This window comes from Pituophis catenifer, unplaced genomic scaffold, assembly GCF_029215685.1.
Source record: "Pituophis catenifer annectens isolate HBS135680 unplaced genomic scaffold, rPitCat1.0.hap2 SCAF_5, whole genome shotgun sequence".
Taxonomy (NCBI): Eukaryota; Metazoa; Chordata; class Lepidosauria; order Squamata; family Colubridae; genus Pituophis; species Pituophis catenifer.
The window spans coordinates 62473050-62542256 of record NW_027256885.1 but is presented as its reverse complement, the minus strand read 5'-3'; the positions used below and the strand labels follow the sequence as shown (position 1 = coordinate 62542256).

Genomic DNA, 69207 nt, shown 5'->3' with positions numbered 1-69207 from the left:
AAAACAACAACAGCAAAAAAAAAAACAACCTCCACAGGTCTGGAAATGTTTGATGATATGTGTGCATGTGTATGTATGTAATCATTTCCAAACCTGCAGGGAAGATGAAATCCTCTAATAATAGTGGCTTGTGAAAAAGCTCCCTGAAATAATTTGGTTTGCATGGAGGAAGCATTAAATGAAAATTTTGTATGTGAAATTGGTTTATACAAGAAGTCTGAATGCATGTGTGTGAGGTGTCCTGAAGCTCATAAGGAGTGATAAAGTGAAGTGATCTTGAGCCCTGTGAATGCCTGTGTGTTGAGAATGTGGGAGATTAGAGAGAAATGCAGAGGGTTGTGTTGTTGAAAGAATGCTGAATGAAGGGGGGAGTGAGGCTTGTCTGCTTGCTGTAAAACATTATTTTTCCTCTCCCTCCCCCCCTTCCTTTGGAGGAGAGAAGCAGGAAAAGGGTGGGCTGTGGGCTCTCTCTCTCTGCTGAATGAGCCTGAGAAAGGCGGGGTAAAGGGTGATATCTGATACCTGCCTTTGCAGTTTCACTGTTTTTGATTCATTCTTTGTTCCAAAGAGGGGTTGGGAGAGTTGTCGGAGAGGACAGTTCGGTATGGTGTGCCGTGTGGTGCCCTCCGGTTGACTTGAGGGGTCTGAATGGCTTCATTGTGCAGCTCTGCTATAGCACAGTCACGGCTGCGTATTGTGAGCAGGAATGAGATATTTTGCGTTCACAGAGGTTATCGTGCAGTGCTTTTCCTGCAGCTGTACTACTGGGGGATACAGTTGAGAAGGCATTGTTTGGCTTGATTCTATTTTCCAGCACAGTGAGCGGAGAGAGGGTGTGATGCAGCTGATATGGATATCTGTTTTTTTGTGGCCCAGGGTCAAATGCTTGCTGCTTTGTACTCACAGGTGGAGGGGTGTTTCGGGGCTGAGGGCTTTCTTCTCGGGCATTGTCTGGTTCTAGCTCAGTGTAGCTGGCGATGTGGGGGGGAGCCTCCCAAAACTGCCATTCTGATTTTGATTTTCTTTTTCCTTCTGGAAATTTTTGAGGTTTAAAACGCTTAATTAAACCTATATAAAAGAAATGATTTTGTAAGATTTTTTGAATCTGACTTGCATTTTACTAAAGGCAGAGAATTGATGCTAAAGTTTGATCCAAATATATTTCAGATTTGTTTGTTTGTTTGCTTGTTTGTTTGTTTGTTTGTTTGTTTGTTAGCAGCATAAGTGGTTGCCCTTTTAGAATTTGTTACAGAGATGGGTTACAATAGTAGAAGGGAGAGAGGAAGTTTTAGTGAAAGCCAGGAAGTTGCCTTTAAGTTGGTCTGCACAGACTTGTGCTGTCTTGGAAATCAGGATGACAGTGATAGGAGGAATTGAATGTTTTATCAGAAGAAGGAGTTAGAGAAAGTAGAATTGATGGAAGGGAGAAGGTATGTGATTTGTTTTTGGAAGGTTATGGATGTTGTATAACCTTTGGACGGGGAAGGAAGAAAGGAATGTGAGAGTGGAACCAAGTGATAATGGGAAGAAGTGGTGATATGGGCAGGGAAGACAGTGTTAAAGATTGCCCGATCCAAAGAAGAGGAAGTGGTGTTTTTAATTGACAAAGATCAGATTAAGTGGACAAAGCATTAGAATACACTTAATTAGTGAAGGAAGTGTTGGAAGATATGAGAAGCTCAATATTAAAAGAGCAGGGAAATTCCCCTAAAGAAAATAAGCAGAAACTCAGGCAGAGTTTCAGCCCCCACCTTTACCAATGGGCCATTAAGAAGCTGAAGCCACCTTATTTTCCACAACAAAGGAAGAAAAAGAATTACAGGGGCCTGCAACATCCAAACAGATGTGGGACACAGGAAAGAAAAACAAACACCCAAAAAGGAAAAGAAATCAAGCCAAAGTAATTTAAACACATGAGGAGAAAAAAAAAGAGAGAGAGATTCACTAAAACACAGAAATAGCAAACTGAATAATTATAGGGAACGAACAACTACAAAGGGCTAGGAAAAACAGAGAGTGGAATATAAAACAATTACTTATTTGCCAGATCCAGGACAGAAGAACCTAATCACAAACAAAAACAGGATTTAAACACCATAAAACAATCACACACACAAATCAAAGAATTCACACGCCAAATCAAAAGACTTTAAAGGGTCACATAGAAAATCAAAAGATGTTTTAGGATATAAAAAAGGGTTACTCTTACAGTTAAGACAGGCTAGCCTCGGAATGCTGTGCTTGTATTTGTTTCTTTTTTTTTTTTTTTTTTTTATATAAATTTTTATTATAATCCAACATACACAGACAAACACAGACATTTAAACAAACTATACATAAACTAACTATACAATAAAATCAAGTCCTGGGACTTGAGCTTTGAAGTAGAGTTACCTCGGTAATTATATATCAATATATCTGTACATATTATACTTCATCATATATCAGTATTTATATAATGATATTTCATTTTATTTCTGTATTTGGATATAGTTGGATGGTATTTCCTTAATTCGTGTCCTTTTTTCCTAACCAGTTATACCATTTTTGCCAAATTAGGTAATAGTCTGAGTCTTCTTTTCCCTGAATTTCTTTGGTCAGTTTATCCATTTCCTCACATTCCATTGTTTTTTGTATTACTTTTTCCTCTGTTGGCGTATTTTCCAATTTCCACATCTGTGCAAAGGCGATTCTGGCAGCGGTTAGGATGTGTATGATTAGGTATTGTATCTCTTTTTTATAATCTTTTGTGAGTATTCCTAATAAGTATGTTTCCGGTCTGAGGGGTACTTTTTGGGTGGTGATTTCTTCCAACTGACTTTGAATTGTTTTCCAAAATTTTTTAACTTTTGGACATGACCACCACATGTGGTAGTAAGTCCCCTTCTGTGTTTTGCATTTCCAGCAGTTCTGATTAGTGTTGGGGAACATCTTTGCCAGCCGTGCAGGGGGGAGATGCCATCTGTAAAACATCTTATATGTATTTTCCTTATAGGGCACGGACATTGTCAGTTTAGTATTGACTTTCCACATTTTTTCCCATTTTTCTAGATTAATATTATATCCAAAATTTTTAGCCCAAATAATCATATTTTCCTTCACCACTTCTTCTTCCAGTTTGTATTTAAGCAAATAATTGTATATTTTAGTTATTAGTTTATCATCTGATTGCATTATGATTTTGTCTAATTCATTTCTTTCTTTTTGGATTCCAAATTTTTTCATATCGCTTTTATATCTTGATTTTATCTGTAAATACGTCCACCAATCAATGTCCGTGCCCTGTTGTCTCAATTCCTCTGTTGTTTTTATATCTCCCTCTGTGTTCAGCAATTCGTCGTAGGTCTTCATTTTATTCATATCCATTGTGTTCGGGTAGATTTGTGCTTCCATGGTTGATATCCATCTTGGAATTTTATCATAATGTTTCCTTCTTATTTCAATCCAGATTTTTGCTAGTGCTCCTCTAATGTAGTGTCTCCTAAAGTGCTCATGCTGTCTGGGCTTTTCCTCCCATAGGAATGCGTGCCAACCTTTGAACAGATCGAATCCTTCTAGAGCTAATATTCGTTTGTCTTTGAGTGTCATCCAATCCTTGATCCAAGTTAGGGCTGTTGCAATGTAATAGGTTTGCCAATCTGGCAATCCCAGGCCGCCTCTTTCTTTGGTATCTTGCAGGTGTTTCAATTTAATCCTGGCTCTCTTCCCCTGCCATATATATTTGGATATCATTTTATCGAGGTCTTTAAAATATGTTTTCCCCGGATTTATCGGTATTGTTCTGAATAAATATAACATTTTTGGTAAAATAGTCATTTTAATTGAAGCAATTTTGCCTAATAATGATAATTTTAATTTACTCCATGTCTCTAAGTCCTTCTGTATCTGTTTAAGCAATTTAATGTAGTTATCTTCTTTTAATGATGATACTTTATTGGTGAGCCAAATTCCTAAGTATTTTATTTTGGTTGTTGTTTGTATTCCTAACGCCTCTTCCAGCTCTTCCTCCTGGGGTTTTGTCAAATTTTTAGTTAGTAATTTAGTTTTTTGTCTATTAATTTTCAAACCTGCCACTTCGCCATATTGTTCTATCTTCCTTAATAAATTCAATCCTGAATGTATCGGTTGCTCTAATATAAATACTACGTCATCCGCGAATGCTTGTAGTTTATATTCCTGGTTTTTGGTTCTTAATCCTTTTATTTCATTGTCATTCCTAATTTCGTTCAATAGGGGCTCTAGTGCTAATATGTATAGTATAGGAGAGAGGGGGCATCCTTGTCTCACTCCTTTGGATATTTTAAATTGGTCTGTTGTCTCTCCATTTATCCATATTCTTGCAATTTGATCTGAATATATTGTTTTGATCATATTAAGAAATTTCTCGCCAGTTCCCATTTTTTCTAATTGCAATATTAAGAACCCCCAGTTAAGATTGTCGAAGGCTTTCTGTGCATCGAGGAAGAGTAAGGCCATCTTTTCATCTGATTTTTGCTCATAATATTCCAGTATATTAATTATTGTTCTTGTGTTCTTGTTAATTTGCCTATTTGGAATAAAACCATTTTGGTCTGGATGGATATAGTTCACAATAATTCTCTTCATTCTCTGAGCCATGATCGATGTAAATAATTTATAGTCTGCGTTTAGAAGTGATATGGGTCTGTAATTTTTAGTTTGAGTTAGGTCTGAGTCTTCTTTAGGTATCAGTGTAATGATTGTCTCTATCCATGATTTAGGAATTTTAGCTTCTAAAATCGCTTCGTTCAGGACTTGTAATAGAATGTCATCCATTGGCTGATTCTCGATTTTGTAGAATTCTGCCGGGATACCATCTGGGCCTGGTGTTTTATTGTTGTTCTGCTTCTTCTTCGCTTCGATTAATTCTAACATCGATATTGGTCTGTTCAAGAGTTCTCTTTGAGTTTCTTTTATTTCTTGGATATTGGCTTTGTTTATATATTCTTTTACTTTCTCCAATTGGATTTCTTCCTGCGTATATAGTTCCTGATAGAAATTCCTTACAATTCGCTTTTTTGCCTCATTCATATGCTGTAGTTGCCCTTGTTCGTCTTGTAGTTGGTGTATTAGTCTTTTCTCCTTTTCTTTCTTTAATTTATATGCCAACCAACGTCCTGTTTTATTAGCGAATTCAAATTGGTTTTGCTTTGCCATTCTGATCTTCCTAGCTATTTCTGTTGTTGTTATTAAATTTATTTCATGTTTGATATGGTTTATTTTTTCCTTAATCTCTTTCCCATCTGGTCTATTCTGTAATTCTGCTTCTTGTTTCCCGAGCTCAGTCATTAGGTTATTCCTTCTTTGCTGTTTCTCTCTGTTTTTCTTCACCTTGAATGAAATTGTTAATCCTCTTATATATGCTTTTGTGGCATCCCATAGAATTTGTAATGATGTATGTTCCTTTTTGTTTATTTGGAAAAATATCTCCATCTCTTTCTTTATCATCTCTATGTATTCTTTGTCTTGGATAATTTCTCTATCCATCATCCATCTTCCTCTCTTTAGCCGGCCTTTCCAGACTATTGTTATAGGACTGTGGTCCGCCCATATGTTCGGTGTGATTTCAATTTCTTTTATGCTTTCTCTTAGTTCTGCCGTCATCCAGGCCATGTCTAGTCTGGACCAAGACTGATGGGGATTTGAATAATATGTATACTGTTTTTTGGTTTTATTCAATTCTCTCCAGGCATCTTTCAATTGTAACTCTTGAGTCATGTCCCTAAAAGTGTCCGGTAGTGTCTTTTTCTTAGATTTGTTATTTTTGTTACTTTGGTAGTCATAGTCCATATCTACAATTGCGTTATAGTCCCCTATTATACATATGTGTTCGTAGTCTAATTCTTTAATTTTGTCGTGTAGCCTTTTGAAGTATTCTTTTTGGTTCCCGTTTGGAGCGTATATTGATACTAGTAGCATATTTCGGGCCTCCGTCTTGATGTTGACCATTAATATCCTACCATCTCCGTCTGTGTAAATTTGTTTTGCCTGAATATGGTTTTTAATGTATATTGCAATGCCTCTTTTTTTTTGGTCTGATAGTGAGGTAAATAATGATCCAAGTTTTCTGTTTTCTAATAATTGTTTGTGTTGTTTTTTAATATGTACTTCTTGTAAATTGATAATGTCTGTATCTAATTTTTGAAGTTTTTTAAAGGTATGTGTTCTTTTGGTTGGTAAATTAAGGCCATTTATGTTAATTGAAATTAATTTCAACTCTTGTCCCATTTCCTTTAGTTTCCCTTTGTTAGTTTGAGTTTACTTGTGTTTCTTGTTACCATTTGTGTTTTCCCCCTAGCCCCTTCTCTTTCAATCTTCTCCCTTTCCCTAGACTCCTTTTCTTCCTTTCCTTTTTTTGTTTCCCCCGTGGGGTGGTCCTGATTTGTATTATCTGAGTCACACCTAGTTTCCTGTTCTTCTTCTATTATGAAATGTGTGTCCAAAAATTCTTGTGCCTTCTCTATCGTATCAATTTTATATTTTTTGTCATCCCAGGATATTAGAATTCCCTCTGGCACTAGCCAGCGGAACATTATTTTATGTTGGTTCAGTAGGGTTGTCAAAAAATTGTAGTTTTTCCTATATTCTCTTATTCTTCTTGGAACTTGTTTTAAAGTTATTATTTCTTTCCCTTTGTAGCATGGTTTCTCCTCTCTCATTAGTGTATAAATCTCTTCTTTTACAGTTTTACATGCAAATCTGACATGTATTTCTCCAGGTAGTTTGTGCCTACGGGCATAATTCGTATGCACTCTATAAATTTCGTCGATTTCCCTACTAATATCGTTTTTTTCCTTTCGGGAAGCCTCAACTAATATCTCTGTCATCAGGTCTCTTAGATCTTCTCCCTTTGTTTCTGCAATATTTTGAAACCGTAAAAAGAAAGATGCCTTTTCTAATTCTAAATGGGTAATTGATTCTTCAAGTTCTCTGTTTACCTCCATTTGATTTTGTTCGATGTTATCCATCTTCTTCTCCGATTGGACCATTTTGGCTTCCATATTTTGAATTCGTTCTTCGTTTTTAACTATGTTTTGTTGTATTCTTTCAATCTTATCGTCCATTTTTTTTATATTGTCGTTTATTTGTCCTACTTCTAATTTCAGTTCCTCATGATTCTTTTTTGTTTCTTCATGGTTATTCGCAATTGTTTCTTGGGTCTTATTCATCCCCTCCTGAATCATAGCCAATATAGATTGTATATTCTGTATGTTGTGTGCAGTAGCAGCTTTATCCTTGTCTGTAGTTAACATCGTGTCTATGGTTTTTTGTTGTGCAGGTGAAGATTGTGTGGGTGCTGGTTTTTTCCCTTGTTTAGTTATTGTTATTGAGGATGTTGCCATCGTTTTTTGTATTATTTTTTTCCAAATTTTCATACACTGATTGGGGGTATTTGAAATATCGTTATATAGAAGTCAAATTGATTAATTCAGTGGGGTTAAGGGGAAATACAGTGTTTTAGCAATTCATTTTCCTATTCTTATTCCTAAGCAGTATAATATCGTCAATATTTAAATGCCAATTTATATTAATACTGAATCACATTAATGATCATACTTATTCCCAATACTTAAATTCACTTCAAGCCTAAACAATTCATATATACCTTTATGTAATAAGCCTATGTAGTCTAAGATTCCCTATAAATCATATAAAATATTCTATTAGATTCTATATATATTTAAGTTATATCACAGTTGCCAATATGTAGTACTTATATTAATCATCACAGTTATTATTCCTTATTATTCCTTAATATTATCTATAACAGTCTCTTTACAATGTCTATGTTAATATCTAAATTTCCAATCAATACCCAATATAATTCTCTTAACCAATGTATTACTATAAAATCTATTATCTTATTTCAGTGGGGTGGGGAACCATAGAATAATAAAGAAGGGAAAGAAAAAAAAAAAAAGATTAATCTTAAGTCAATTGATATATATTATATTAACTTCAAAGTTGGTATTAGTATTCTTTAGACAAAGTTAATTAAACTGTAGTTGGATTTTGTGATATAAATAAAATAACTATCTTTGATAATTAATGATAAAAGTTCTCCATTAAATCACTTTCAGACCAATTAGAATTACTTCCTTTCCTTCTTCTCTTGTTCTTCAGTTCGCCTTCAGTTCGCCCAGCTTTCACAGTTCTGTTACAATAACTTCCGTTGAAACAGTAAGGTAATTGTTCCGATTTGTAGCAAGTTATAACTCCTCTGCCAACAGCATCAATGTGTCCAATGTCTTATTACAAGTCCTTTATCTGTGGTTTGGATTTATTATTACTGCTGGATACCAAGTAAAAAAGAAAAAAAAAAAAAAACCTCCTTCACCAAGTCCTCGATCCTCAGTCCACCTTCCACTCCGTTCAACTGATTCCCTTTTGCCCGCAACAGTCTTAAAGAGTCTTAATTCTTAAGATTCACTTTCTACTATCACTTTCTCAAATAGTCTTTGTTCTTGTTGAATCAAAACAAGTTATTAATAAAATTATAATCCACCGCTTGCTTGTAGTCCTTTCCTTCCGTCTCTCGTCCTTTCGCCAGTCAAATCTGCGCTGTCACTGTGAGTGTTAGTTCCGCTCCGATCACTGTCTCTCGCCGCTTGCCTGGCGATCTTACCGCCGCTTTTAGGAGTCCTCTTTTCGCCAATGTTTTAAGTCTTTAAATCTTTATAAATATACCTTCACTTTTCAGATGATTTAGTCCAATTACCGATGTTTCTCTCTGCAATCTTCGCTTCCACGCTTATCGGTTGACAGCGCTCCGGCCAGCCAAAATGGCTGGTTTTTTCCCGGTTGGAATTAGGAGGTTTTTCTCTGAACCTTCGGGGTGATTGCTGTCACTCCGAGGTCCTAGAGAGTTCTCCTTTTTCTATCGACCTCTCCGTGGTCGATAGTGCCAAAAACGGCTTCCAATTCAAGAAATTTGGAACTTGCCTGTCACATACATAGATGCCTCATATAATAGAATAACAAGGGTTAACATATACACTCCCTCCACCCACTTTCCCCTTAAACCCCTCCTTACCTTTGGTTCCGCCCCTTCAGTATAAAAGGAACATTCTGCCTTAATCCAGTGCTCTTCCTGAAGTAACCTGTGAATAGAAAAGAACATAACAGTTAATAAAGACCTTCATCTTGATCAAACAACGAGTCTATGTTTCTCATTGAGTCTGATCCTCGAATATTGTCACATTATGGTAGCAGAGGATGGTTGGATGACTCAATAAGGAATTAAATATGTCAAAGAAGAGACCAAATACCAGGGCACATATCAAAGAGATGAAGGTACATCAATCTACAATTAACAAATCCTCGATGGAAACTGCAGAAGAATTTGAAAATCCCATGACAGACGAAGAAGGAGAGATCGATGAACAAAGTGACCAAGAAATGGATGCACAAAGAGACAACAGCCTGAGACTGGACATCCTCAAACTGATAAGAATGCAGGGAGATGATGAAAGCCTTGTCGCGAACCTCCAAAACCTCATACAAGACCGAGAGGCAGCGAGAAAAGGCCACGATCCCACCCTAGAAGCTACAGACCACGAATCAGTAAGTGATTTGCCCCAAGCCGAAATACCAACAGATGCAGAAAATAACGATCCCGCGCAAAACCTTGAATGGTGGCCATCTTTAATCAGCCAGCCTGCCAAAATGTCCAAAGAACAACCAATCAACAGCCACAATTCAAAATGGCTGGCGCGGGAAAACAATTTCTCTAACAAAAATAAAAAAAACAAAAATTATTGGGATGACGAACCCAATTCAGACACTGAAACATCCCCGGACGATCAGCAAATTGAGGGAGCCATGAAAACCCTCATTGCAGCCTTCGGCCCTAATTTAAAAATATCTACAAGATCCCAAAGGGCCTCAAAGGACAGTAGCCAAAAAGAAAAACAACAACAAAACGATCGCCCGGGAAATAAGAGCCCTGCCGCTGACACACCTAAAATGACGACGTCGCGAATGCCGAGATCCCAAACACCGGAACCCAGAGGCTACTGTAAATACTCACCAACTCCGCAGACGTACCCAAGACACCGAGATCTTCATCCGGATGGCAGCGCAGCGAGAGACCAGCCTTCAGCCCACCCATGGACCCCCAGAGTCGAGCCAAAGGCCTGCATGCCTGAGAGAGATCACTACGAAGAAGCTGCAGCTCCAGGACCCTTCTCCGGCGACTTCAAGGCAGAAATGAGCTTCGCGCATGTGCAATACTACCTAGGAGAAAATAGAGACAGCAGAATGCAGAGAGAACCTTTTAAGCTACTTGCAAGCATCCCTATGCCGTTTTGTGAATATCAGGACATTCAGCACTATGGACAGCCACCTGCTGTAACACACATAACAATGCAGGAAGTTTACCAAATGATTTTCCTAAATTAAGAATGGATGGTGCTAACCTGTTAGAATGGAGCCAGCAGCTCCAAGTTATTTTCTTAAAAGAAAATTTATTACTCTTTATTAACAATCCACCAAAGAAACCATGGACATTAGAAATAGACTGTTTACATCACAGGGCTTTTTACTTGTTAATTTCAAGCATCTCACCTACCATCTATCATAGCATCAAACATCATTTAACTGTGTCAGAAATTATACAAAGTATGTTTAGGCTTTTCTATAGTGAAAGCGTAGCAACCACGACCAGAATTTCAAAAGATTTCTTTTCTACCAGAATTAGGCCAGGAACCTCCATAAGTGAACACCTTTTAATGTTAAACGCCAAAAGAACTGAGTTACACCTAAGGGGAGAAGTCATATCTGATCAAACCATGAAGAGCGTAATAATCAACTCCCTAGATCCCTCTTGGAACAATTTCATCACGCACTTAGATACTCTCAGTTTAGGTCACCTATCCATAGAAAGCCTTTCAAACAAACTTATAGCTGAGGACAATCTAAGAAAGAGTCGCAATAACACATTTAGGGAACACAAGTCAACCAAAAAAATATTCTTCCAAGATAGACACCATGACACAAATGAATGCTATATTTGTGGATCTAGGGGACACTATAAGAGAGATTGCCCCAGAAACTCTAGAGAAAAATACAGACACTCATCAAGAGAAAGGTACAAGCGTAGGGATTCCCCCAACCCCAGACAAACAAGAGAAAGCAGGGACAACTCCAGGGACAGTAGATCTGGATCACTATATGGGGTAGAAGAACTCACAAAATTAACCAATCAGGATAGAGAAGACAATCTATGGCTCATAGACTCTGGGGCCAATAACCACACTACTTATAATAGACAACTTCTGTCATCGTTTACAGAAGAGCAATTTCTAATAAAAGTAGCTAATCAAAACGAAGTACAAGTGACAGGGAAAGGAGACATAATATTGCCAGGAATAGGAAAAATAGAGGGGGTATTACTAGTCCCAGAAATACCACATAATATTCTTGGTGCTCTCAAACTTAGCAAGGACTCAAACATAAAGATAACATTCACAAAAGGAAAGGTATTCTTAAGTAAGGACAAAGAAAATATAAATAGAATCATAATCAAGGGAGGGTTACCCTACTTATACACAAGTAAACACTATCCAATTAGGGTAAATGCAAGCATGGAGACAGACAACATCATTGAAACTAACAATAATGGAGCTATCAAATCAGATGAGACAGAGACAGGGGATGATGATAGGAATATATCTAAGGGAGACATGATTAATAACGGAAAACCACTAATAGGCAAACCCCTACACGATGATTGTACACACATGCTTCATCGAAAACTAGGGCATGCCAGCTTCCCTGTAGTTCAGAAAATGAGTAACTTCACTGAAGGTGTTAAAATAAAGGATTGCGAAAACTATCTTGAATGCTCAGTATGCAAATGTTCAAAATTAAAAACTAAACCTAGACCAAAGAAAGCATCACGAACCACCACACATATATTCAATCTAGTGCACATGGATTTGGTGGGACCCCTAAAACCGTCTATAAAATATAAAAAGAGATTTTTTCTCACCATCGTAGATGATTATAGTCGCTATGGCTTCGTATATACCTTAAAACACAAAAGCGAAGCCTTTCAAAAATTCAAGGAATTCTACAAGTGAGTAGAAACCCAACATAACATACAATTGAAACAAATAATGACTGATAGGGGATCAGAATTTTTGTCAAGGGAGTTCACCCGCTGGCTCAGATCTAAGGGTGTGCTACACTTTACTTCGTCTCCGTTCTCAGCCTTCCAAAATGGTGTCGTAGAACGACGAAATTCCACCCTACAAACCATGATAAGATGCGCACTGGAGGATGCAGGAATAGGTAAACACTTCTGGTCTGAGGCTTTAGTATATTCTAATTACACACTCAACAGAACCTGGTCCAGCGTCATAGATAAAACACCCTATGAACTAATGTATAACAAGAAGCCAAAAATAGAACATCTACATGTCTTCGGAGTCACTGCGGATGTCCACATTCCGAAACAATTACAACACAAGGGGGATAAAATATCTAGAAGATTAAGCTTCATGGGCTATGAACCAGGTACCAAGGGGTACAGATTCATAGATAATAATAACAGATTTGTGGTATCTAGAACAGCTGTGTTCCATGAACAAGCAAACTGGTCTAAAATACACCTTAATGAGATACACCCTAAACAAATAATAAAATACAATACACGAGATCATAATAGACAGGACATGCAAAACATCACAAAAGATAAGGGACCTAAGAATACACAGCTAAGAAACACTAACAAAGAATGGAAAGGTGAACATCCAAAAATTAGAGTAGATTCACTCACTCAAAAAGAAGCCAAATACTTACATGACAATAACTCCACACCAGATAGGCCAGTCAGAGCCAATAGAAATCAATTACCCAAAAGATTTGAAAATTACATAATGCATGTACATTCTAACCCAATCACACCAAATTCATACGGAGAAGTAATGAAAATTCCCCCGAAGAAAGATTAAAGTGGGAATTAGCTATGTCAAAGGAAATGGAAAGCCTTAAAGAGTTAAATGTATTCACCCCCACCATAGTACCAAAAGATAAAACCACAATAGGTACTAGATGGATTTTTAAAATCAAAAAACTAGAGGAAGGTAAAACTTTGTACAAAGCACGATTGGTAGCGCAAGGATTTGCTCAAAGTTATCCAGAAGATTATACTGATACATATTCACCAACAGTGAGAGCAGAAAGCGTTAAAACTGCATTAGTAATGGTTTCAGTACTAGACCTAGAAGTATACCAATATGACATTCAAACAGCATACTTACACGCGAAATTAGACAAAGAAATTTACGTAAGAGCACCACCTAGTAAGGACAGGAATGAGGGCGACACATGGCTACTCAATAAAAGCTTATATGGTTTAAAACAGTCAGGAAAACGCTGGTATGAATGTCTAGTCAAAGTACTCGAATTGATAGGGTTTACAGCTACTCCAGCAGACAACTGTTTATTTACCAAAAGAGAAGGAGATTCACCAGAATATGTACTGATATACGTGGATGACATTCTATATATTGGGAAACATAAAGAAAAACGCGATGCCTTTGCCAGCAAATTAGAAAAGCAATTTTCACTGAAATCATTAGGAAAAATAAATAAATACTTGGGAGTACAAATCACTCGAACACCAAAAGGATTCTGTCTATCACAAAAAGAAATAATTATAGAACTGTTACACAAGTGCAATATGTCTGATGCCAAACAATGTGTTCTGTCCCCGTCTCCACACACACACAAACACAGCCAGCCGAGGGTTAAGAAAGCACTTGGCACGCACACAGGTTGTTATCAGAAACTTGGCAGCAATACGAGCACCGACTGCCAAGTGCTTTTACTTCAATAAACGGAATATCCCATCACCAGATAAACAGAAATACACACATTTTATAAATAGTCCAGTTCCAAACAAGAAACCTTTCGGCAGCTTTAAGTGTTGTTCAAGTGACTAGCCAGAGTTAGTTTTTGTCCCTCACAGAGTCTTAAATGGCCACCACACTCTCTTATATAGTCTCTGGGGTGTGGTCCAGTGACTCAGTTATAATCCCTGGCACGCCTCCTTAACTGCTGCAACCGTTTTCACGCCTTCGTTGACGTGGATCCAGGAATGACAGATCACCTCCCTCGCTCTCATCGGAGACACCTGGCTCCTGACTAATCTCCTCTTCCTCAGCCGGCACTTGAGGCAGTGCCAGAGGGGAGGGGCCTGGAGAGGGAGGCCTGGCCGACTCCTCTTCTTCATGTTCGGAGCCTTCTTCCTCCGATGAGATAGGCTCGGAGGGCGGGGCCACAACACAATGTGACTTTCCCATGCAACCGGATTTTTTGAAAAATATGCATAACCTGTCACCCGAATTCAAAGATAATACACTCTACAGATCTACCATTGGATCTCTCCTATATATAGCAAATTGGACTAGACCTGACATAGCTTTGCCTTTGAATTTATTGTCAAGACACGTGGGTAAACCAACCATATATCACTGGGAAGCAGTAAAAAAGGTACTCAGATACCTGAAGTACAGCTCTGACACTTGCTTATACTTAGAACCAAACAAACTTAACAAAATCATGCTCACATGTTATGCAGATGCTGATTGGGCTGGAGATGTAAAGAGCAGGAAGAGTACATCAGGATATATATTCTTTATTAATGGAAGTCCTGTACATTGGTATACAGGAAAACAAAACTTAGTTGCAACCTCAACTACAGAAGCAGAATATATATGTCTTTCAAAGGCTGCCAATAATCTCATTTGGTTTGAGGACCTGCTCACCAGTATTTGGTGAAGACCATCACAACCCATAATCATACATGAGGATAATAAAGCCGCAATTGAGATATCAAAGGCAGAAGCTATTGGACAAAGATCGAGACACATAGACATAAAACATAAACATGTAAGACAGTTATCAAAAACAGGATTCATCAAAATAGTACATTGTGACACAAAAGAGCAAATAGCAGACATTTTAACGAAACCTTTGTCAGGCAAACAACATGCTTATTTAGTGTCTAAGTTATGCATTCGCATGTAAATTTTTTAACAAGAGATAAATTCAATCTTCACATATTCGGCATCTAGAGGGGGATTTGTCACATACATAGATGCCTCATATAATAGAATAACAAGGGTTAACATATACACTCCCTCCACCCACTTTCCCCTTAAACCCCTCCTTACCTTTGGTTCTGCCCCTTCAGTATAAAAGGAACATTCTGCCTTAATCCAGTGCTCTTCCTGAAGTAACCTGTGAATAGAAAAGAACATAACAGTTAATAAAGACCTTCATCTTGATCAAACAACGAGTCTATGTTTCTCATTGAGTCTGATCCTCGAATATTGTCACATTGCCTGCCTTCCTAGAAACAATAAACTGATTCTACTCTCAAGCAGCTGACCTCCAATCATTTCGAAGTAATCTCCCAGCCGGGAGTTTTGAATTCAGGAAGGGGAAGCTCTGCCTTTCAACAATCCTTAAACGAAAAGGCTTCTTTTTTCCTTCCAACAGGAGTAGGAAAATCACTCCTGATAGAATAGAAGGGGTGGCGTCTCAGCCTCTATCTATAAACAAGCAAGAATTAAGGTAATTCTATGCAAAATTAATTGAATCTGGACCTTGGAGTTTGAAATGGGAGGGACACGAAAGAGGAAGCCTTGAAAATTTGAAACAAGCTTTAACCAAGGCTCCTGTATTAAGTTTACCAAATTTGGAAAAGCCATTCAATCTCTTTGTAAACACAGAAAATTGAATTGCACAAGGGGTGTTGGCTCAGAAAGTAGGAAATTGACCTTTGGGGAGCCCTTATTGTAAGCACCCCACATCAAGTCAGAACCATCCTTCAGCAAAAAGCAGGGCGGTGGTTAACTGATTCCAGAATTCTAAAATATGAAACAATTTTAATGCAGCAGACAGACTTGATTTTAACTACAGATCGCAATTTGAATCAAGCACAGTTCTTAGCCAACACCAGATCAATGGATCAGTTTGGATTAGAACATTATTGTGCTGAAGTAATTGATTTACAAGCAAAAATAAGACCTGATTTGGAGGAACACCCCCTGGAGAAAGGAGAAGCAATTTTTATAAATGGTTCCTCTAGGGTGGAGGAGGGAGTACGGAAAAACGGATATGCTATTATAAAAGGATACACTAAAGAGATCCTGGAAACAAGGGGTTTGCCTCGAAATTGGTCTGCTCAAACCTTTGAATTGTATGCATTAAATTAAGCTCTATGGATAGGGAGCCTGGATAGCTCAGTAGACAAATGCATTGTAATTTAACTCCAGCTGTCTGTAATTAGTAAGTTCGAATCTCACCAGGCTCAAGGTTGACTCAGCCTTCCATCCTTTCTAAGGTAGGTAAATTGAGGACCCAGTTTGTGGGGGCAATAAGCTGACTTTGTAAAATATACAAAAGTATGAAGGCTATTGCTTAACGCATTGTAACCCTGAGTCTCCAGAGAAGGGCAGCACATAAATAAAAAAAAAGGGGGGGTGCTCTATGCATCTTAGAAGGAAAAATAGGCAGATTCCACGTATGCATTTGGGATAGTGCATACATTTGGCAAAATATGGGTGGAGTCATTGGGGAATTCAAGCTATTGTAGATGAACTTTTAAAATGCTATGGTTGTATTGGGATATATCCTTTAGTAACATCAATTATAAACAAATGTTTGATTTGTAAAAAGGTGAATGAACAAGCTGTCAGGAAACAACAGATGGGTGGGAGACCACCAGCTTTAAGACCATTTCAATGTATTCATGTGGATTTTACAGAATTACCAAAAGTGGGGAGAGTAAAATATTTATTGGTCATAGTGGACCACCTCACAGGGTGGGTTGAAGCTTTTCTCTGCAGTAATGCTACAGCAACAGTGGTGTCAAGAGTTTTATTATGCCCAACCTAGAAAGATTATCATCATATGAACTGTTGTTTGGAGTAGTTTTCACTACAGGAAGCATATGCATTGATTCCCTGGAAACCAGAGACAAAGTATTGAAACAATATGTGTATAAACTGTCCAGATATTTTAAAGTTTTTAGGAAACAAGGACTATTAGCCCAAACACCAGCTTTGAAGTTTCCAGTCCACAAATTCCACCACGATGATTGGATGTTGATCCGGAGCTGGAAGGAAGTTAAACCCCAAGTGAAAGGGCCCGTGCCAGCCCCAAAGGAGTGGAAGGTGGAATCTCACCAAGGAGATCCATTGAAGTTGACGATCCAAAGAACCCAATGGACTGGTGGGCAGTAACCAGTGGGAATAGCATTCTTCATCATCTGGACTATTTTTGTATTCTTTTCTTTCTTAGGATTGAGTGGTTGCCTATGCTGTTTCCCAATTGAAGAGGACTACAGCTGATCAGATTCCTTTGCGCACTCTCCCAGATGTATTGGTTTTGTAATTGTGCTTTTAAGACCTTAGAAGGAAGATCCTGGATCCACTGGACGAGACTGAAGCCCGCAGACCAGAGTGATCCGGTCACATACCACGTAACAAAAACTGACAGGCCATTGGTGCTGAAGTTCAAGAAGAATACACCCTGCTGAGTCCTACCGGCAACGGACTCTCAACGCACGGTGGTGATCGTCAGCCTTGCTGAACCACCCCGGAAGCTGGTTCCCCATGCACGGCCGAAGCTTGGAACGAAGGAAGACAACATTCCATGACTGTAGTTTGTAATGTAAAATCCATTAACTGTAATAGAATCCAGTGTGCACTACTTAAAGACACTCATGCCTGAGGAAGATTGGGTGTGGGGACTCTGGGCAACAGCTACTTTAGCCCTTCTGTTGGTATTGTTTTAATATGATTGATATTGCCCTACCCCAAGTTATGCATACCCCTAACCCTCTTCCTGACGTGGTGAATTTATAAACTACGGGTCTTGCGCTCTTAAGGCCTTGTGGGTGTAGGAATTAGGTCATTATGATTTATTTATGGCTTTGGGTACTATTAGCTAAAGGTCTAGTGAGTGATACTATCTTGAACAGTAGTTCCCAATGTTGCGTCAGTGTCCAAGAAATCCCCCTTGTCTCTGCGGAAGGATTTGAAGATGTCAAGAATCCCAGGGGACCTAGCAGCATCAGGACACTGAATGGGGACACTTTGGGTCAAGTCCACTCCCGCCAACAACGTGGCATCAGAAGGTGGAGTGGGTACCTTAGTCCTAAACCAACCCCTAGACCTAAGGTTAAAAGTTTGACAATCCCAGTAAAGGGAGGAATAGAAAAAGAGAACGGACCCCTACAACAATTGAAAAGAGGAGATTGCATATCAGGGATACTGGAAGTGGGTCGAAACCTTGTTAAATCATAGGGTCACCTTCCCTGTGTGTAAAGAGACATCAGAAACCTGGTAGGCCTATAGGATCCCTGACAAAAGTATAATGTCCATCAGAAGTGTACCTTGGTCCTAGAATGAACCTTAGGGATGTAAAACTAACCAAAGATCTTTTTCCTTCTGCACACCACTCACTTTCTCATTACCACCAACTGCCATCATCACAAGATGGGGAGGATGGAAGGGGTCCTGGAAGGTATCCAAGGAAAGGTGCACCAGTCTGTTCCAGCCCCCTCGCTTCACTATCTGGCTCTCCATTAGGTCCAACACAGGTTTATGTGTCTTCTTTCCCCCTGGAATACTACCTCCTGGTATCTTTTTGAAGGCCCAATCCTCAGAGATAAGCAAAAGGACCCTTCACTAGAAGTCCCATTACAGCTGCTTGCTGGAATGTTTGTGGCGGGGACTTTGAGGGTCTGGACTAATGAAAAGAACCATCGGACCCATGCTTTCTCCATGAACATAGGCGTACGTGTAAGGGAAAAAGGAGTTTTCTTCTTCTGCGGGAAGGATGTGTATTTATGTTTGCCAACAAATTGGACTGGAACATGCACACTAGTACACCTTTTTCCTAAAATAGGTGTTGTCAGTGGAGAACATACCATCCCTGTTCCTCTCATGGGGCATGTTCAGAAACGGGCACCAATCCTAGTCCCACTATTAGTAATCATGGGGATAGGAACTGCAGTGGAACAGGTGTAGGTGGAGTGACACACTCAGTAATACAGTTTCAGCAATTATCAGAGGAGCTCCAAGAAAGCCTGAACCAAATTGCTGGAACCCTGGTAGAAGTCCAAGACCAGATAGATTCATTGGCAGCAGTGGTCCTACAAAATCAACGTGCCTTAGACCTCCTAACCACAGAGAGAGGAGGTATGTGTGTATTTCTGGGAGAAGACTGTTTCTATATGAATAAATCAGGTGTGGTCAGAGAAATTGCCAAGGAATTGCAGGATAGGGCATCCAAGATAAGTCAGAGGTTACAAACAACTGACAGGTGGTTTTCTTGGTTGCCTGGATCCGGCTGGATTAAACAAATGTTATTCTTGTTGATATGGCTGTGGCAGGCCTAGCTTTTATTCCTTGTGCAATCCCTGTACTGAAACAGCTATCTATCAGAGCAGTGAAAGAGATACAGACTGCGAAGGAATTAGTTTTGACAGAGCGCTTTCTTGAAGATAGAAACTCTGAAACAGATACATATGTAGAAATGGAGTCTGGAAAAGAATGGAGGGAGTACCTCCAAGGATTAAGAGAGTGAAGATCAAGAAATACCTATCTCTTGCCTAGATTAGTCATATTTTGTTAGCTATTATATGTTAGCTTTGTTTATCCAAAGGAATGGAATGATATTTACTAAAGAGTTGAACATGTAAGGAATGGTGAAAGTTTCTGCATGGAAAAACTTTCAAAGTGGGGAATTGTCGAGCCCTATCCTCCCGCTGGGCGCCGAACCGCTCGACAACTCACCTGGCTCCGCTCGCCCGCGCGGCAACACGGGCGTGGGATAGCATGGGGCTGCGCCTGCCCCTCCGACACGCTTCCTAGTTTTGGCCGGGACACGCACACATTTACACGTGGGGGGGGGATGCACAGAGGCGCTTCGGTGGGGGGGGTGGAAGCGTCGGGGCTAGGGTTTCACAGGGTCGGGTAGCTTTTGCTCGGGAAGTTTCTGACATGCAGCAGCTGGCTCCTATCACCGCCCCGCCCGTTTCCAGCCTGCTGATTCGCCACTGGCGGGGCGTTGTTCCGGGCTCTGCCTCACAGCTGGCGGGCGCGGGATGGATTTAAGCGCTACATGCCGTATGCATGGAGCGCCAATTTTACATCGTTACGACTGCAGCGTTTTCGGGACGGACAAGATTAAATCAGCATTACATTCCAACGTTGTTCTTGGTGGTTTGTCCTTGTTGCGCCTACAGAATCAGTTATATGAGCTCTAAAGGGCCCCCTCTATTCACATTATTATAAGGGGAAGACGTGCTTAGATACATGAACTCTGAGAGAACCTCTCTATTCACATTATTATAAGAAAGGAAAGTGCTTGTTGGAGATTATATTAACAAACAGTTAAACCTCATTAAGTGGTAATATATCTTCTGACAAGACCTAGATGTCACGAAAGGACTGCCATATGGAAAACATCTGAGTGACCTCACTATGAATGACACAAAGACATATATGTTACAAAGAGTTACTTAATCCAATAAATTTACCCAAGGACAGCAGTAACTCTCCCATTAACAACTAAAAGCACTTAGGAAAAGTTGTGTGGCTAAAATAATTTTATAAACTAAAATTAATGGTTTAAGTAATTAGATGAACATATTATCCAATGTATGTAACCATATAGGGAAAATCGGATGTATGATCTCATGTTAACCATATATGGAAAATGTATGATCTCACTGAATCCTTTGTCTTAGAAATGTATAAAACCAGTTGTATCAGAGTTCTTCCCTTGCTCAAAGCTTCAGGTACAAAACTGGCTCTGAACCTTGTGCAATAAAACTGTCTCTGGCTGACCCAGGAATGTTGTTTAGTCTCATCATTCCACAACACTATCACTTTCCTTTCAATAAAAGTTTCCTTTTGAAATGCCAATCGTTTCAAGAGTTCTACTTTCTTGAGCAGAGAGGAGAGGCAAGGCCTCACAACTTTATTTTCACTCCAGTTGTCAATATATTCCGCTTGATTTTATTTCCTTTCTATAATTTTTAACTGCTGTTTGGTTCTTATTGGTTAATTTTGCAAAATTGTGCTTGGAGTGTGCCCTCGTGGGGAGTGTGTTATAAATAAAAGTTTTATTTGTTTATTTGGTTCCTAGACGCTTTCCTCTGAATAGCAAGTTCACACCCACCGACGCCAACATAAAGTAGGACGTAAAGTGAAATTTGGATATAAGAGTGAAATAATACGGGGTTGGCTTGGATGATCTCTAAAGGGCCCTTGACTTTTTATTGTAAGAGACAGTTGCTGGGTTCAAGAAGTCAAACCACAGAGTTAGCTAACTTTCTCTTGCCATGTCAAAATGTAGAACTAAAAACCACATGGATCAGCATGAATCAGCTTTCCTGCCTAAGCAATAAGGGGGCCTAGCAGAAGAGGCGGATTTCACATATTTCCTGTTTTTGTTACTTTTGAAGATTATAAGAACGTGTGTCTTAAACAGAACTTTGTTCAGATGTTAGATGAATATATTTCTGTCTGAACCATTTTGGCCAAAATAAAGCTCCTCTTGATTTCGAAATCTAACTCCTGTATTTTTCTGCAACATTTCTGGCGAGCCAGTCAGGAGTTGGAGCGATATTTCGCTAAGGACAGAACAGACCAGCCAGTGCCCAGGCGGGACCGTCTTGCCCAACCTTCAGGCACCACTGAGAGTTTTTCTCTGGAAGGAAGCAGACGGCCCCTCTGGGAACTTGGTGGCTCCGACCAATCCAAGAACTAGACAAAATCAAGACAAGCTAATAAATAACACCGGCTGAGAAAAGAAGACCCCTGCAGGCAAGTATTGTGGGAATTGTAGGCCCACTCCTTGAGAATGGAAGAGGGGGCCTGATCACCTCCCTGGGTCCGGGAACATCCCTTCCTAACGGAACCAGCGTGTCCTAATGAGACTCTAGAATTGTGTGGGTGGTTAAGCCATTGCAGTTCCTATTGGTGACCGTTGGAACATCCGGCACCGTAGGTCAGTGGCAGTGTCTTAGAAAATGGGTGGCAGAGAGAGTGTTCCCCGAACACCTCTTCAATGTATGTTTAAGAATTTTAAGAAAAGTTTCAGTGGGGATTATGGAGACCCCAAGGCCAATCCAGGTGACTTAAAGAAATTCTGTGAAAATGAGTGGCAAATAGTAGTGAAACAGAACCCTGACATAACAGCTTGTGTAGCATTGGAAATGCCAAGGGGACTGAGCCCCAGATATTCTAAAGCAGAGGAACTCCAGGCAACTGTAGATTTGAAGGGACATAAGCTGGGAGAGTGGTATGTACTCCCAGACGGAAGAATTTTTGTGCCCACCAATTTAGCCTGGCTAGTAGTAAAAGCCTCTCATTCAACAACACATGTGCTCAAGTTAATTCAAGGCAAGGACCTAGACTTCCACCTGGAAGTCAGCCCAAGGGATATTATGCTATAAATTCACTAGTTGTTGATTTCACAGACATGCCCAAGTGTGGACTCTATAAGACAATGCTAGTCATGGTGTGCAATTATACTGGATGGCCTGAATGTTTTCCCACCCAAGAAAAAACAGGCACGTGAAGTGGCTAGAATCCTACTCAAGGAAATTTTGTTGGTTTTTTTGTCCTGTGAAAATCCCAAAAGCAAACCCCAGGATTTTTAGGAAGTTGTGAAGTGTAGGAGGTGTCCGTAGTCTGCGTTGGGGGCAGCAGGTCCTCCCAGATTCCTGTGTATAAGAGGGGTCTGAAAACCAGTGGCAGAGAATTTCCTAACAAGAAGAAGTACGCATACGCCGTAAGGGAACCGGCATCCTCTCCAGGCCCTTTTCCTGAAAACTGATGTTGTGTAGCCCGGCTGAACCAAAGTGTGAAACCCCACATCGGAAGGGGAAACATGGGAAGTTGCAGCTCGAGGGTGGTAGATACCCCTTCAGGAAACTTATTTGAGGCATGGGACGAGAGGCAGATGCCTGTCCTGCCCAGTATGAAGAAGAGAGAGGAAAACAAATGTAGGAAATGGGCTTTGCTGAGGGATGACACAGGAAAACCAATTTGGCTAAATAAAGGTCCTTAAAAGAAAAGGGAAAATGTTTGGGGTTTTGTTTGTTTGTTTGTTTGTCTCTTTCTCTGTCTTCTATGCAACCACGTGGTACGTTTGTTAAGATCTGTGCCTTCCCTAATTCAACTGAGATTTAAAGTGGGAATGACTAGTGTGTATGTCTAAGTCTTAGAGTGCCTTCAAGGTAACTGCAACTGTTAAATGCCTGATCTCTAGAGATATGAATTTTAAATTGTTAGAAAAGAGTTGAAGGTGCTGAGAGGAAGGAAAATGACTCACCCAGTTTGGTCTGGCCATCTAGACAGGGTGAAGAACAGAATTCAACTTTTCTTTCTTCTCTGTGCTTTTAAGAAAAGCCCAAGTTCATGAGGAAACATTTTAAGTTCACTTAACTGCAATACTGATGTGTTGTTGTTCTTTCAAACTCTGCCTGCAAGCTATCTACCCCCCCTTTCTAATCCTGCAATGCCTTTCCTCACCCAGAAAGGGGGGAGGGGACCTCGTTCTCATGTCTTTTAGCCCTGCACAGATGACTCAAATCTGTGGAAGCAGAGCACTTGGTTCCAGATGTTTTCTCCAGTGGAGACCTCCCATCCATTTGAGCCAGAGAATTGGGTTTGGATCCAGTCACAAAAAAGGTCATCACAGCAACCAGAGTGGAGCAGACCTTCCCAAGCCTGACTGACCAGCCTTACCACTGAGGAGACATAATACATAGAGACAGTCAGAAACTGTTAGGGATTTAAAAATTCACCTACCCTTTTTGGCGAAGCCTTAGCCTCAGACCTAGAAGACTTCCAGCCTTGCGAAGATGGAGATGTACTACTCCAATATGTAGATGATGTATTAGTAACTGGGCAAATGAAGGAAATGTGTTTTTGGGACAATACCAACCAACTGCTTCATCTGTTAATGGAAAAGGGATATCGTGCCTCAAAGCAGAAAGCCCAGTTGGTGAAGCCCCAGGTTAAATACCTAGTTTACATTATAAGCCAAGGGCAGAGAGCGATAGGACATGAGAGGAAGGAAGCTGTCTGTCGAATTGCAGAACCAACTAACAGGAGAGAGTTGCCGGGATTTTTAGGAGCAGCAGGCTATTGTAGAAAAGGACCCTTTGTTTGGGACCTGAAACAAAGACGGGCGTTTGAAACCTTAAAGTCAAAATTATCTCAGGCTCCTGTCATGGGACTTCCCAACCTAGAGAAGCCTTTTAATTTATATGTTGACTCAAAGAATAATACAGCACTTGGGGTACTGACTCAAGAAAAGGGAAGTTGGTAACAGCCTGTGGCTTATCTGTCAAAGCAACTTGACGGAGTAGCGAAGGGCTGGCCACATTGCCTAAAAAAATCCTGGCCGTAAACCTTTGGACAGCCAACTACCATTTACACCAGCCATGCAATTCAAGGAGTCTTAGAGACAAAGGGCCATTTATGGCTGACAAACCCCAGAATTTACAAATATCAAGCTCTCCTCACTCAGAACCCACAAGTGACCCTGAAACAAACAAATGCCCTCAATCCAGCCACTCTTTTGCCAGCACCGGGTCCTGAAATTGAACACAACTGTATGCAGGTCATCGAAAGCCAGTTCTCATGCAGACCTGACCTAACTGACATTCCACTGAAAGCAGCAGACCATAATTTATTTACAGATGGGTCAAGTTTCATCTCAATAGGGGAACGCTATGCGGGTTATGCAGTAGTCTCACTTGACCAAGTCATAGAAAGTGGACCACTCCCAAAGGGCACTAGTGCCCAAGTAGCAGAATTATGGGTTTTGATCCGGGCACTTGAAAGGACAAAGAATGAAAATGTAAACATTTGGACTGATTCCAAATATGCTTTCCTCACTTTACATGTCCATGCCGCTGTTTATAAGGAGAGAGGGCTTTTAACAGCCTCAGGAAAAGAAATTAAACATCCCTTTCTAATCGAGAGACTCATAGCCGCCGTCAAGATGCCAAAGACAGTAGCGGTGATGCATTACCACTAGCACTTTGGTCTGTGAGGTGCACTCCACGTAAGGGAATTAGATTATCTCCTTTTGAAATGATCAGTGCTAAGTTGAAAAATCATATAGGAAACCTAAGCCAGATAGGAACCTCATGGGTGAATCAGATGGTAGGAGAATTAAATAAGCAAATACAAGAAATCCAACAATACTGTGTGTCCCTTAGCCCACCGTTTTTGACCACCTCTAGTTATAATATTCAGGTGGGAGACAGAGTATGGGTAAAAATGCTGGAAAGGAGAAAAATTAAAGCCTAGGTGGAAGGGCCTGTATACTGTGGTCATGTATTCTCCACTTGCAGTAAAAGTGTTGGAATCCAAGTCTTGGATTCACTGGACACGAGTTAAGCCAGCTGCTGAGGAGTATGGGGAGGCAGAGCAGGACCAGGCCCGACCTTTAGTGGTACATTTGAGGAAGCGCCCCCTATAACTGTCCTACCGGCAATGGACAGGCTACATACAGGGCAGAAGAGGCCTTACTGGTGTCACACCGGAAGCTGACCCTCCACGTACGGCCGAAGATATGGAGGAGGAAGACAACGTTCCATTGTTAGAAGTAAAATATATTAGGAAACCTGACCACCTGTCGGAATGGGAAATCGAACATATATAGCCATAGCTACACTATCTCTTGCTTTAATGAGCGTGCTTGCCCTTATTGTGATTTGCTGTATAAGATATTCATTCTGCTGGAATCGCCTTCTCCCCAGAAAGACAGGTGCTGAGCCTAATATCATTGACTGTGACAGAGAGCAGTACGAAACTCCTGTAGATACTTATGTTTGAGGAAGCCTGGGAGTGGGCTCTCTGTGGTGCTGCTCTAGCTCTAGGACTGTGGATATTGTATCTAACAAATAAGGGATGGTTCTGTGGGATACCTAAGACTGATATTGCATTTTCCCAAGTCACATATAACCCTAACCTTCTTCCTGACGTGGTGATTTTGTAGATTAAGGGAATTGTGATTGGATAGGTTCTGTGTAGGGGACAATTATGAGTTTTTTGTGGCTTTGGCTATTATTGGCAAAGGGCTTAATGAGTGATAACATACTGAAAAGTAGTTCCCAATGTTGTGAGAATGCCCGGGTGGTCCCCCTTGCCCTTGAGGAAGGATACGGGAAAGTTGAGAACCCCAAAGAACAGGGCAAGACCAAGAAATCCTAGGGTCACCCTGTAGGATCCCTGACGGGAGAACAATGTCCATCAGAAATACACCTTGACCCTAGAGTGACGCTTATGGATGTAAAACTAACTAGTGGTATTTCTCCTTCTGCCCACCACTTATTTCAACAGAAGGTCACTTTCACATTACCACCACATGTCTCCAGTAAAAAATGGGGAGGATGGAATATGTCCCAGGAAAAGTGCCCGAGGCCATTTCAGCCACCCCGATTTCCAGTCTGGCTCTCCCCTAGGTCCAGCACAGGCTTATGTGTCCTATTTCCCCCTGGAAATGCAAGCTCCCATTATCTTTTTATGGATTTTATCTTTGGATGGATTTTAAATTGATCGCTTATGTAGTTATTTTTATTGCTTTCATTGTCTCAACTTCTGTAAGCCGCCCTGAGTCCCTCAGGAGAAGGGCGGCATTTATTTATTTATTTATTTATTTATTTATTTATTTATTTATTTATTTATTTGTCAGATTTAAGTACAATAAAAATAAAATAAAATAAATAAATAAAATAAATAAATAAAAAATAAATAAATCTTTTTGAAGGCCCAATCTTCAGAGATAAGTAAAAGGACCATACACTAGAAGTCCCATTGCAGCCGCTGACTGGCATGCTAGTGGCAGGGACTTTGGGGGTCTGGACTAATGAGAAAAACCAACGAGCCCATGCCTTTTCCATGAATATAGGTGTGTGTGTAGGGAAAAATGGAGTTTTCTTCTTATGTGGGAAAAATGCGTATTTGTGTTTACCTACAAACTGGACTGGAACATGCACTCTGGTACATCTTTTCCCCAAAATAGGTGTTGTCAGTGGAGAAGCACACTATCTCTGTCCCCCTCATGGGGCATGTTCAAAAAAGGGTGCCACTCTTAGTCCCACTATTAGCAATTCTGGGGATAGGGACAGCTGTCGGAACAGGTGTAGGAGGAATGGCACACTCCATAATACAATTTAGGCAATTGTCAGAGGAGTTCCAAGAAAGCCTGAACCAAATTGCAGGGACCTTGGTTAAGGTCCAAGACCAAATAGATTCTTTGTCAGCAGTGGTCTTACAAAACCGGCATGCCATAGACCTTTTAACCACTGAGAAAGGTGGTTTGTGTGTATTCTTGGGAGAAGATTGTTGTTTCTACATGAATAAGTCAGGTGTGGTCAGAGAGATTGCCAAGGATTTACAGGACCAGGCATCCAAAATGGGTCAGAAGTTACAAGCAACAGAGATGTGGTTCTCTTGGTTGCCTGGGTCCGGCTGGATTAAACAGATGTTATTCCTGTTGTTATGTGCCATGGCAGGCCTGGCCTTTATTCCTTGTGCAATACCTCTGTTCAGACAGCTAGCTATGAGAGTAGTGAAGGAGATAAGGGTTGAGAAAGAGTTGATTTTGATGGAAAGCCTTGTTGACTGTAAAATTGACTCTGATCTCTGATGAAAAAGAAGCAGGAACATATGTACAACTCTCAACCGGGTGACTAGAGAAAGTGCCTTCAGAGAATGAGATTTGAAAGTCATTCCATATGTATTACTTGTCTTTTTCTTTCTCACTACTATATATCTTTATCCTGAATTGATTATGTTATGCCAAATGTTATATGCTTGCATTGCTGATTTAAGCTCTGTAATTGGTAAGACTCAATTGTAACTAAATAAAATAGAGTCTTAAAGGGGGGAGTAAAGTAGGACGTAAAGTGAAATTTGGATATAAGAGTGAAATAATACGGGGTTGGCTTGGATGATCTCTAAAGGGCCCTTGACTTGTTATTGTAAGAGACAGTTGCTGGGTTCAAGAAGTCAAACCACAGAGTTAGCTAACTTTCTCTTGCCATGTCAAAATGTAGAACTAAAAACCACATGGATCAGCATGAATCAGCTTTCCTGCCTAAGCAATAAGGGGGCCTAGCAGATGAGGCGGATTTCACATATTTCCTGTTTTTGCTACTTTTGAAGATTATAAGAACGTGTGTCTTAAACAGAACTTTGTTCAGATGTTAGATGAATATATTTCTGTCTGAACCATTTTGGCCAAAATAAAGCTCCTCTTGATTTCGAAATCTAACTCCTGTATTTTTCTGCAACAAACAAAACACACTAGTGGTAAAGCACATATGCATTCAAACACTCAACAGGAATAATATGCGCATGGAATTCTGGGAGACATGTAACTGAAAACAGACTGCCACAAACATTTTACATCTGCACAGCGCTTCACTCACAGCCAAGAAACTGCCCTCTCTCTTACAAGCACTGCTTTATCAGATCATGTATTTGCTATAGGCATAAAGTAAATGTAACTTCTGCTTCTGTAGAGCTGCACAAAATATCTGAATCCTAGAAATGGAAGGAACGGTTTAAGAGCAATTCTCTGCTCAGTGTAGGAATCCAAATTATAGTATGGTAGTCCTCAATTTACAACCACAATGGAGTCAAAAATATCAGTTACTGAGAAAAGCAGTTGTTAAGTGAGTTTTGCTCCATTTTTACAAATGTTTTTACCACAGTTGTTAAGTGAATCACTGCAGTTGTTAAGTAAATCTTGGGGTCATTAAGCGAATCTAGCTTCCCCCATTGAATTGGCTTGTCGGAAGCCAGCTGGGAAGGTTACAAATGGTGATCAAATGGCCCTGGGACAGTGCAATTGTTATAACTAAATGCTAGTAGCCAAGCACCCAAATTTTGATTACGTGACCATGGGGATGCTACAATGGTCATAAGTGTGAAAACTGACCATAAGGCACTTTTTTCAGTGCCATTGTAACTTTGAAAGGTTACTAAATGAATGGTTGTAAGTTGAGGACTACCTATATCTCTTGCAGATGACTGTCCAGCTTCTGATTCTGAACTAATTAACTTACCAACTAACTAACTCATAAATTGTACTGCTGACAAACAGTTAACAGGTAACAGTAACAGAGTTGGAAGGTACCTTGGAGGTCATCTAGTTCAACTCCCTGCTCACGCAGGAGACCTGTACTAGGGATTCGAACCGCTGAACTGCCAACCTTTCTGATCGACAAGCTCAGTGTCTTGGCCACTGAGCCACCTTGTCAGGCCTAGTCACTCCTTTTAGGAGTCCCCCTCCCCCCCAACATTCAACCAGAATCTGCCTTCCTGTAATTGAATGCTCATCCCCCATTTGGTGACAACAGACCACTGTTTTTGATCTTCTATAGGGCATCCCTTGGATGCTTGAAAAGTATTATGAGAATTGTACCACCCATAGCCCAAACCATATTTTTCCAAGGCTCAACAAATCCAGTTCTTTCAATATTTCCTTAGGATGTATGTTCCATCCTCCCGCCCCTTTTTTGCACCAGTTTTAGTTTCATTAAATCTTTTTTTTAAATGAGATGCCCCAAATAAGATGTAGAAGTATTGAAGCAAAATCTAACCAATAAAGAATAATTATTACTTTCATTATTACTCGTTGTGGCTCCCCAGCTGCCAGCGGAGCTGGTGGCAGACTCAGACGATGAGGAGGTTGGGAAGGAACTTGGGCCAGTTCTGGAGCCTGGGGAAGGCTCTGATGGATGCTCTGCATCGGGTGCAGAGATAGAGCCAGGGCCGTCTGACATTTCCCAGCCACTGGAGAGGCAGCTGCCTTTTGGAGGCTGAGATGAGTGAGGAGAAAGAACAGCTGGGGCCTGTTCCAGATGCACGTATTTGCAGAGCAGTTAGGAGAGGTAAGGAGTCGACTCTGGAAGCAAAGCACATGTGGACACTGAATGGCTCCTCCCTGGCTGGGGAATAAATAGAAGGAAAGGGGAGTGGTTGTTGTAGGAGACAACAGTTCGTATTTCTGGAGATTTTGCTCATTGTGTTTCGTGCCACAAAGACTGCTTGCCAGAACTTAATTTGCAGCCTTTCGGCTGGAAGCTCACGGCCTTGCAATTATTGCAAGGAACTGATAAGGTCTGTTACTGCAGTTAACTCCTTGAAGGACTATTGCCTGGACTTTTCACTGAGTGAATGCAATTAATTCACAAGAAGTAAATAAAGAGAGGTTTTTCGTGACAAGGAGTCTGTTTCTTGCTTCTGCTAAGGCTGGGTCAGAACATTACCTTCCAAAATTTGGAAATGTATATATTATGCATGTATTTATTTGTTTTGAGTTAATATCTTCTCCTTTCTTTTTATGGGGCATTCAAGGCAGTTTACAACTATACTTCGATCAATACTGCCTAAAGTCCCTTTCTGGAACCCTATCACGTTAACTTATGTTCAAACTTTGAACAGCTATATTTCTCAATTCTTTTTATATATACTGTTTCCAAGTCAAATGTCTCATATGCTACTGTATATCTCTGTGTTTGATTTCTTTTTGCTAATGAAGAACTTTTTTTGCAATTAAATTTCATTTGCTATTTTCAGTCAAAATCCCCTTAAATATAAGTGCTTTAGTTCATCTTTGAGACTATTAACCATGCCATCTCATTTTGTATAATGTGCAATTCCAATAAAAATATCTTCTACCAACTTGATCCAAACCATTAATGAAAATGTTGAAGTAATAAAAAATGTTTAATGCATTATCTTGTTCCTTGAGGGTTGCATTTTAGGACAGTCCCAAAAAGTAACATACGATATGCTTAGCACTGTGTACAAATCCTCTGTTCATTATTTAACTTATTGAACAATGAGTGTGCAACCCATATCACAAAAATTGTGTACTGTTGTAGATGTTACCCAGTGTGGTGGGGTTTACACATCACACTAAGCTTAGATGGACTGGGCAATTTGTACTTAAATATGGTTGATTTGTTTGGGACAGTTTGACTAAAACTAGTTTGATGAATATTAAATCTGACATGTAAATGATTTAATGGCGGGAAAGTGATTAAAGGGAATAGACATGAAAACAAAATCAACAGCAAGGATACGGAAGGGCTGTCTGTCACCTTATTTTAGTGTAGGAAACATGGATGGATGAAAAGTCATGGTTCATTTTCATTTCACTCCTTTTCATCTAAGGTCTGTCTTTCTGTGTCTGCATTTGTGAGTTCCTTTTGTCCATTGATCAATACAGTCCCCTTCTGTCTTTCTATATCTTGGTTATTTTTTCTTTCTCCTGGTTGGCATTGTTCCATGGAAAGTTGTATAGTTATGCCAGCAGGGAGTTGGACCCTGAGTGTACGTCTGTTTGGGGTGGAGGAGGTGGGGAAAATTCTGTCTGTTACCATCTCCAGACCAATCAGACCCCTAAATGTTGTCCCAGCACCCGCCCCTCAGCCTCTGTTGCTGACGTGCTGTCAAAATCCCACAGCAGGGTTGAAATAAACAGGCTCCTCAGAATAGACAGGAGCTGCACCAAGGTTCAACCCCAACATACCAATATTAGCAGGGTGCAAAGAATGTGAGAGAAGAGAATTTGCAAACCCAGACAGATACGCACAGGCCGGCCAGGCGAAATAGCCACATTTTTAGTTCGTGGCGGAAAGAGCGAAGGTCGGGGGCCATCCGGAGCTCCGGGGGAGCTCATTCCAGAGGGTAGGTGCACCCACAGAGAAGGCCCGCTCCCTAGGGGTCGCCAGCCGACACTGTCTGGCCGACGGCACCCCGAGTAGGCCCTCTCTGTGGGAACACACCGGGCGATGGGGAGCTGTTGCTGGCCGCAGAAGGTCCGCCAAATACCCCGAGATGGGGGGAAAGTGACTCCCCCCAAAAGTATCATTTACAATCTCTAACCAATTTTTTAAATACAGCAACAGGATAGAGCAAAAAGAGGAATGGGAAGGATCAAAAGAAAAACGGAGTCCCAAAAACATCAGAAGGAGATGAATCAGCAGCAGTCCTGGGAGCTGTCTTGAGCCTGAAGTGTGTTATCGGGGTGGCTGGCAACCTCTATGCCCTGGTGGTGGTTTGGGCCTCAGCCTTGGCCTCCTCTCTGCATGTCCACCTAATTAACCTAGCTCTGGCTGACCTTTTGTATCTCTTGACGGCCCCGTTCATTGTTCACAATGGGCTGGTGAAGGACTGGCCCTTTGGGGAGGCTGGCTGCCGGATTCTGTTCAGCCTAGACCTCCTCACTAAGAATGCCAGCATCTTCTTGCTGACTCTGATGAGCTGTGAGTGCTACACTGCTGTGGTGCACCCGTTCCAGGCTGCCAGCCGTGTGTGGCAATGCAGCCAACCTCTGGCCATTGCTGTTTGGTTCCTCTCCTTTGCTCTGGCCCTTCTCATGATGGTCATGATCCACCAGGAGGAATGTACAATGGGGAATGGAGCTGGGGTGCATTGCCTCGGCTCCCCCACCTGGAGTGAGGAGCAATACAAAGTATACCTGAGCATCCTTTTTGGCACTAGCATAGTGGCACCTGGGATAGTCATTGGGCCACTCTACTGGCATCTGGCAAGAAGCTACTGGCTGTCACAGACCCGTGGAGGCTTGGGACATTCCCCTAAGAACCAGGTCTTCCTCCTCATCCTTGTGATTGTCTTGGCATTTTGGGCTTGTTATATGCCCTTTTGGATCTGGCAACTCCTTCCCCTTTATTGCCCATTGGCAGCCCACCTGCCCATCCACACAGAGTTCTCTGTCAATCATCTGGTGACCTGCTTGACCTATGGGAACAGCTGCATCAACCCTTTCCTCTACACTCTGCTCACACGCAACTACCGTGAATACCTACATAGTCACCAACGAGGAGCTTCCTGGAACTTTCTGCCATGCCTCAAGAGCAGAAATGGGTCTCAGAGGGAAGGGGCTACAGGCACCTGAGATACAGGTAAGCAAGGAGGGACACTAGAGGAAAGCCAAGATGAATCTTGCTCATAGCTGGTATGAGCTTAGAGAGTCATGATTTATAACTACTAGGGTAACTTTTCAGATGTTTGAGATCACAACCTGATAATTCCCGCGATGCATCTGGAAGTCAAGAGAACAGCCCAGCTAGCATGCCCGACCACGGCCGCTACTACTACGTCGCTAGCGTCTGCTTGGACGATGAACTGTCTCTCTGGGTCCGGGTGTTGGAGGATCGGCTTCTCGGCAAAGAATCGTTTTAATTTCTCAAAGGCTCTTTGGCAGTCCATTGACCAGGCGAGCGGTTGACTCAGCCGTGGTTTTGTGGGAGGAGGCCCTGTTTTTAACAGTTCTGTTAAGGGCAGGGCAACTTCTGCGAATGCTGGGATGAATTGCCTGTAAAAGTTTGCAAACCCCAGGAAGCTTTGAAGCTGTTTGTGGGTACGTGGGGGTTGCCAGTCCAGCACCACTTTCACTTTTCCTGGGTCCATTTCCACCCCTCTGCTGGATATTCGGTAGCCTAGGTAATCTAGGGAGGTTTTATGGAATTCACATTTTGACACCTTCATGTAGAGTTTTGTGGCTAGGAGTTTTTTCAGCACTTGTCGCACTAGTTTTACATGCTCTTTGAGAGTTTCACTGAATATAAGAATGTCAATCAGGTAAACTAGGACTCCTTTGTATAGGTGCTCATGTAGCACCTCATTTATCACCTGCATGAAAACTGTGTGGGCTCCTTGCAGACCAAATGGCATGACTTTGAATTGGAACACAGCCTCATCCCCCCCAGCTTTTTTTTCCTTAAAAAGTACTGGGGCTGCCACTCTGGATTTTGCGGGTTGGATAAAACCCTGCGCTAAGTTGGCATTGATGTATTTCCTTAGTTCTTCCATTTTTTGGGGAGTCATGGACTACTTTCTCTGGCTAGAGTTCCCTCATCTTCAGTTAGAAGGAGAGGAACATCAACTGCCTGCTTGGCGATTTTCCTTCTTCCCCACGGTGCAGAGGGGGTCCGGGCTTGAGGGACCAGGGCAGGAGCCAGGCATTTGGATGCTCTGTGTCCATGCTGGCCACACCAGTAGGACTTGATCATCTCTGATGGTGTGGGCTGCAGCGCTTCCGGTGGCTTAACCGGGGTTCGGCAGCCCAGGGGTCTTCTTGCCAGTTTCTCTGCAGCCAGCTTCCTATGGGGGTGGATCTCTAGGTCCATGGCCACTGCTGTGCTGTACCAGGCTTGTATACATTCCGGGACTCCCCTGATGCCGCAAGCTTGTTTGAGGTCTGGGTCAAGGGCCTCTTTGAAGTGGTAAACGAGGAGGCATTCTGGCCAGTCCCTCAGCTTTCTGTCCAGTCTTCGGGACTCCCACACTAATTTTTTGGGAGGTTGGCCCGCTTGTTTCAAGGCTTTGATCTGGGCTTCGGCTTCTACTCGGTGGGCCATGTCCTCGAAGCGGCCTCGGAGCAGTTGGACGAATTTGTCCGCATCATCTAGCTCCGAGGCTCCCTCATCATGTAGCTCAGCTATCCACTCCACCACCTCTCCATCATTCATGCCATCCGCAATCACTGAGATCAAGTCTCGATCGGTTCGGTATTGGTCCCCATAACAATCAATGTGGGCCCAGACCTGATTGAGGATGTAGGTCAGCTTTCCTGGGGTCCCGTCAAATGTCGCTCTAAATCGTGGTGGGGGAGCAGTTGCGGGGCAGGCTGCGGGGCTGGTACTGGCAGCTGGACCAGTACTGGCAGCAGGACCATGACTGGTGGCTGGACCTGCACTGGTTGTTGGACCGGTGCGGGCTGCAGGACTGGAGCTGGCGTCCATTGGTATTGCACCCACCCCTGGCTGGGGTAAAAAGCCCAGCCAGGAGGGATCTGGTCGGCTGGAGGCAATCTGAGGACCGGTTGCTGAGGTGGGGTGCTGGGTCCCAACAGTCCCAATTGTGGTCCTTGTAGCGCCAGACTGGATTGGCTTAACGGGCTTTGCTGCTGCACCACTCCGATTCCAGCAAGGGCTGTCATTCCAGTAGATTGGGCCTGACATGTGAGGCTGTGGTGCGATCCACTTCATGCCAAGTGAAAGGAGGTAGACATTCCACTTGGTGCTGCTCCTGCTTCCTGGCCAGGAAAGGTGAACGTGGGCTGAGTCCATCTGGGTGAGCCAGTACCAGGAGGCTGTGCGGTGCTGCCCATACTGAGCTGGCTGAACTGCTCCGGTAGGCCTGCCAGCGACTGGCTGCGCAACGATGGTGGGAAACCGCACTCCCGGGTGTTGCTGCGATCAGCTGGGCCTGCTGCTCTCCACTCGAGGGCTTGGGTCCACTCCGCTCTGCTTGCTCCCATCCGCTGTTCCTGCAGCATCGCCCTGGTTGACATCTTCTGGGGCGGGGCGGCTCCCACAGCTTTACCCCACAGAGAAAGATCCGGTTGAGCAGCTTTCCCGGGCGCCGGCTCTTTGGGCTGGGCACCCCGCTGGTGCTTTGCTTCTACAGCCTCCACTGCCTTCACCACAGCTTTGGAGGGGGAGTAGATGGTCTCGATGTAGATCATCGAACCAGCCCCTGTGGGTCGCTTTGTCTTCCTCCATCTTCCCTGAGTCTTCATGCTGCCTGGTGTCGGGTCGATGTTTGGGGCTCAGGACCCCAGACAGCACCCCGGAGTTCGGGAAGCTGGTTGGAATTTTTAAGACAGATTCGGGTTAATGTCAGGGTTCGAAGTAACACCCCCAATGAAAGAAGACTCCAAGGCTAGAAATTCCTCAAAGTTCCATTTTATTAGAGATGTCATATTGGCACATGTGGGAAAACCCAAATCTGAAAGCTTCCAGGTTTTCCCCACCCATAGGAAAGTTCAAGTCCCTGCCCAGCACCCACATGTCCATCACATGGCCCAATCAATGCACCGTCCCAACTGGAGATGCCTCCCAGTCACATCACCCCAGGTGCGGGGCAAGATGTCCTTGACTCTCTGAGAAAGGAATGTTATTATGACTATATATCTCCCCAGCTCCATACAATCCCCCCTCTCAGTTTCCCACAGGCCTGAAAAGCCAATGCAAAAGATGGCTTCCAGGCCTGAAATACATGAAAGATGAGCATAAATTTATGAAAGGCATAAGACTATCATATCTGGGGTCTAAAGTGACTTAACTTGTGATTTGGAACTAGTAGAGCAGAATTTCAAATTGGGAAAATGAATTCTACACAGTCTTAAGTCCCAGTTCTTGTCTTTTATAAGTAATGCTGCTGTTTTTCATCTTAATTTCACTTTAATGAGACTTCATGTTTTTTCTGACTTTAAGGATTTGTTGGAAGAAATGTCCATCTGGGTTCAGTTCCAAGTGGGGAGAAAACACTGGAAACATGGAGGCTGCTTGGAAGGATGGTTTAATGGTGAAGCAGAACCACCAAGCACATGTGATTCTGGGTAGAAGAACACATGGAGGATATATATATATATATATCCTCTCTTGGGCCCCGCCTTTGAGCTTCCTGTTCCTGTCTAAGGGCAAGTATCCCATTGGTTGTTGTAGGGGTCATGTGCAAATCCTAGGAGTTTGTCTGAGATAAATCTGGTTGGTCTGATGTAATGTCCCAAGGTGATTTCGCAATGCAGTGAGCCCTGCTGTTAGATGGGTAGAGGGCTAATCCTATCATGTCCTCAGGGCCATGTCTTAATCCCATCACCCTGGAGCTGAAGTGGGGGGCAGAGAACTGCAGGGAGCTGCTTTGTCTTTAAAAACATGTTTCTCCTTTTCTCATCCAGGGAAATATAATATTCTGCCTTTTTAATATTTCCTTGAATATTTCATTCTTCTAAGAGGGGTGGGTGCTAACTTTCTTCAATCCCCCTTTTTTGCCAAAATATGTGGGTGGCATCCACATTTTATTGGCAAAAGATTAAAAATTGATCAGATCAGGGTGACCTGATGGGTGCTTTTAATTTTTCTAATAGAAAGGGGAAGGCATTGATAGAGGCAGCAGAAAAGGATTCCTTCAGTGGCTCCCAAAAGGAGAGCTTTCAACTCATGAAGGTCAAGCAACCAGGGCAAAAGTTCTGGAAAGAAATTTACAGTATCCAATTTTCCATGCCAATTATTTTCAGATGTTAGATGTCACTTTCTGTGAATTTACAGTCAGGTTTTAAGCAAGCAACAAGTCCCAAAATTCTTCACAGCCACGGTTTTGCTTTGAATTACAGGCTGCCCATTTCCAAGGGTTGGTTACTGAATCTGCCATAGCTCTTTTAGTGCATCCAGGGTTTGTGAGGACAAATTGAGGTTAGCCAACATGCAATCCAGGCTATTAAGTATTTTTTTAAAAAATTGGGCACAATGAGCCCTGGGACTCTTACTAATGAGACCACCAGTGCAACACATCCTGCTTTACTGGGCAGCTGGGCAGCATCATTTGTGAGTCACAATCAGGGCTTGGGTTTTGGAGATCTCTTTTTTTCTACTTCTTCAGTGAGGGGGATGCCCCTCTCCCATGGAATTGGTAGAGAGGTATGACTGCTAACCCTAACCATTTAAAATTCATATCTCTAGGGATCAGAGACATTTAACAGTTGCAATTACCTCGAGGGCACACAAAGACTTAGACCTACACACACACACACACACACACACACACACACACACACACACACACATACACACACACTAATCATTCCCACCATAAATCTCAGTTAAATTAGGGAAGGCAAAAATCTTAACAAACATATCACATGGTTGCATGGAAGACAGAGAGGAAGAGAAACAACCAAACCAAACCAACAAACAAAAAAACAAACAAAAACTCCAACATTCCTATTTATATATTTCCCTTTTCTTTTAAGTACCTTTATTTAGCCAAATTGGTTTTCCAGCTTCATCCCTGAGCAAAGTCCACTCTTTACACAACCTTTTTGCTTTTTTTTTTCTTTTTCACGCCCATCTGGACTGAAGATTGAAGAAATGTATCTCAAGTGCTTCCATCTGAGCTTTCTCCTGTCCTATACAGGGGTGGGTTCTACTTACCTTTACTACCAGTTCTGTTCTGTCCCCGTCTCACACACGCACCCCCACAGACAGTCAATAGTGAAATAAACCAGCCGACAAAGGTTTCTCTAAGAGCAGAATTGGCAGCAACCCAGTGGCTGGCTGCCAAGAGTCTTTTACTTACGAAGGGAGTGTTTTTCAAAGCCAACACACAAGAGATAAGAGAATACTGAGAGAGCCTTGGTAGTACAGTGGTCTAAGGCACCCTGTTATTAAGCTGGTTATTAAGACCAGATGTCTGCAATTACTGCAGGTTCGAATCTCGCCAAGGCTCAAGGTTGACTCAGCCTTCCATCCTTTCTAAGATAGGTAAATTGAGGACCCAGTTGTGGGGGCAATAAACTGACTTTGTATAAATATACAAAAGAATGAAGGCTATTGCTTAGCGCATTGTAAGCCGCCCTGAGTCTCCGGAGAACGGCCACCACACCCCCTTTTATACCCTGTGGGGTGTGGTCCAGTGACTCAGCCTAATCCCTGTCACGCCTCTTCCTCTGCTGCGCGCGCTTATCTCTGCGACGCTGTTGAGGGTCCAGCCAAGACTCATCATCATCATCATTACTGTCCACCTGTGGCTGCATGGAAGTGCTTGGCCCCGGGCCTATCTCTTGGCCTTCGGAGGGCACCGGAAACATTGCCAGAGAGGAGTGTCCTGGAGAGGGAGGCCTTGCCAACTCCTCTCCTTCACTCTCGGAGTCCTCTCCTGCTGATAACACAGGCTCGGTGATCGGAGCCACAACAAGTTCGCAGCAGGGTCGTGTGCGCTCTCGCTTCACTCACGCACGCACGCGCTCTTCTGCGCAAGCGCAGAAGCGTTTTGATGGTGTCGGGGTCGGAGGGCGGAGCCTCCCGCCATTTTTACTACCAGTTCTATAGAACTGGTGCAAACCGGGGGCAACTCACCACTGGTCCTATATCTTCTTAATCCAACACGCTTGATGAAAAAAACAGTATTTTTGGATAAAAATGTAGCACAACAATCTTTGTTAAATATTTCCTGGCTAAGGCAGAAACTGAACATCTGTAACCACTTATAGAGGATTATCACCTGATCTAAAATAGAACTTTCAGGTTTTTATATATACCAGTTCTGTAAGCATCTGAAGAGCAGAAAGCTAAACAAAGGTTTTCCTCATTTCTTTGTGTGCATGCTGATGGACAATTTTAGATTTTTGTACAGGGTAAATAATACCTAACTTTGGTGCAGGTCACTTGATCAACCCCCTATTTCAGTGAAATCCTTCCTGGGCTCTTAAATCTTCAACAGGAGACTTTTTTTCAATGGCTGCTGAAAATATTTGTAATTTCCACATCACTTTTTCACTTTTCCCTTGGCATATCCTAAACTATGAAGCAACTTGCACTAGAGTAGAGGCCGGGCTCCACCCTGCTGAAGTTTAAGAGGGGGTGAAAAGATGTAATTTTTTTTAAAAAGAAATGCTGCTTTTTACCAGTTTGTTAGATTGTATTTTATTGTAAAGAAACATTTGTAAGCCATCCGGAGTGTGACATATCAGTGCTGAAATAAATTAACTAAATAATTCCCCAAGTTAGAAGGTTTGTTTCTCATTTTTGTTCTCTCTCTTTTCTAAGCAGTCATTCAGCGCACGCTTCATGCTGGTTTCATGTCTGCTTTTTAGTTTTTATTGTGGGAGTGAATAATAGGTTTATTTCAGGCTGGACAATTCACACCTCTACCGAATGTTAGTATTGAATATCGCTGATTTCTGCATCTCCCAGAAATTCCCAGGATTGCACTGCCAAGTAATGTGGCATGATTTTCTTCTAGTGAAAGACCAGGTATAATGAGTTAAGCCCATGACAACATGCCAATTAATGTTTCATGTTGTTATGGTTTCTAAAAATAAAGTCTCCTTCACATTCTTAGCCTTTGGAAACTTCATGGGGACATGCCCATTTAATTTCCTTCTTTTTCATATAATACTATATCAGTGCAGTGATACAGAAATGGTTTACCACTGCATTCCAGCAGGATGTTTTTTTTTTAATTAAAAAGTTTTATCAAGTATTACAACATTTTTTTCCCATCCCTCCTCCCCCCCTTCCCTCCTCCACCCACCCCCCATCCCTCATCCCCCCTCTCCCTCCAACCCCCCTCCCCCCACCCACCCACACCAGACTTCCCAGAGCAAATACAGGGTATAACATTTAACAAACATAAACTAAAATATGCTAGCTTTCTGTAGGCTCCAAACTCACTCTTGCTCTTTAACTCCCCTTTCAACTAACAAAACATAATTCAAAAAGAAAATGTTGTTTTCATTCATAAGCTATTTGAAACTTTTTAGTCCGATATTATGCCAAAATTTTTGCCATCTCTGCTAAATTCACTACTTTTAATGTCCATTCTTCAATAGTAGGTAAGTCTTCCTTCTTCCAATACTGCGCCACCAAAAGTCTGGCTGCTGTTATTAAATTTAAAATCAATTTAGTCTCTATGACCGTACAATCTGTAATTATACCTAACAAAAAGAACTGTGAAGTAAATTTTATCTTCTTTTTGAGAATGTTTTGGATAATCCACCATATTTTTACCCAAATGCCTTAATATTTTTACATGTCCACCATATACTGTATGATAATACGTGGCATCATCACATTCACATCTCCAACACTTAGGTTGCAAACTTGGATACATACAGGCTAGCTTTTTAGGATCTAGATGCCATCTATAAAACATTTTATAAAAATTCTCTCTTAAGTTTTGGGCTTGCGTGAACTTTACATTTCTAACCCATATTTTTTCCCACGTTTCCATCATTATTGGTTCTTCAATATTTTGTGCCCATTTTATCATACAGTCCTTAACTAGCACTGTTTCTGAATCTATTTCTACCAATGCATTATACAACCTTTTTATATGCATTTGACTTTGGTCTCTAATTTGTTTTACCAAGTTCACCTCATTTTGCGAGATACCAATTTTCTGATCTTCTCTCCATCTAGCTTGCAGCTGTCCATACTGAAACCATGTTTGAATTATCCTTTTTTCTCTTAATTGATTCAAAGATTTTAGTTGTAATATACCTCCTTCCTTATTAAGAAGCTCTTTATAAGTAATCACATCTTGTTTTTGCTCTACACTTATATTCTCTATCGCATGTCTGGGTATTGCCCACATTGGTAACTTATCGTTTAATTTATACTGATACTTTTTCCAGACACGCAGTAAAGCATTTCTTAATATATGACTTTTAAAAGTCTTGTCCACTTTCTTATCATATAATAATTAGGCATGCCAACCGTAAACCAAATCATATCCCTCAATATTCAATATTCTTTCTTCTGTTAAATTCATCCAGTCACTAATTGCTGACAGAGCAGCTGCCTCATAATATAGTCTTAAATTGGGCATTTTGAGACCTCCTCTTTCACGTATATCCTGCATTATTTTTTGTTTTATTCTCGGTCTCTTCCCTGCCCAGACAAAATTATTAATACCCTTCTGCCATATCTTCAAATTTTCATCTTTTTTAAGTATTGGTATCATTTGAAAAAGAAACAAAAACTTAGGCAAAACATTCATTTTTACTGCTGCTATTCTTCCTAACAAAGATAATTGTAATTTTTTCCAATTTTCCATCTCTCTTTGTATTTTTTGCCACAACGGATCATAATTATGCTTAAATAATTTCCCATTTGATGTCGTAATATAAACCCCTAAATACTTAACTTTTTTTACTATTTCAAATCCTGTTAGTCTTTCTAATTCATCTCTTTGATTTGTAGTCATGTTTTTAGTTATTATCTTCGTTTTCCCTGCATTTATTTTAAATCCAGATACTTGTCCATATTGATTAATTATATCCATTAAACCTACAACTGACTGTAATGGTTGGGTTAAAGTAACAACCAAGTCATCTGCGAATGCTCGTAATCTGTAGTCATACTGCCTAATTTTGATTCCATTTATTTTATCCGACCCACGTATCTTACTCAACAAAAATTCCAAAGTCAAGATAAACAATAATGGAGATAAGGGACATCCTTCTCTTGTTCCTTTTTCTATATTAAAGGTATCTGTTAAACTACCATTAATTATTATTTGTGCTGTTTGTTTCTGATATATTGCCTTTATAGATTGTGTAAAATATTCTCCAAACTGCATCTTTTCCATTATTTTCAATAAGAAATGCCAATTCAATCGATCAAATGCTTTCTCCGCATCAAGAAATATCAGCACCACAGGGATTTGGTTGTTCTTCCCCAAATACTCTAATAGGTTAACAACTTGCCTTACATTACTCTTCATTTGTCTACCATTTATAAAACCAGTTTGATCATTATGAATCATTTGTTGCATGACTGTCATTAACCTATTTGCTAGTACTTTAGCAAAAATCTTGTAATCTGTATTTGAAAGTGATATAGGCCTATAATTTTTTGGCTGGGTGTGGTCTTGCTCCTCCTTTGGAATCAGAGAAATAAAAGCTGTCCTCCAGGATGGGGGTACATCTCCTCCAGATTGTATGTTAGTAAATAATTATTTGAGTGGTCCCACCATTTCTAACTGCAAGTGTTTATAATAAGCAGCTGTTAAACCATCTGTCCCAGGGGCTTTACCCACTTTCAATTGCTTAATTGCAAATATAATCTCCTCGGAAGTTATTGGTTGATTTAAACCAATAAATCAATGTTGATTTACAATGATGTACAGCTGATGACACCCAGCTGTACATCTCCACCCTGGATCACCCCAACGATGCCCTTGAAGTGATGTCCCAGTGCCTGGAGGCCGTGCGGATCTGGATGGGGAGAAATAGGCTCAGGCTCAACCCGTCCAAGACCAAGTGGCTGTGGTTTCCGACGTCCCGATATAGTCAGTTGGTGCCATCACTGACTATTGGGGGTGAATCATTGGCCCCCACAGAGAGGGTTCGCAACTTGGGCATCCTCCTGGATTCACGGCTGTCTTTAGAAGAGCATTTGACGGCTGTGACCGGGAGGATTTTTCATCAGGTCCGCCTGATTCGCCAGTTGCATCCCTTTCTGGATTGGGACTCCTTACGCACGGTCACTCATGCCCTCGTCACTTCCCACCTGGACTATTGTAACGCTCTCTACATGGGGCTCCCCTTGAGGAGCACCTGGAGGCTCCAACTGGCGCAGAGTGTGGCCGCTCGGGTGGTAATGGGAGCGACATGGCGTTCCCATGTAACACTTCTCCTGCGCGAGCTGCACTGGCTCCCGGTGGTCTTCCGGGTGCACTTCAAGGTTTTGGTTACCACCTTTAGAGCGCTCCATGGCTTAGGACCTGGTTACCTACGGGACCGCCTACTACCACCAATAGCCTCCCACCGGCCGGTACGCTCTCATAGAGAGGGGCTCCTCCGGGTGCCGTCAGCCAAACAACGTCGACTGGCAGCCCCTAGGGGGAGAGCCTTCTCTGTGGGGGCACCTACTATCTGGAATGAGCTCCCCCCAGAGATACGGAGGATCCCAGATCTGCGCACCTTCCGCCGCGCTTTGAAGACCTTTTTATTCCACCAGGCGGGCCTGGCCTAATCTTTTCCTTCTTTTCTTTTTAATATGCACATTTTAGTCTGTTTTTTAAATGATTGGGGTGTTTTAATTTGTCTGGGCCAAATTGTTTAATTCGATTTTATCCTGTTTTTAAATTTTGTATTTATGTATTTTACTGTTTGGCTGTTCACCGCCCTGAGTCCTTCGGGAGTAGGGCGGTATACAAATCAAATAAAGATAAAGATAAAGATAAAGATAAAGATAAAGATAAAGATAAAGATAAAGATAAAGATAAAGATAAAGATAAAGATAAAGATAAAGATAAAGATAAAGATAAAGATAAAGATAAACCCTCCCTTTGCTCTTTTGTAATTATAGGAATATTCCCTTTCTGTAAGTATCTATCTATATCTATATTTTGAATTTTATCACTAGCATACAACCTCATATAAAATTCTAAAAATGCTTTTTTAATCATATTTTGCTGATAAACCTCTTTACCTTTATATTCTATTTTCTCTATGGTCCATGACTTTTGTTTTTTCCTTAACAGATATGCTAACCATCTCCCTGGTTTATTAACTTTGCAAAAAGTATTATGTTTAGCATATTGCAAATTAGTTGCGACCTGATCTGCCATTAGCATATTAAATTGCCCTCACAGTAAGTTAATTGCCTCTTTTATTTTCTTGTCTGCTGGGTTCAATATCAAAGCTTGTTCTTTTTTTTTAATTTCCTCTTCTAAGTCCTTCCTTTTTTATTTCCTGTTTACGTCTATGTTTATTATTCAAATATATCAAGATACCTCTCATATATGCTTTACTTGCATCCCAAACCATTTCCATAGATGTACCCTTATGCATATTTATAATGAAAAATTCTTTCATAAATTTTTTACATTCTTTTACATTTTCCTCATATCTAAACAGATTTTCATTCAACCTCCAAGACCTGTTAAATCCCATTCCATACTCTAATTCCATCCAAACTGGACTATGATCCATTAAAACTCTTGGGCAAATCTTCGTCTTCTTCACCCTAGAAAAAAGATCATTAGTAATTAATATGAAATCAATCCTAGAGAAAGATTGATGTCTATCAGAAAAAAGGTAAAATCTTTTTCTTCAGAGTTCGTCTCTCGCCAGATATCTCTCAATTCCATATCATCCATCATTTCAAAAAACGATTTTGGCAATATGGCACACGTTGAGATATTTTGCAAGAGCCCCTTCTTATCTTTTGTAGTGTCCAAAACTCCATTCCAATCGCCCAATAAGATGCATGATTTATAATCCCATTGTAGTAACTTGGAATGTAAAAGCTTGTAAAATTTTTCCTGTTGTTGGTTCGGTGCGTATACTCCAATTAAAAGTATTTTTTTCTCCTTTTATTAAAAGTTCAATTGCTATGAATCTTCCTTGATCATCTGCTTCAATTAATTTAGCAATTAAGTCTTTTTTTAGGTATATAACTATACCATTCTTCTTCTCAGGAGCAGATGCAACAAAATGTATGCCTAACCTTGCATTTATTAAATATTTTTGATCTTTACTTCTAATGTGAGTCTTTTGTAGACAGATTACATCATTTTTAAACTGTTTCAAATAATGAAATATTTTTCTCCTCTTTTGTGGCGAATTTAGGCCATTAACATTCCAAGTCAGAAATCTAGTTGCCATTCTTGGACCCCTGAAGCTTTTGGAGCATCTGCTGGAAATCTCCATGCATTTTACTTTTTGGTCTTGCTCCTCCCACTGCTTCTGTTTTTGTAGTTTCTTGAATCATCTGGAGTTGCTGCACACTTAATTCTTCTTGACGCTTGGCTGCCGCTCGGGTCTGTCTTTGATCCTTAGGTTCTTCTATTTTTTCGGAGACCTCCAAAGCTTGAGCAGTAGTCGAAAGTTGTATTAAATCTTCTTGAATAATCAAAGCTCCCCTTTGGGCCTGTGCCAGCGATTCTTCCTTCTCCCCCTTTCTTGCCCCCTCTGCTTGCGTCTTCCTTTTAGCTTCTGGGGACTGTGGGCATCCAGCCTTTAGTACATTGGTGTAAAAATCTCTTGCCTTCCACACTAAATTAAGACGATATCTTTCTCCTGAATAGTTCACCACTAGTCCAGCTGGAACCTCCCATCTGTACTGCATCTGACGGTTTCTGAGTTCTTCCACCAGAAAGGCATAATCCCTTCTGGCTCTCAACATTTTGGGGGGGATTTCTTTCAGTATTAAAACCTCCTGCCCCTCCACTTGAAGTTTGTTTTTAAAAGTGGCTTGTAAAATTTCATTATGTATCCTCCTTATAGTAAAATAGACTACAATGTCTCTTGGTAAATGTTTCTGTCTGGCAACCCATGAATTAACACGATAAATTTTGTCAATTTGCCATTCAAGATTTGCTTTTTGATCTCCCATTATCTGTGCAAATGCTTCTGAAAAAATCTCTCTCAAATTCTCTTGCTTATTTTCTTTGAGGCCTCTTATTCTCAAAGCAAATTCCATATCTCTACAGGTGAAACTCGAAAAATTAGAATATCGTGCAAAGGTTAATTTATTTCAGTAATGCAACTTAAAAGGTCAAACTAATATATGAGATAGACTCATTACATGCAAAGCGAGATAGTTCAAGCTTTGATTTGTCATAATTTTGATGATTATGGCTTACAGCTCATGAAAACCCCAAATTCACAATCTCAGAAAATTAGAATATTACATGAAATCAATAAAACAAGGATTGTACATAGAACAGTATCGGACCTCTGAAAAGTATAAGCATGCATATTTACTCAGTACTTGGTTTGGGCCCCTTTTGCATCAATTACTGCCTCAATGCAGCGTGGCATGGATGCTATCAGCCTGTGGCACTGCTGAGGTGTTATGGAAGACCAGGATGCTTCAATAGCAGCCTTCAGCTCTTCTGCATTGTTCGGTCTCATGTCTCTCATCTTTCTCTTGGCACCGGTGAGATTCTCTATGGGGTTCAGGTCAGGTGAGTTTGCTGGCCAATCAAGCACAGTAATCCCATGGTCATTGAACCAGGTTTTGGTACTTTTGGCAGTGTGGGCAGGTGCCAAGTCCTGCCGGAAAATGAAGTCAGCATCCCCATAAAGCTCGTCTGCGGAAGGAAGCATGAAGTGCTCCAAAATCTCCTGGTAGACGGCTGCGTTGACCCTGGACTTAATGAAGCAGAGTGGACCAACACCAGCAGATGACATGGCTCCCCAAATCAACACAGACTGTGGAAACTTCACACTGGACTTCAAGCATCTTGCAGTGTGTGCCTCTCCATTCTTCCTCCAGACTCTGGGTCCTTGGTTTCCAAATGAGATGCAAAAGTTGCTCTCATCAGAAAAGAGGACTTTGGACCACTGAGCAACAGACCAGTTCTTTTTTTCTTTAGCCCAGGTAAGACGCTTCTGACGTTGTTAGTTGTTCAGGAGCGGCTTGATGAAGAATATGACATTTGAAGCCCATATCCAGGATCCGTCTCTGTGTGGTGGCTCTTGATGCACTGACTCCAGCCTCTGTCCACTCCTTGTGAAAGTCCCCAACACTTTTGAATGGCTTTTTCCTGACAATCCTCTCCAGGCTGCGGTCATCCCTGCTGCTTGTCCACCTTTTTCTTCCACACTTTTCCCTTCCACATAACTTTCTATTAATGTGCTTTGATACAGCACTTTGGGAACATCCAATTTCTTTTGCAATTACCTTTTGAGGCTTTCCCTCCTTATGGAGGGTGTCAATGATGGTTTTCTGCACAACTGTCAGTTCAGCAGTCTTTCCCATGATTGTGATTCCTACTGAACCAGACTGAGAGACCATTTAAAGGCTCAGGAACCCTTTGCAGGTGTTATGGCTTAATTAGCTGATTAGAGTGGGACACTTTGAGCCTAGAATATTGAACCTTTTCACAATATTCTAATTTTCTGAGATTGTGAATTTGGGGTTTTCATGAGCTGTAAGCCATAATCATCAAAAGCATGACAAATCAAGGCTTGAACTATCTCGCTTTGCATGTAATGAGTCTATCTCATATATTAGTTTCACCTTTTAAGTTGCATTACTGAAATAAATGAACTTTTGCACGATATTCTAATTTTTCGAGTTTCACCTGTATATTGTATCATTGTTACATCGGCCTCTGCTCTTTCCATCTTATTCTGAACCTCTCCCATTTTATTTTCCAAATTCTCATTAGACTGCTTAATTTCTTCCACTTTTTCATCTATTGCTTCAATATGGCCTGCCAAACCTTGGCCTGCCATGACAATATCTTCTCTAATTTCCTGATTTCGATTTTGAATAAACTCTTTAATTTGAGCCATCTCCTCAGCAACATCTCGAATTTTATCCTCAAACACAGAAGTAATTTTTTTTTTCTGTAACAGAGGCTTGTGTTTTAAGGGCTTCCTGCAACATTTCAAGTGTTAATATTGGTGGTTCCATTGGAACAGAGAGAGATGATTATGTCCAGACAAGTGGGCAGAGCCTCCTCCCTCTGCTACCAGTTTGCACGAACCGGATAGAACCGGCTGAATACCACCACTGGTCTGGAGGTAACTACAAGAGGGTTAAAAAAGTCAAGAAGGCAATTACGTTTCCAAGATTAAAGCTAGTGTTTCTTTAGGAAAGGTCACAAATGGTGATCACATGACCCTGAGATACTGCAATCACCATAAATACATGCTGGTTGCCAAGCACCCGAATTTTGATCACGTGACTGTGGGGAATGCTGTGATGGTTGTAAGTCTGAGGACTGGTTATAAGTCACTTTTTGAAGTACTGCTTTAAATTCAAACAGTTATCAAACAAAAGGCTATAAATTGAGGACTATCTGTATCTGAAACTAATAATGCATTAATTTTTGTAATTATTAATTTTGTAATTTTTGCAATCTTTGTAACTATCGTAGGTTTCCTTAAGAATCTGGAGAAATGGTCATTTAATGAAGGGTCTGAGCAGCACTATTTAAATCAAGATTTTTCATAATACTTTGGGAAGAAGGAATATTTATTTAGGGCCCTTTCCTCTCTACTTGAGTCTTCGGAGAAAGGTGGCATACAAGTTAAATAAATAAATAAATAAATAAATAAATAAATAAATAAATAAATAAATAAATAAATAAATAAATAAATAATGTGTCTGGACCTAGAACCTGTAAAATGAGATTCAGAAATATAAACCACCGATTCATTGTCTTCCATCACGGTGATCGCTCGGATCGGGTGTGTCCAGATATCTGTGACTAAAGCATCAAACCAAGTTAGAGAATTACATGCATCTGAAACACAAGCATATTCAGCTTCGGTAGATGAACAAGAAACAAAATTCTGCTTACGTACTTGCCAATAAACAGGACATCCATTTAAGAACATCATATAACTTGAAGTACTTTTACGTGATTTCTTATCACTTGCCCAATCAGAATCTGCATAACAACTTAATTCTGCATAATCAGTATGTGTTGGTTCTAACAATAACTTCAAATGTTTAGTGTATTGTAGGTATCTCAATAATTTCTTAACGCATGTCCAATGAAACTGTTTTGCCTTACCTACATGTCGAGATAAGAGATTAACACTAAGTGCAATGTCGGGTGTGGTCCAACTACTAATGTACAATAGTGACCCAATGACTGAACGATAAAGTGTTTGATCCTCGAACTCAGGAGTTGCTTCTTGTGTCAAGTTGTGAAAATCTGTTTGCATGGGTGTCTTTGTTGTGTTAGCATCCTTCATGTTGCAATGATGCAAAACTTGTTCAATTTTATCTTCTTGTGAAAGACTAAACCCCTTCTGTGTTTTTTCAATCTGAACACCTAAATAAGTGCTAATATGACCTAATGATTTCAATGTGAAGTATCTCTGCAAAGCTTTGGCAAAAATCTCACTCATTTGCTTATTTGGACCAATATAAACAATATCATCAACATAAACAAGAACTATCTCATATGCATTATTAGATCTTTTTGTGAACACGCACTCATCAGTTTCGGACTTAATAAAGCCCATTGAATTTAGTTTGTCAGTAAGACATAAATACCACATTAAACCAGATTGTTTCAGACCATAAAGACTTTTGTTTAGAAACCAGGTATCCCCTTCTTGCTGTTGGAATCCTGGAGGACTTTTCACGTAGATCTCTTCATCTAGGTCTGCATGTAGATAAGCCGTGTCAACATCAAACTGGAAAACTTCTAAACCAAGGATAGTTGCAGTTGCTAAAGCAATTTTTACACTCTCAGTTCTGACTGTTGGTGAATAGGTATTTGTGTAGTCCTCAGGATAACATTGAGCGAAACCCTGAGCTACAAGTCTGGCCTTGTACAGTGACTCACCATTTGGTTTCTTTTTGATTCTGTAGACCCATCGAGTGCCAATGACCTTTTTGTTTGCTGGAGGTTTTGCAGGTGTAAACACTTTAAGTTTCTTTAGACTGTCCATTTCAACCTGCATTGCATCATACCATTTGTCTTGCTCCGAATCAGGAAGCTGCTTGATTTGTGTGAAATTATCAGGTGGAAGTGTAACATTGCAAATCAAAGGCAAGGGTGCTTTTGTCAGTTGCCAAGAATATCATTGTGGAGGGATCCCTTTTGTGGCCCTCTTGGAACGTCTCGGGACAACTGTCCAGTCTTCTTCTGCTTCGTCCTCGTCCTCACATTCATCGCTAGCGTCAGCATCCGCGGCTTGCGAAGACGGAACATCGGGTTGAGAAGAACCAGTGGAATCTTGATCATCAATCTGCGTGGCATCAGCAGTATCATCTCTAGGAAAATAAACTCCAGGATCATTGGAATGAATCCTGGACCAGTCAATATCTTCCTCAAAATTAGCAGATTGGGAAATCACAATTACATGTTTAGAGTCAATAAATTTGCTCCATTTTGAGTTATCATCAATACCCATAAATCTCAGTCTTTTTGCTGTTGGACCTCCTTTTCTTCTTTGAGCTAAGGGAATGTTCACCATAGCATATGAACCAAAAATATGGATGTTTTTAAGATCGGGCTTGTAGCCATACAACATGAAGAAAGGAGTCTGATTCATTACACTGCTCCAAGTACAGTTGACAATGTAATTTGCATATTTTATAGCTTCACCCCAGTATATCATATCAAGGTTGGCATCTTCTAGGAGACAACACATCATGGTTTGCAGTACCCCTTGTCTTCATTCTATGACCCCATTATGAGCCGGTGTGTAAGGGGCTGAAGTCTGATGAAGAATTCCATTCTTACGCATCCAGTCCTGGAAACGCTGAGACATGAATTCGACACCACGATCACTCTGGATTCTGGCGATGCGAACTTGGTGTTGGGTAGAAACAAGGGCTGCAAAGTCTTTAAAGATCTGAAAGGTCTCAGGTTTTTCTTTCATAGGATATACATATCCATATCTAGAGTAATTATCAACAATTGTTAGAAAATATTTCCTACCACCAAATGATGGCGGGAAAGGACCAACTATGTCAGTGTCAACCAAATCAAAAATGCGTGTTGACAGGCGTGTAGCGTGTTTGGGAATGGCTGCTGCTTTGGATTTGGCCTTTTTGCAGACAGCACAATCCAAAAACACCTTACACCCCTTTAGATCCAAACCTTTTGCGAACTCCGGCATCTTCCTAAGAACACGGAAACTGGCATGCCTCAATCTTCTATGCCATTTATGGATACACCTAGAATGCAAAGGTTTACCAGTTAGTGAATTCTCAACATTAACAGTTTTATGAGGAACCTCAGGCTTGCTCTGAGCAACCTGTTTACCAATTCTATTTTTGTTGGCTTTAGGACCCTTCGGAATAGCAACAGGATCTCTCACTGGAGCATCTCTCTCTGGGCCTGTGCTCTCCCTTTTTGGAGTTTGTATACTTGCCTGTGTTTGTGTTGTAGGCTTTGGCTTTAAGTAATAAACACCACCAATTAATATGGTTCCAGCAACAATATCTCCATCTTTAACTATGTAACTTGCATTTTCAAGGTGGTGAACCTGGAATTTTAACATTCTAGACAAGTGACTCTGACTAAGCAAATTACTGGTTGCTGTTGGTATATAATAAACATCAGGAATGAATGCATCGAGCTCTTCAACATAAACAGTTCCTTTTCCTTTGACCTGACAAGGATGATTTGAAAAAGAATAAAGTTCACGTAGTTCAGGTTCAGGCTCATGCATCTCTGTAAAAAGTTCCTTTCTGTAGGTAACATGCAATGCTGCACCACTGTCCAAAGTCCACAGGAGTCGTCTGTCGTACTCAGGTTGAAGTTGTGGATCATTGGTTAAAGCCAATGTGGTGAGTGGAGCTTGTGGATCACGCCAGGGACCACGACGACCTTGTCTTCCGCCTCTGCCTCTGCCTCTGGAGTCTGTTCCTCTGGGCTGGTATGAGACGGGAGCTGGAACTTGTTGGGGACAATCCCGGGTGGCATGTCCCACACGATTGCAGGTGTTGCACCTTGGCATCCTTGGAGCGTAGGCTCTTCCTCGGAAGGGGCGCCTAGCTGGAGCTCTTGATGCGGGTGATCCTCTCAAATGTGGCGTGGCCAACATGAATGCCTCTTCTTCAATTAAAAGTCTACAGACATTGTCCACTGTGCGTTGAGCAATTGGGACTTGGTTAATTTTTGTAACAGCATCTTTCCATTCATAATTCAATGAGTTAATGATGATGCTGATCATTTGAATATCTTCAATATTATGGCCTCTTTCTCTCAATTCTGTTCTGATTCCTCTCAGTTTGGTCAAATGCCCTCCAATTTGTTCACCGGGTTTCAATCTCGAACCGTGGAGTTCAGACATGAGTAAACATGAAGATTCAATTGAGACAGGCCTGTAGCAATTTTCCAATTGAGCCCAAATTTGTCGGGCTGTTGTATCTGGTGGAAAAGTGACCTGCAGTTCAGTATCCATGGACATCAATAATGTTGTGCGAGCTCTAATCTCTAAATCTCTTATTGCAAAAGTCCATGGCTGTGCAGGAGGGTTAAAAATCATGCAGTGAGTGCCTTCTCTAAGAAGCAATAGTGTAATCTCACTGACCCAGGCTTTATAGTTATGTCCTGACATTTTTAGTTTTGACTCACCAGTTAGTGGAGAGACAGAAAATGCCTGGTAAGGAGCATGCATTTGGTATGCTGGCTGTGCTGGCAGAAATGCCTGTGGTATTTGCTGTGCCTGTTGTGGACCTAAAAATGGTCTTGGTTGTGCCATTGGAGGTGGACCGGGAGCTGGCCCTGTTTGCACTTGTGGCTGTGGCACATATGCAGGCATTTGTGGCTGCTGTTGCATTGGAATCTGCTGTATTCCAGCTGCCATTTGTGCTTGAGCTTGCCTTTGCTGCATTGAGCGTGGTTGTGTTCCATCTAAAAAGACACCAGCACCACCAGGGGGTGTTGGAGATGGGGTCTGTGGAGACACTTGTGGCATTTCAGCTTGAATCTCTGAGTGAGTTAGAGACAGGTTTGCCAGGGTCTGCTGTAATAATTCAAAGTGCTCATCTAAGCTCCGTTCTCTTTCAGCTTCCTGTAGTAAATTACTTTCGCCAGCAGATGGTGCTGCACCTTTAGCTTCGGGCAGCCCAGTTACAAGAAATGACTGCGTGGCAGGTTTACATGTAACTTGATCAGGGAGACTTTTATGTGACGTGTGCATTGCTCTCTGTTTTAATTGGCCTGACACAGAATCCACCAGGGGGTGTGTCTTTGGCTCTGAGGAAGAAAACAAGATGGCGCTTTTAGAGATTCTTATGTCACGAGGCTCTGTCTTATCTTGCTCAAGCATGGACAAATCCCTCTTGAACCAAGACAGTTCATTTTCATAATATTTTACGTGCTCACGATAGAATTTGATGGCCATCTCACGCCGAGTGAGTTCAGGGCTTTGAGAAGGATAGTAAATTACTTCTCTCTCTATGTGTGAGGAAGAATGCTCAGCAGTTTGTGAAAACGTTCTTGGCCTAGCACCAAGCACATCGTAATCTGAGGGCTCCGGGAGGATAGATTTATAGCATGCAAATTGAGAAGAAAAAGCTACCGACCTCAGTCGCAATTCATTATCTTCAAAAGCAGCTGTTCTGTTATCTCTCCCTTGACGCGTTTCCAAAAGCATTTTTTGATCTTCCTCACCCATGGCCCCTTCTTGTTCAAGTTGCGTGGCTGTAGCAAGGAGCTGGAAATCTGAAAATCTTCTGTCTGCCACCTCTTCATTGGAAAGATCAATCAAATCATTTACGAAGAGTGGTCTTAGTTTCATTTTGCCTTTTTTCTTCTGTTTCGGCATCTTAGCAGATAGATTAATTAATGTTCCTCAGTCGTAAAATCAATCATCTAGCTAATTAGCCTAGGCGGTCTTATCAGAAATAACAATTATGGAAAAAACCATAATTTCAACCGTCCGACTGCTACCAGGTGTCAGGGTTTTGATTGATCCCATTTTTAGCTCTGGGAAAATCTCACCATTAATTAGAGGATGGACCGTGGCTTTCTCCAAGTTGCAATATTCTGAAATAAAACCTGAAGAAGGATTCTCTAATAAAACTCTTTTATTTGTAAAAGTAACAAAACATCTATCTATCTAGTTAGCTACATCTTGGCAGCATTCCTCTGCCAGACCATTCCTGGCAGAGAGAACAAAGGAAAGAGTAGTAACGAAGGAAAATGGAATGTAGGACATGCGCAGTAAAAATACTGATAAGGAACTTGGCAAACTACAGTAAGTCTATTAGTCCAAAAATATGAAGCTCAGCTGGGAAATACAAGAACGCAGTGACAACCCCCCCCCCCGCCACACCTACCCAGCCGATCATTAGGGCAGAGAACTGGCTGTTAAATTATTTGCCCCACCTGGGACCGCCTCACCCCTCCCCTCCCAGCCACCTCTTGCCAAACCCGGCCTCGGGTGTGTTGTTCACCTCTCTCTCTGTGTGTGTCTCTCTCTCTTTTCTCTCTGTCTGTCTGTCTCTCCCTCCCTCCCTCCCTCCCTCCCTCCCTCCCTCCCTCTCTCTGTCTCTTTCTCTCTCTTTCTCTCTCTTTCTCTCTGTCTCTCTCTCTCTCTGTGTGTCTGTCTGTCTGTCTCTCTCTCTCTCTGTGTCTCTCTCTCTCTGTCTCTCTGTCTCTCTCTCTTGCCAGGGGCGAGTGGGGCAGGGTCGCATTGTGGCTCTGTGTCATAATGGGATCCAGGAGGAGGAGAAGACCCCATCTCCCCCATTGTGAAGCAAGCTGAATTTCACTGTGCTGCGCAAGGCGCTGTGAGAGCAGCGGGCAGGCCATGGAGGCAGCAACAGCTCCGAGCCCGAAGCGGCTTACAGCTCTGAGCCTGAAGCAGTGGGAGGCAAGGGCTGCCTTGAGTGCAAATGTACCATGACGAAGGCGGAATGCTGTTGCTGTGCAAAGGCAAGTACAGGGGGGCTTCGCTCCTGCTCTGGAATATGGAGCGAGTCTCCATCCCCCATTGTCTCCCTTACCTTCTCAGGCCAGGCAAGGAGTGACTGAGAAGGGATGAGCAGGGCTAGCCAATGGTGGGATCATCTGACAGGGAGCCGCAGCAGAGGGCCGAAAGAGACGCATGCGGCTGCAGAGCCACGGGTTGCCAACCCCTGTCCTAGACCCTCCCAGACTCCTGGCAGCTCAAATACTGAGACAGCCACAAACAATTTCAGCTTTTGTAGTTTACTAACAAGGAGCTGCTGTCCAGACTGCACATGGGTTATCTCATGATCTCCCTTTGATCCATGGAGATTATGCCAGCCTGCCAGCCAGTGTTCTTGGCTGCAATATCTCTCCACTCCTTTGGAGGGCATCATCCTATCGTAATTCCCCACCAAAGTTCCACTACTACCTTTAAGGGCCTTCTAAATGAGATATTTTATAATTGAACCTTCCAATAGATTGTATCTCTAAAATATTCAAAATTTAAGAAGACAAAGGGGGATAGCACTGAGATCATATGATCCTAATTGCTCTAGAGTTCATCTTAAGGGTCATAAGATGATTCTGGAAAATTTGAAGAGACAAAATGGTATGAGTTATCCAGAAAATTGCCAATGCAGTCTTGCCTCCCTGTTGACATGTCTGAAAATGTCTCTTTAATCTCTACCCTAGTAGCAGGAATTTTGATGGTGAGCAGTTCTGAAATTGGAGCCTTCCAGGAAAAATAAATCTGCTTCCACTTTGAAGGCAAATGGCTTCTTTCACAGAGTCAGAGCACAGGAAAGAACCATAAAGGTTGTCCATCATCCTGCTAATTAGCCCCTTTTTTTCAGCATCTCTGATAAGTGATCTAGTCTCTGCTTAAAAATTCAAATGAAAGTCCAGTCCCTACCAAAACAGGTGGTTCCACTGTGAAATACTTCTGCCCTATGGACGTTCTTCCTAATGTTTAATATACACCCTTTCCTGTAATTTAAAATCCTTTGTGAGGGATCTCACGAAGAACGATGGTTCGTTGAGGGCGCTTCCAAGAAAAGGTCAACACGCAAGGATGCAATCAAATTAAGTCTTTATTTAGAAGTAAAAGTAGAGTAAAATAAGTTCCCAGGCATGGAGGCATCCATGCCTGGATTGAGCCCATGGGTCAGTCCCATAGGAGACTAGAACAAGAGCAGGGAAAAAGGGAAAAGGGTAAAAGGAAAAGGCAGGGAGCAGCCCCTGTGCAGGGGTTCTTATAGGGGTCCCTGGCCCCTCCCTTACAAGGAGTGTGAGGGGGCCGGAGGGCCATTAACTCTCCCCAATGGGGCTGCAGGGGCTGGAGCCCCTTGACCCACCAGTGGGATCAAAGGTGCCTCTTTGCCCCCATCTGGTGGCCTTTGAAGAGACTGCCATGTGTCAGCATTCTGATGCTGCCATAAAAAGACGAGGCTTGACTTTTCACCTACTTATTTTACTCTGTAGATAATATCCCCTAGGAGATGGGATGGGAGGGGGGAACATTCCTGTGGGGTAAGGTCAGAAGCTGGGGAGACTGACTTGGAAGATGGCCAATGAGAAGATGAGAATTGGGGAACGGAAAGGGAAGGGTTTGGGGGTCAGAGGGTTAGTATCGGCTACGACGAAGTCGGGGCCAGATCTGTCGTACTCAATAAATGGAATATTTCAGCAAAGATTAATTGTTTGGGAGTGCAATTTATTTGAGATGACATCGAAACCTGACAGATAGCCGATACTCCTTTCCAAGCCAAGCTGGCTAACCTCCAATCCTCCAGTTCCCTCCAAGACATATGGAGTGAATGGAGATATTCAATTGACGCCATGGCTGAGAGTAAATTATCTGAAGAAAGTTTAATCCAGGCAACTGGAAAAGAGCCAGCCTTGATTCCAGCCAGCTTGGAAGCCACGAAATCTCAACCCTGCCCGTCTCCCCTGGCAAAGTTGCAAGATAGCCAAGGTCAGACGATCATGCTGCAAGCCAAGAAGAAGGCAGATAAGTACTCGGGGTTTTTGCCAAAAGCCGCAGAGGTTGAGTTTCCCTTCCCAAACGTGCAGGAGAAGGGGAAACCCCTAAGTGAATTGGGGAGGGCAGACTGGCTATGGGACTGGCAGCAGGCCAGGCACCAAGAAATTTCAAGGAAGCCACTCGATAGCCCCATAGATGAATTGAAGGAGAAATTTGACCATGCCATCCTTTGGGAGGAGGGGCCATCATGCAGACCAAAGGAAAAGAGAGAACCAGTTTGGGCTGCTGAACCGAGAGGCCGTAGGCTGAAGCGCAGCCCTTCCCCCCTCCCTAGCAGAAGGAGAAGGAGTCCAAAAATGCATCCATGGGTTCCCCCCTGGCCCAGCAAGCAGAGCAGCCTAGATGGGACAGCACCTCCCTACCCTAGAATGAGAGATGAGGAAGAGGACCATCAGCACCGAGGCCAGACTTACAGACCCCCGCACTGGGAGGAGAGGGCAGTGAGGGAGGAGCCACCCCGGTTCAGAGGGAAGTTTGATGGCAACCCAGACCACCTAGCCCAATTCCTCAACACCGCTGAGATCTACATAGAGCGTTATGGACACCTCTACCCATTCCCCAGAGCCCTAGTGAGTACCATTTCAGAAGGGTTGGAGGGAGAAGCAAGGAGGTGGTCAGCAGCCCTCTACAAGAACAGGGCCCCCCAACTGCAAGACGCAGACGGGTTCTTACAACTACTACGAGCCCGGTTCAAGGAGGCAGAGGAGGACCCCTATGTGGAGGACGAGCTCAGAAACCTAATGCAGAAGGGGAAGCCCATCAGAGAGCATGTCCGTGAATTCAGGAGAGTCATTGGGACCCTGCCTCCCCTACCAGAGCGACTGCTGGTGTACTTCTTTAGGACAAGCCTAGATAAGAGAATTGCCCAAGTGACCGCTTATCGAGACATCCGGAACCGACTCTCCGAATGGTTCTGGGTAGTGATAAAAGTCGACAGAGGGCTGCGGGCCAACGACATGTCGAAGCAACCAGATAACAAGGAGAGAGGCCAAACAGACCAGGGGCCACCCAGTAGGCGAGGAACTGCAGCACCACAGCCCACCCATTGGCCAGTCGTCCCACGGAGCCCGCTGAGGTGCTACAGATGTGGGGGGATTGGTCACCTGGAAGCAATGTGTGGAACCCCTAGACCGAGTCCAGATCCACCACCCAAGGCATGACCGGAACGAGGGCCCAAACGCGCCACCCACGTGCCACGGAAAGCTCCCGAGGGCCCGGAGGTCTTCACTCACCTGACCGAAACAAGAGGAATCCCAGATGAGGGAGTTCAATCCCCCGAATCTTATGACAGCGAGGATGAGGGTGAAGACGACCCGATGGTGAGTGGACCTGTCCATCCTTTTCTTTTCCCCATACGCCTAACAGCCCCGAAAACTGAGACCCAAGGGACTTTCCAAGCCCTAATAGACTCTGGCAGCACGAGGTGCCTGATCAACCTACCCACAGTCCTAAAATTGGGGATCCGAGCTAAAAAGCTCAAACACCCAATTCGATTTGAGCAAGTTGATGGATACTTACTGGGGGGAACTTATGCCACACACTTGACCAAGCCAGTGAGGCTGGAGCTAGCAGATCACTGGGAAATGATCCGGTTCATAATAGCCCCCAAGATGACAGGCCCAGTCATACTGGGACTCTTGTGGCTGGACAAATGGGGTCCAATCATCTGGTGGCAAGAGGGGACCCGCAGGTTGAGGATAGCAAAGGGCCCCCAACCCCTGCCACCCCAAGCAGGGGAGATGCCCCCCATGCAGGGACCCCAATCCCTCCCACCTCAGCAAAAGAAGACACCGCCAACACAAGGGCCCCTCCCTGAGGGTACAGCGGAGCAACTGTCGGCCGTATCCGACAGCTCTTATGACACAGATCAGATCCCAGGGGAGTACCAAGACCTTGCAGAGGTATTCAGCGAGGCCGAGTGTGACGTATTACCCACCACCACCACCACCACCACGAGGCCGATTGTGCTATCGAGATCATCCCTGGAGCGAAACTGCCTAAACCTATACTGTATGCCATGACGCCCCATGAAATGCAGGAAATGCAGAACTACATAGACAAGAACTTACAAAGGGGTTTCATTGAGCCAGCCAAACCACGGGTCGCGGCACCGGTCCTTTTCAAAGAGAAGAAAGACGGCTCTATGCACCTGGTGGTTGATTTTAGAGTTATCAACACTGTCTGCGTACACAACTTATATCCCCTTCCCCTCATGAAGGACATGCTAGCCCACCTGGCCAAAGGAAAAGTTTTCACCAAACTAGACCTTCGGGAAGCTTACTACCGAATACGCATCAGGGAAGGAGATGAGTGGAAAACGGCATTCAACTGCCCCCTGGGGAGTTTCCACTTCAAGGTAATGCCCTTTGGACTGCAAGGAGCCCCGGCGGTGTTTATGCAGCTGATAAATGAAGTCCTACATGAGCACCTTTACAAAGGGGTCCTCGTCTACCTGGACAATATTCTCATTTACACGGAGACCATAGACGAACACATACGCCTCGTCCGCCAAGTGCTGGAAAAACTGCTGAGGGCGAACCTGTATGTCAAACTGTCAAAATGCGAGTTCCACCAATCACGACTAGACTTCCTAGGCTACCGAGTATCAACCAAAGGAATAGAGATGGACCCAGCCAAAGTCCAATCAGTTCTACAGTGGCAGCCCCCTCGCACCCGCAGACAACTGCAAAGCTTCCTGGGGTTTGCGAACTTCTACAGACAATTCATCCCCTCGTTCGCAAGAATTGCCAAACCTCTGACAGACCTCCTAAAGACAGGGAGTCCGGCGATGAAACCCTGCCCAGGACAACCCCTACAGTGGGACCTGACCTGCCAACGGGCATTCGAGACACTAAAAGAGATGTTTGCAAAAGAACCTGTCTTAAAGCATCCTGACCCTGAACAGCCCTTCGTTATCCAAGCAGATGCAAGTGATGTGGCAGTGGGGGCCGTGCTGCTCCAAAAGAACAGCCAAGGTAATCTACAACCTTGTGCCTACACCTCCCGCAAGCTCACTGACACGGAGAGGTGATGGGTGGTGTGGGAGAAGGAAGCGTTCGCGGTGAGATGGGCGTTGTTTACCTGGCGGCACCTACTAGAGGGAGGCCAGAAACAGTTCGAAGTTTGGACTGATCATAAGAATCTGGAGGCCCTCAGAACCCCATGGAAATTGTCGCCCAGGCAGGTCCGGTGGGCTCAATACTTCAATCGCTTCAACTTTGAGCTCAAGCACATCCCAGGGGGGAAGAACTTTCTGGCTGATGCCCTCTCCCGGATGCCCCAATACAACAGTGAGTGGGAGCAGGTAGTGAATGCCATCATCCCCTCCACCCAAGCAGTGGGTCAGGTAGTCACCAGACGGCAACGACGCAACCAGCAGGGCCAACCTGCAAGTGACTTAACTACAAGACTCAAAACCAAAACAGCAGCGGACCCCTGGTTTCGAGACAATCAACACCTCTTGACAAAAAGGGATGACCTAGCATGGAAGGGGACAAAAGTCTATGTCCCACAGACTCTACGCACCCTGATCCTCAAGGGGAGCCACGATGTCAAACCAGCGGGACATTTTGGCTTCCTAAAGACTCTGCACTTAGCACGGAGACAGTTCTGGTGGTCTCACATGAGAAAGGACGTAGACAGTTACGTAAAAAGTTGTTCTGTCTGCGCCACGATGAAGGGATGACCAGGATGCCCTCCCGGGCTGCTGCAACCAGTAGCTGAACCAACGAGACCATGGGAGGAGATTGCGATGGATTTCATAGTAGAACTGCCGAGAAGTGGTGGCAACACAGTGATCTGGACTGTAATAGACTTATTCTCCAAACAGGCACACTTTATACCCTGCAGCGGGCTACCCTCAGCCCGCCAATTGTCCAAACTGTTCCTGAAACACATCTACCGCCTGCATGGAGTACCCAGAAGAATCATCTCCGACCGAGGGGTCCAGTTCACAGCAAAATTTTGGAGGGAGTTCCTACGATCCATAGGTTCATCCCAAGGCCTCAGCTCAGCGTTTCACCCGAGCACCAATGTGGGGGGGGGGCGGAGAGACTGAATGCCATGATAGAGCAATATTTAAGATGCTATGTCAACTACCAACAGTCCAATTGGGCAGACCTCCTATCATTTGCGGAGGTCGCGTATAATAACACTGTCCACAGTAGCATGGGATTAACCCTGTTTAAAATAGTGAGTGGTATGGATTTTGTCCCCATGCCAGAGTACCCAAGGGAGCCCCCTTCCTCAGTCAGCTTGACCAATTGGATGGATATGTTGAGGGAAACCTGGGAGAACGTTAAGAGGGTGTTGGCCAAGGTGGCACAATCCTATAAGAAACAAGCAGACAAGCACCAAACTCCCCAAAGACCATTCCGAGTGGGGGAGAAGGTTTATCTCTCCACCAAGTATTTGAGACTTAGACTCCCGAGCAAGAAATTGGGCCCGAAATTTAAAGGACCTTTCCCTATAGAAAAAATAATCAACCCGGTTACAGTACAACTGCGCTCGCCCCGGTTACTAGGGAAGATACACCCCGTTTTCCACAGCAGCCTCCTGAAGCCTGTGGTGGGGTCAACTTTAAGGCCAGTGCCACGTGACCCCCCCCGAGACCCTGGTTGTTGGGGGCCATACTCACTATGAGGTACAGCGAATTCTCGATTCGAGGTGGCATAGGGGGCGCCTCCAATACTTAATTAAGTGGAAGGGTTACCCCTTGTCAGAGGCTTCCTGGGTGAAGAGCACAAATATCCAAGCTGATCTCCTTATAGCCAAATTCCATGCAGATCACCCGGGCAAGGCGGAAGGGGGTGGGACACACCCTCGGACAGGGTAACGGTACTTAATTTGTTTTTTTTCTTGAAACAGGCCTCCCTGGAAAAATGATGGGAGAGGGGCCGGATGTCAGCATTCTGATGCTGCCATAAAAAGACGAGGCTTGACTTTTCACCTACTTATTTTTCTCTGTAGATAATATCCCCTAGGAGACGGGATGGGAGGGGGGAACATTTCTGTGGGGTGAGGTCAGAAGTTGGAGAGACTGACTTGGAAGATGGCCAATGAGAAGATGAGAATTGGGGAACGGAAAGGGAAGGGTTTGGGGGTCAGAGGGTTAGTATCGGCTACGACGAAGTCGGGGCCAGATCTGTCGTACTCAATAAATGGAATATTTCAGCAAAGATTAATTGTTTGGGAGTGCAATTTATTTGAGATGACATCGAAACCTGACACCATGGCTGGCACAAAACACCTAACAATTCCCCTTCTTGCCAGCCAATGACAGGTGACGGTGAATATGTCTGAGAGGGTGAGCAGGTGTCCTGCCACCTCTCCTGTTCTTTAATGGGCAGCTCCTGGATGTCAGAGAAAGTCTTTGGGGTGACCACGACACTGTTGACGGATGCAACGTACCCAATGTCAATTCTCTTAGGTGGGACACCCTTGTTGGACCGCTATGACCTTCTGACCTCCTGCCACTCACCACCCTTTTCCTCTGCGGGTTCTTCGCCGACTGGCTGTTCACGACCGGGATGTGGAGGCCCTCGGTCCCAGGCGTTGGGCATCATGGGCCTCTGGAGCATCGCTGGAGGCGAAGAGTCAGGTGAAGATGGCGTGTCTTCCCCCTCAGGACTGGACGGCTCATCCTCCTCATCTGGACCAGGTAGGCTGACCTCTTCATCCTGTTCCTCGCTCTCGTCGGTGGCAGGGTCTGTGGTTGTCTCAGGCGGTGTCCTGGTTGGTGCAGCTTTGCTGGGCTGGTTGATGTATGGGCCCAGATCATTTGAGTGGATCTGGGTCCAATTGGAGTCCTCTTTGAAGGAGGCAGATTGGGAGGTCACAGTCCTGTCCCCTTCTCCCAGGAATCGGTAGGCCTTGGAGCCAGGGGCATAGCCCAAGAACCTCAGTCTCTGGGAGACGGATCTCCCCTTCTTCCGCAGCTGCTTGGGGATGTGCACCCAAGCGTAGGAGCCAAACACATGCAAGTGTCCCAAACTTGGCTTCCTACCGTGGACCAGAAAATATGGGGTCTGGTTCACAACGCTGCTCCAGGTGCGGTTCAGGGTGTAGTTGGCGTAGTGTACCGCCTCCGCCAAGTAAGATTCCGCAACCCCAGCATCCGCAATCAGGCTGCGCACCATGGTCTGCAGAATGCCGTTGCGTTTTTCTGACACACCGTTCTGCGCAGGAGTAAAAGGTGCTGTACGAAAATGATGTATGCCCTTATGTCTTACCCAGTCCTGGAACTTTCGGGACATGAACTCAGCCCCCTGGTCGCTCTGCAGCTGTGCGATCTTGGTCTTGTACTGAGTTTCCACGTAGTTGTACAGTGACTTTATGGCATCAAAGGCTTCAGACTTTTCCGTGAGGGTATACACATGGCCATACCTCGAGAAATCATCAACGGCAGTGAGGAAATACTGCCTCTTTCCTAGGGATGGTGTAAATGGCCCAACCAAATCAACATGTATTAATTGATATGGGTATTGAGTTTTACGCAGTGACACCTTAGGTATTGGGGCGGCCTTCCTTTTTGCCCTCTTACAGATGGCACAGTCCAGAAACACCTCACAATCCTGGAGATGAATCCCCTCAGTGAATTCCCCCATCTTTTTAACCACTGGGAAGCTCGCATGGCCTAACCTCCGATGTAAGAGGTGGGCACATTTAGTATGGAGCGGCTTTCCCACTGACACCCCCTTGGCTCTGGTTGCCTTGGGCGGTGCTGGCACCTTAGGCCCTTCTTTGGGCTTACCTGCCTTAAGTGCCTGCTGAGGCTCAGGTTTCTTGCCCTCATTGGCCTTGGAAGGCCATGGTGCTGGTTGAGGCAGCGTGGGTGCAACTGCCTCAGTCTTGTGCATCTTTGACAGCCTGGGAGCTGGCTGTGGAGCCTTTCTCTCTCTCTGCGTGCAGGCCCCTTCTGGGGTGGTACCCTGTGAGATGTCTCCTGTGGCTGGGTACTCAGGGGAGAAATTGGTGTTATAGAACTCCGTTGTGAGTCTTGTGGTGGAGCCCAAGCTATCACTATTAAATAAGCTATATAACAACCCCCAAATTTCACCAGCTGTGAGCCCATCTGGAATGCTAGGGTACAATTTAGCATCCAATGAGCTCAGTAGAGTGGTATAGGCTCTCCTGTGGTACCACTCTTCTTGAGGTCCCCAAGGGAAAGGTGGGGGGTCTAAAACCATTTCTAGGGTCCCCTCTTTTAAGAGACATACCTGTATCTCTTTACTCCATATGTTAAAATTTTCCCCTCCCAGATGTAATTTTTCAAAATTATTTGGGAGAACAGACACAGCTGGGGCAGAAAATGCTGATGTATTTTGCTGTCCTTGGTATCTCTTCTTAGGTTCCATTGAAGTAAATGGGAGAGGGATCCCTCTGCTGGCCGGTATAGGTATTTTTCTCTGATTATTTTTCTCCTTTTCAGATGGAGCCAACTGAGCATGCTCAGAACTCATTCCAGCCCAGGAGCTGACGGGAGCGGACCTCTTCCCTCTGTGCTTCAGGGCCAGGCCTGGGCCCAGGCCTGTGGAGCTCTGAAGAGTCTTCTGGAAGCCCCCCTGGTACTGGAACACTTACCAGGGGGCGAAGGCTGCAGGATGGGGCTGGAAAAGCCTGAAAATGCTGAGGATCGCCTGGAGGGGCCCACCGCTGGTCCTGAAGACTCCGGAGGAGGCAGCCATCTTGGGAGGTGGGAGGCTCGGCTGGAGGCCCCCTGAAGTCATCGAGGTGAGTCCTCCGTTGCCTTGGTGGGGGTGTTGGGAAGGCTGGAGCCCCCAGGGGTTCTTCTGGGGCTCTCTGGAGGCCTGGGTCCGCTCTCGACGGGCGACACCACCGCTGGAAGTGGGCAACCAGGTATGGCTGTCCACGAAAAACCTCCCCACAGACCGGCCTGTAAAGAAACTCGAAACTTGCTGCTGCAGGAGCTGATTATCAGCTTGTAGCTGCTGTATTATTTGTTGCAGTTGTGGGTCCATCTCGGTTAGAGATGGGTTAACGTTTGGGGGTGACAAACAAGATGTTCTGTCCCCAACCCCACGCACACACACCAACAGACGTTCAGGAGTTAAAGACCAAACCAGCCGGCCAAATCCTTTTCCTTATGATAACGGAACTTGGCAACAACCTAGTGGCTGCCTGCCAAAAGTTTATTATTTACAAAGAGGAAAGATAACTTCTCCCCACTTCTAATACATCAAAGGAAAGCAGTTCAATAATTACAGAATTAAATCAAGTCCAGAGATACTTCCAGCAAAGTCTTAAAGCAAAAGTCCGGCAATGCAGAATGGCGTGGAAGCTTTCAGCTTTGTTCGTCAGAAGGTTTGACTGGCCACCACGCTCCCTTTTATATCCTGTGGGGTGTGGTCCAGTGACTCAGCCTAATCTCGGGCACGCCCTTTCTTCTGTTGCGCGCGCTTATCTCTGCGATGCTGGCGTGGGTCCAGCCAAGACTTATTACCCTCATCACTGTCCATCTGTGGCTGCGTGGACGTGCTTGGCCCCGGCCCTATCTCTTGCCCTTCGGCGGACACCGAAGACATTGCCAGAGAGGAGGGTCCTGGAGAGGGAGGCCTTGCCAACTCCTCTCCTTCACTCTCGGAGTCCTCTCCTGCCAATGACACAGGCTCAGGTAACGGAGCCGCAACACTATCCCCCACCGCAGGGCCCTTCCCCCGCGGCTGACGGTCGGGATGCGGTCGGGACGGGAACTGGTCATGGAATGCCCGTACCAGGTCAGGGGCATGGACAGAGGAAGCATCCTCCCAAGTGAAATCTGCGGGCCCGTACCCCTTCCAGGCAATCAGGTACTGGAAACGCCCCTTCAGCCAACGGGAGTCTCAGATGCTGTCTACCTCGTATGTTGAGGAGTCATCCTCATCAACTGGGGCTGGGGGGGCAGGAGTCGTCAGATGCCGGAGGTGGCACGCTGGGGCTTCAGGGACCAAAAGGGACCGATGGAAAACAGGGTGGAGTCGCATGGAGCGTGGCAGAGTCAACCGGTAGGCCACCGGGTTGATGACCGCCTCGACCGGGAAGGGACCAATAAAACGGTGGTCGAGTTTCTTTACAGGCCGGTCTGTGGGGAGGTTTTTCGTGGACAGCCATACCTGGTTGCCCACTTCCAGCGGTGGCGTCGCCCGTCGAGAGCGGTCGGCAACCCGCTTGTAGTCCTCCTTTGCCCGGATCAGCTGCTGCTGCACCAGCTGTTGCACTGCTTGCAGTTCCGAGAGGAAGTCCTGGGTCTCGGGAACAGGGGAGTCCGAGATGGACAGCGGGAAAAGCCGTGGGTGGTATCCCGCGTTGGCATGGAACGGGGTCATCTGGGTGGAGGTGTGTTGGGAGTTCTTAAAGGCGAACTCCACCAGGGGAAGGTACTCAGCCCAGTTGTCTTGCTGCTGGTTGACGAAACAGCGGAGGTACTGTTCGAGGATGCCGATGACCTTCTCCGTTCCCCCGTCAGTCTCCGGATGGTGCAATGACGACAGGCACACCTGCACCTCCAACGCGGCCATCAGTGTTTTTTAGAAGCGGGCCGTGAATTGGGCCCCTCGGTCCGAAACCACCTGGTCCGGCAGGCCGTGGAGGTGGAAGATGTGTTGCAGGAACAGGCAGGCTGTGGTGCGGGCCGATGGCAGTCCACGGCACGGGATAAAATGTGCCATCTTTGTGAGCGCATCCACCACCACGAGGACGGTCGTGAACGTAGCAGACGGTAGCAAGTCCGTCAGGAAGTCCATGGAGATGGCTCCCCACGGTCTCTCCGGTGTCGGCAGCCGCTGGAGGAGTCCAGGAGGTGGGCCGGACATGGCTTTGGCCTGTCAGCACGTCACACAGGACGTCACATACGCGTGCACGTCGTGCCGTACCCGAGGCCACCAAAAAGTCCGCGTCACCAGATTCAGCGTCTTAAAGAACCCGAAATGTCCCGCCGCGGGGTTGTCATGGCACTGGTTCATGACGAGGGCTCGGAGCGGACTCGTGGGCACATACAACTGGCCCCGGTGCTTCAACAAGCCCTCCTCCAAAGTCCATGGGGACGCGGGGACGACTTCCACTTTCTGCTGCTCCGACCAGTCATCCCGGTGCTGCGCTTCCAGCACCTGAGCCTGCAAGTCCGTCGGTTCCTGGACCGCGGCCAAGGATTCCGCTGGCAGCACCGTCCATGGGAGAAGGGAGTCCTTAGGGCAAAAGTACTCCGGCTTGCAGGATAGAGCATCTGCTCTCTGGTTGTGGCCGCTCGGGATATAAGTCACATGGAAGTTGAACTGGGCGAAAAACAATGACCACCAGATCTGCCGCTGGTTCAACTTCCTGGCCATCGTGAGGTGCTCCAGGTTCCGATGGTCCGTCCACACCTCCACCTGGTGTCGGGCCCCCTCGAGGTGATGCCGCCAAGCCTCGAACGCGGCCTTGATAGCCAGCAACTCCTTTTCTCAGATGGTGTAGTTGCGCTCGGAAGGATTGAGTTTCTGTGAGTGGTACACGCAGGGAAAAAGAGTGCCGCCATCCACTGGGGCCTGTAGCAGCACCGCCCCAATCGCCACATTGGACGCATCTGTCTCGACCACAAACGAACGATGTGGATTGGGGTGCCTCAGGACAGGTTCCGTGATGAAGGCCTGTTTCAGGACCTCGAAGGCTTGTTGCTGTGGGGGACCCCACTGGAACGGAACCTTCTTCTGAAGGAGCTGGGTCAGCGGCAAGGTCAGGATGGCGAAGCCCGGGATGAAGGTTCGGTAGTAGTTGGCGAACCCCAACAGACGCTGGATGTCCTTCACCCAACGAGGGGGTTCCCAACTATGCAAGGCCTCTACCTTGCGCGGGTCCATGGCGATGCCTTCGGGGGAGGTGATGTGCCCAAGGAACTCTATGGAAGTCTGGAAGAAGAAACATTTCTCCAACTTCACATAGAGTGACTTCCTCGTGGGCCCCAATGGCGAGGTGCAAAGGCTGAGTCGCGAACTTAATGGGCCCCGCTACAAGTTCCCGCCCGTCAATAGTCTCGACTCTCAACGGAGGGTCCACCAGAACCAAGGGAACTTTAAAATGGGCCACAAAGGCCTGGTCCATGAAGTTCGTCGTGGCCCCCGAGTCCACCAGCGCATGCGCTTGAAGCCCCTCCAACCGGTTGGCCAACAAAACCCGGGTGTCCAGAATCAGGTGCTGAGGGGGCTCACAGTCCACATCCGCTAAGTCCAGCGGGGCGTTGACACACGCCCGGCCTAGGGTTTCCCCTAGGCTGGGCCTGCCCCGTTTCCTGGGACACAACGTGGCAAAATGTCCAGCCTCTCCGCAATAGAGGCACAATCCCCCTTGGCGTCTCCGCATACGCTCCTGGGCCGTCACGTGCGGTCTGGCTGCTCCGAGCTCCATGGGCTCCTCAGCCGTCGCCACGAAACGCGGGGTGACCCGGGACACTGTTGGTGCGGGACGCTGGGGTGCAGAAACGGTCGAGGGTTCCTGGACGGGGCGGCGGGTCTTGCGCCGTTGGAAGCGGGCGTTGATGCACAGACACTGCGATACGAGGGCGTTGAGGGTCTGAGGCGCCTCCACCCGAACCAGCTCGTCCTGCAGGTCATCAGAGAGGCCATCCTGGAAAGCGTCCCTTAACGCTGCATCATTCCAGTCAGAGTCCTGGCCCAGAAGCCGAAATTCAGCCACATATTCCTGCAGGGGGTGCTCCCTTGACGGAGGTCCTTGAGGCGCCTGGCTGCTGTCTGAGTCTTCAGGGGGTCCTCGTAGATCACCCTCAGATGTTGCCAAAAGCCTTGATAATCTGCCAACAAGGGGCTATTCTGCAGCAATAGGGGCGTGGCCCATCGGGCGGCATTGCCAGAGAGGAGGTTAATTACGAATGCCACCCAAGCCCGGTCATCCGGAAAGTCCTCCGGCCTCATAGCCATAAACAGTTGGCATTGTCCCATGAAGGCTGGGAACATCTCCTGCTGCCCAGAGAACTTATCTGGCACGTTGATAGGGCATTTCCGACGGGGAGGAGGTGGGGGGACAGCTGCAGGAGCATTTCCCAAAGCCAGCTGCGCAGTTAGCTGGCCAACTTGCTGCTGCAGGAGCTGATTATCAGCTTGTAGCTGCTGTATTATTTGTTGCAGTTGTGGGTCCATCTCGGTTAGAGATGGGTTAACGTTTGGGGGTGACAAACAAGATGTTCTGTCCCCAACCCCACGCACACACACCAACAGACGTTCAGGA

The 69207-nt window shown here is 44.0% G+C and overlaps 2 protein-coding genes across 2 annotated transcripts; one reads left to right on the top strand and one right to left on the bottom strand.

Moving 5' to 3' along the window:
• The first annotated feature begins 9342 nt into the window (after nucleotides 1-9342).
• Nucleotides 9343-33006, top strand: LOC139317693 (urotensin-2 receptor-like). Its single transcript, XM_070944771.1, has 2 exons — nucleotides 9343-9582; nucleotides 32002-33006. The coding sequence occupies exons 1-2, from the start codon at nucleotides 9343-9345 to the stop codon at nucleotides 33004-33006; spliced, it is 1245 nt and encodes a 414-aa protein (XP_070800872.1).
• Nucleotides 33007-51957: 18951 nt separating this feature from the next.
• On the bottom strand, nucleotides 51958-53823 carry LOC139317692 (uncharacterized; the record flags this gene model as incomplete). The annotated part of the gene is made up of 1 exon (XM_070944770.1): nucleotides 51958-53823. A coding segment is annotated over exon 1 (1866 nt), but the record flags the coding sequence as incomplete, so codon positions are not given.
• Between the last annotated feature and the right edge of the window lie 15384 nt (nucleotides 53824-69207).

Bases quoted from the DNA above. Each gene is read 5' to 3' on its own strand.
- LOC139317693 (XM_070944771.1), top strand. From the start codon at position 9,343: ATGGAAACTGCAGAAGAATTTGAAAATCCCATGACAGACGAAGAAGGA. The intron at 9,583-32,001 runs GTAAGTGATTTG...GCAACAGGATAG, and splicing joins AAGCTACAGACCACGAATCA to AGCAAAAAGAGGAATGGGAA.